General features: G+C 43.6%; 1 protein-coding gene and 1 pseudogene across 1 annotated transcript; one reads left to right on the top strand and one right to left on the bottom strand.

The window, feature by feature from the left end:
• Positions 1-32,710: 32,710 nt before the first annotated feature.
• On the bottom strand, positions 32,711-43,952 carry LOC120844556. The gene is made up of 4 exons (XM_040503117.2): positions 43,844-43,952; positions 41,591-41,808; positions 34,747-35,030; positions 32,711-33,188 (listed from the first exon to the last, which is right to left on the bottom strand). Exons 1-4 carry the CDS (start codon positions 43,950-43,952, stop codon positions 32,945-32,947), a joined length of 855 nt encoding a protein of 284 aa, XP_040359051.1. The 3' UTR covers positions 32,711-32,944.
• Positions 43,953-67,131: 23,179 nt separating this feature from the next.
• On the top strand, positions 67,132-67,840 carry LOC120844555 (annotated as a pseudogene).
• The last annotated feature ends 4,249 nt before the right edge of the window (positions 67,841-72,089 follow it).

Below are 72,089 nucleotides of genomic sequence, written 5' to 3'. Positions count from 1 at the left end.
GATTGCTGATAAAGTCGACGGGAAGCGGGAACTCGCTATTGACTTTTTAGTGGGCTTTGTTCCTTAGGTCGACGCGTCAGCTACACGACAAGGTCCGGGTCTGAAAACAAAAAAGGGAACAATAACCAAACAAAATTGTGTACGCAATATTTTACTGTGTATTTGTGTATTTCTGTCATCGCAATAAGAAGCAACGTGAAAGTAACTTGAAAAGTAATCAATTACTTTGCAGTAATTGTTCAATTACTTCTGGGAGGCAGTAATCAGTAACGGTAATCGGTTACTTTTTTGACTGTAGTAATTGTAATTGTAATCAGTTACTTTTTTTCAGTAACGTGTACAAGTCTGCACACGTTACGCGTATTAGAAGCATCAGGTGAACATACATTGAACACATATACGGCACACACAAATATCAATACAACGGAACACCACACTACCCCGAACGATACACCCGTGCTCTCAGTTTCCGTCTTTTATGCTGGTTTTGAACGGACGAATTGAAAGCCAATAAATCAAGCCGCTCCAATGCCATTCGAAGCCACGCGTTTGTTTCCCCGCACGGCACGTCGTAGCCTGTATTTTTATTGTAGTGTTTGTTTTTCTATTTGTGCTGTTCGCGCAAAGCTGCAATTGCCGTCTTGAATTAATCTCTGTAGAGCGGATATTCACTCAGCTGGAAGTGAGGCTTCACGGGCTGAGAAATCGCTTTTCGATCAACTTGAATGCAGTCAAATCCGCGACTTGCGGCAGGTGTTAAGTGTACGGAGCTACGCCGTGGCGAGCCCGAAAACTTCTAGCGCTCATCCCAGCGCACCACTTGGAGGGCAGTTTCTCCAGGAGCCGTAGTATATTTAAAGAGCAAAATAAAAGGTAGCTTTTTTTCGATTTTACCTTCTATTGTTTTTTGATGCTCAAACTTCACACTGTAAATATACGTACTTTCCGTCACGATTTCGTACTGTTGTCCTTGCCCCAGAGCGCAATCGCTCTCGGGGACGAGACAACCGACAGTCACATTGGCCCGATAGGAACTTATACTGTTCAGACCAGCGTTCCAACATGACTATCCGCACGTTGATCGATTGCACGTAATCCCTCAAGTGGTATTAAACTTTTAGAGCGCAGCTCTTAGGGGCCCGTTCCCGGCTTGAGCGGCGTCGGCGTCGGCGTCGGCGTCGGCGTCGGCGTCGGCGTCGGCGTCGGCGTAACCGCAACCCTTGTAACCCTCGTGAGGGTTACGAGGGTTAATTTTATGAGGGTTACCCTCACGAGGATCAGGAGGGCCACGAGGGTTACTTACCCTTGTAACCCTCACGAGGGTTACGAGGGTTAGTTACCCTCAATAGGGTTACGTTCACGAGGGTTACCCTCACGAGGGTTACTAACCCTCGTGAGGGTTACGAGGGTAAGTAACCCTCCTGAGGGTAACCCCCGTGAAGGTAACCCTTTTGAGGGTAACTAACCCTCGTAACCCTCGTGAGGGTTACGAGGGTAAGTAACCCTCAAAAGGGTTACCTTCACGAGGGTTACCCTCACGAGGGTTACTTACCCTCGTAACCCTCACGAGGGTTACGAGGGTTAGTAACCCTCAAAAGGGTAACCTTCACGAGGGTTACCCTCACGAGGGTCACGAGGGTTATGAGAGTTACCCTCACGAGGGTCACGAGAGTTACCCTCACGAGGGTTACTAGGGTTACCCTCACGAGGGTCACGATAGTTACCCAGGTCACGTGACCCCCCCCGGGGTCACGTGACCTGGGGATACCCCCGAGGTCACGTGACCCCCGCTGACGTCATAGCCACTGATGACGTCATCAGTGACGTCACTGATGACGTCACCGGCATCCGCATCGTCATCATCACTGATGACGTCATCGGCATCGTCACGTGGCCCCAGGTCACGTGACCCCCCCCCCCCTCCGACGTCACGTGACGCCCCAAGGTCCCGTGACTCCCACAAGGTCACGTGACCCCCCGCCCCCCGAGGTCACTTGACCCACCCCCCCAGTACCCTTCCCTCCTCCTCCTCAAGAGCTGCGCTCTAATTCGGCGTTACAGGGAGTTGTAAACGGCTTTCATTTTTTAATATCAAACGGAATGTCAACCTGCGACACCCCCCTGCGGACAAGGGTTTTGCCTAGTAGTAGCTTGAGAGATACAGGGACAGATGGAAAATTACGTTTGAGGAAGCCGAGCATACGGTTAGCATTGTTAGTTATGTAGCAAGTAGGAGGCTCCCAAGAGAAGTTCGATGAAATATGGATCCCCAAGTACTTATGCGATGGTACACCTTCCAACAAATTACTGTTCAGATAATAGAAAGAAGAGTGCGAGTTAAGTCGAGAAACAGTCATTACTTTACATTTGTTAGTGTTGAGCTGCATGTTTCATTTGTTACACCAATTAGAAACACAATCAAGGTTAGACTGAAGCATAGCAACATCGGAGGTGTTAGTTATTTCATGGTAAAGAACGCAATCATCTGCAAATAAGCTAATAGAGGACGAAACGCAGGAAGGTAAGTCGTTGATACAAATAAGAGCAGGCGACCTAACACTGAGCCTTGAGGGACGCCTAATGTCACGGGAGCTGGACTTGAAGAAGTCCAGCTCCTGTTACTTCTGAACAGGAGTATCAAAGGACTTCGAAGTACGTTATTGGTAGGCAGTCAGGTTGCTTTCCTGGCAGGAAAGCCGAGGAATTCCAAGGGGTTCAGTTGATAGCGCCCGCGACGCCATAGTCGCTGACATCATAAATAAGAAGCGCAGAGTGTGGCGAGTCCAAGAAAATCATTACTGCTCCTCAGCCACTATAGTGCGCGGCATTCGCCACTAGGAACACGGAAAAATCAATCACGAGGTACGGACTCCTTACCTCGTGGAAGCGTGAAACCGATAAGCCAAGCAGTTCTTAAGCCCTAAAAGACTATAGTTAACCTATCATTAATTAAGGTGCTAAGGTTACACTCCTAGTTGTTGTCCGCAAAATCCAGTCAAGCAAATTTAGAAAAAAAAAAAAAAAAAGTTAAATAGTTCGTCCTTCTCACGATTGATGCAATATCTGGCAGGAAAATGAGGACCGCTTTTCTTAGCACACGAATGCACGCTACACTCCCTTCTGTAACCAAGAACGGCGAGAAACATACTGTATGATACGTCCAACGTCAAATATGACCTGAAAGCCCCCAATCGCGTCGTCTCAGGTTGGTTGAGAGTTAGTCACCCTAAACGCGATCTATAGTTAGTCAACTATAGAACACGTCATTTACAATTGAAAACGAGCGTGTTGGTTAATAGATACAAAACTTGAAAGTATAAAACAGAGAGGACGAGGACGAGAACAGGACATCTTTCATTGAAAGATGTCCTGTTCTCGTCCTCGTCCTCTCTGTTTTATACTTTCAAGTTTTGTAACACGTCATGTTCTTGCGTACAAGCCATCACAGTTTTTGGTTTTGTTTTTGTGTTTTCATTGAAACATGACTTCCTCTCATCAAAACTTCCGATGTTACGTGTAGCAATAGATACGGATGGTGTGGCAAATTATCGCTCCGCAACCAATGAGGGTACTGGATGAGTCGATCATGGCATCCAAGAAACAATCAAATTAGAAAACAAAAAGCGTGAACATTACAAACCACGCCCTGCGTTTATATAACAGCGGATGACCCTAAGGGTGGTAAAAGAGCGCCGATGTAAGTAGCCAAATTCAGTTTGTTCCTTACCGTACAATGTTTCGTTCTAGGAGAGAAAGAGAAAGAGAGAGGGAGAGAAAATGGGAAAAGAGAACTTGGAACCGAGAAAGAAGCACTTAATAACTTGTGTTTTTAAAGGGGTTCGTTACGGCTCCTGCGCACAAGCACTGAAGTATAATTATATTTGCAATTTACTCATTCGGTCTCAAAATACAGAAACGCGGTTAAATGACTCTCCCTTTTGATACATTATTAGACGTTCAGTTTAGTCATAAAACACACAAACACGCGCGCACATAGACACACACCCCACACATACGTACACAGACACACACTCCGCGCTTAGATGTATTAGCACGCCCACGTCCGTTCACATCAGCCTGCTAGGGCAATTAATGTTTTCATGTTGGATAACTTTTTTCTGTAGATGGGCTTGTATTATCGCACTGCACCATCTGAGATATAGGAATGCGTACGCATAAGACTGACGGAAATTGCACTACTTTAAAAATATAATCCTTAAAAAAAAAAAAAGCGTAAGGAAGCGTGTAGGTAACCCACTTCCACACAAAAGTAATTGCGTTGAATGAATGCATGATAAGCACAATCTTCGTTTAAGCGCTGCCCCTCAAGCAGAAACGCTCCAAAGCGCTTGATAATAAGTGTGTCAAGCGCTTGAAGATCGCGATCTGTGTGGCGCCATCTGTTGTCGGCCGGTTGATACAAGCTGACTTTCGTAAGGCGCGAGTTTCAAAAAGAAGGATTTCGAGCGATACGGCATCCCTCACCACGTGGTAGATATTTTCACATCGCGGAAGGCAAATAATGTAATTTATATCTAAAGAATTGCCGCGTGGAATTTAAAGACCGAAATGATCACTGTCTTATGTATTATTATTATTATTACTAGTAGTAGTAGTATTTGTATTCCTGTCCAGAGTGTCGTGACATTATTGACGGCATTCCCGAGCCAGCTTAGTCGCGAGCAAGCGTTATCTGACGCCGCTGATGACGTCTACGTTTGCTAGTTATTTCTCTCCACTCTCGCACTTTCCAATCCTCGGTGCGCCGCAACGGGCGGGTTTACGTCGAAGTTTGTATTGGCTATTATGTCGTTCCTGCTAATAAGGTCGAAACAACAGTTAAGACCCATAATTTTTAACGTGGCTTTATTACAACGTTTACTGTTTGTCGGAATTCAAGGACCTCTTCAGCTTCCCTTGACCTATAGCAGTCGCTATCAAGTGCCAGGAAGGAATGTACTTTCAGGACCAGTACTTGATAAATTGTTATCACTGATTTCTCTATAAGGTTGTGTCGTAACTTAATTTCTAGGCATTTGAAAGGCTATGTATGCACGCGTTTGCGCTCCAAGCACAGTGGACAGCACGAGCTGAGACTAAACATATATACCAATGGTCAGCTCACCGTACTTCAAAAGGCTTTTCGTTCATTTATTTGCTGGCCTATGCTGACGTTTCTGCCTTTGAATACTGTCATCGACGTTACCTCAATCTTGTTCTAAAATAATTTTACATCGACAATTAAGATGATGTCTATTATGCACTACATAAATGGCAAAACAAACTTCTTTTTTTTTTTGTACGTGCCTTGTATTTGTTGCGCCGCTCTGAAAGCTCTAAGGGGCATGGGTGCTATTGATGTGTTAATGAGCACAATTTGTTCCTTGTATTCCACTTCGAAATGGCTAAAAAAATTGAATTAAATTAAATTTCGTCTAGGCCTCTCCGAGGGACATCAGCAGCAATCCTGTGACGAGCATTTCTTTCCAACTGAAAGAACCTGTCAGTCACCCGGCTGGCTGTGTCTCACTCCCATTCCCACGTATTCCCACACTCGCGCGCGCTTTAGTAGATTTATAGAGAGAAAAAAAAAACGAAAAAAAAGAAAACTCTCCGTTGCAAAAAGCAAAGACGACCGGGTCGTTCCGGCGAAAGCCGTAACTGTCCACGAAGTCACATTAAGCGCCCACAATGTACCGACTCCCCCAGTCCGAGATAAAAGAGAAGACGACTCTCCGCACCGTTCCTTTCCCACGACCACAAAACGGCAGCGTCGGCAGCGCCGGTGAGACCACCCCGACCAAAAAGACCCGAAAAGTGGTCCTATACTCTGCTTCACCTTACGATGGACCTCAGTGCACGCTACGAGCCGCATCAGCCAATCCAAACTACGCACCCCTCCCCGTTATAGCCAAGCACCTCTGTAGGTCGCGTGAGAATCCCACCGCGTCGAATTTGCTCGAATGGTTCCTAGCGTCCCCCGCAGTCTACCGCAGTGAGACGGGAGTCTAGTCCGACCGTCCTCCCGCGCCGGCGACCCGGGCCGGTCGCGCAAGCCTCCCGCAAAAGAAGAAGCGACCCCATCGTGTCCAGCGAGCTGGTTTGCCCCGTTGCGGCCGCGCGACTCCCACCTACCGCATCGGCTGCTCGTGTGTGGTCCTCGGGTGCCTACACCTCAGCGGGACACCCATTTGCCAAGAGCCGTCAAAAGCGCGGGGGATAAATATCGCCGACCAGAAGGGGACTCGCTTTGCTTTGGGGCCGCCCGATTGCGAGCGCGAGTGAGCATGCGTGTCTGTGTGCCTGTTCTTTGTTTTGTTTTCTCTTTTTTGCTGCTGCGCGCGTGCGTGTGTGAGTGTCTTTGTGCGTCTTTGTAGACACTCACAAAGCTGGTGCCCCTTCCTTCCACCGCAACCACCTCCCAGAGGCCGCCGGACTCCGGGAGGAGGCATTTTATTGTCCTTTTAAATGACGACGTGACAAGAATGGGCGATTGGAACCGCAGCGTCGGTAACAAGAGGATGCTAAATCGCAATCTTCGGTGGGTGGTGCTGGGAGCGGAGGACTTCGGAGCAGCGAGGGGGTCCTCGGTGTGTAGTTTGGGTTTCCTTTTTTATCCTGGGAGTCACGCCACGGTAAAGGGTTAAGATGGAGAGATGTGGCTGCTTGGACGCGCTTTGAAATGAATGCCGGGCTCTTGTTAGTTCGGTGGGTTTTAACGGGGGCTAAAAGGTTGACTCGTCCACTTTTGTGCGGTGCTAAAGAGAGGAATTTACCAATCGTCTCGGCAGGCCGTGGGAGATTTTTTCTTCTTCTCGTGGTCGTTCCGTGAAGGCTGTTTATACCCTTTCGGACAAGTTGTCAAGTTGGAATAGCTTCAGGTTGGTTCCGGAGTATAGTGTTTTAGACGCGTGACTTCGGGGCTGATTTGCAGATTCGATTAGCCCGGTTTCTGATATCATGCCGGTTTCGAAAGAAACTTGTTTTATTGAAAGTGTAGCAGGGTAAAGTGTGGAAACCTAATACGCAAACTAACATCAGTGACCAAGAAACAGGTTTGATTATTTCTGCCGCAATGTCAACGTTTTGTTTGTTTTCTTTTATGGTGGGCTAATGACTTCTATATCGACTCCTACACTCCCGGTCTGTCCTACATGCGTACTGACCCGCGGATATTAGGAGCACCAGTCATTGATCGTGCTTAATCAGTTTTAGCTTTAATGGTAATGCGGCTTCATGGCAAAAGAATGGCAGGATTTCTTTGCCGCGGAGACTGCATAACCACTGAATCATGATGCTAGTCGCCGTTCTTATTCACTAAACTGAGGGAAGAAAACTCCATGACTGGGGTTCCATGTGCAACACGGGCCGTGCTCGTGCCTTTGTGGTTTCACGGCGTAGCTTCCGCTAAGAGTTAAGCAGTTAAAGGGGCCATGAAACGAATTTTGGGTTGGGATGAATGATTTTGAATTGGGACTTTACTAATCGCATATCGTTTAGTTGGCCAAAAAGAAAGAGGCTAGAAAGTCAAAAGCCAGCTTTTCGGTACGAACATTTGAAAATATAGCGGACTATTTTGTACCTTCTTGCCTTTGAAAGCTCTCCGCCTTTTCACTATGATACATCCGCGGTTCCAAAAGCACGTCACCGGCGCCAAACTGACGTCAGCAGAGCCCAGCTCACGCATTGCACATGAGAACTGCGTCACTCGGACGTATGCGCTCGTCAACAATCAATCCGTCGATGAATATTTGGATTCGCGTTCGTGGCCAATGAGTGCCTTGACGGAACTTATCGTCACTGGGGAATGACAAGTTCTATGGTGTACATAAAATGTACAGTGGAAGCTAGGAGTCATCGCACCGGTGCCGAAGGAATGTCACGACCACGTGATTTCACAATTCGCATTTGAGTTGAGGATTAGAGCTAAGGAGGAAGAAGTAGGAAAATCGTTTCATGACCCTTTTAAGACTCGAACAAAAGCACGAACGTCCCCGCCCCCCTTTCTTAAATCGTAGAAAATTAATATGATAGCGAAATTTGTTCCGAGCTATTCCGATCGATTGATTAAATTAATTTTTTGGGGATCTTCTGCCCAAAAATAGGATTCCTTCCCATAAAAACAAGTTTTTTTTTTTTTTTTGCGAGAATGCAGGAAAAAAGACGAAGTGAAAGACGTTTAAAAATGTTCTGTAATGCCGAATTTGAGCGCGGCTCTTGAAGAGGAAGAGGGAAGGGTACGGAGGGGCATTCATTGTGGGACAATTTTCCGGTAACTTCCCCAGCTAAATTTGGCGGGGAAATTTCCGTGCTAAATTTGGCGGAAAGTTCCCCCCTACGTTAGCAAAAAAAAAACTTCCCCACTAAGTTTGGCGGGAAACTTTCGCCTCTAAATTCAGGGGAAAAAAAATGCCTGCTAAAATTGGCGGAAAATTTTCCCGCTAAATTTACGGAAAAACATTGGCCGGGAAATTTTCCCGGTAACTTTAGAGGAAAAATTGCCTGCTAATTCCAACCTAAACACAGCGAAAAAATTTGCCTGCTAAGTTTTGCGGGAAACTTTTCCGCTAAATTTAGCAGAGAAATTTCCCGCTAAACTTAGCGAAGAAATTTCCCCGCTAAATTTAGCGACAAAATTTTGCGCCAAATTTAGGCCCCGTGTGACGTCACTCGTGACCCTCGTGATGTAACAGTAGACGTTACGTGTGACGTCATTATTGAAAACGTCCCATAATGCAACGCGCGGTTACGCCGACGGTGACGCCGACTTCGACGCCGCTAAAGCCGGAAACGGGTGCCTCTGAGCTGCGTTCTAAAATTTGGCCTGTTAAAAATAACAGTTACTGTACCTGATATCCGCACGCGTAATTTGTCTACAAGAAAATAATTGCTGCTTCGTTGCCTTGCCTACTTTTCATGGCATGTGCACTGACATTCCAAACAGATTTCTCGAGATTGCATGCGCGTCAAATAGACGAGTCTATAGACCGTTCCATTAAGGTCATAGCAGAGAGGGTAAAAGAGAAAAAAAATGCACTCCCCCTCTCACCCTGCACGTCGTCCGCTCCGCCGAGTGGGTTGTAGCTAGTGTCCGGCTGGCGTGCAAACTCCGTTTAAAATCGCGTCATTTTGGAACTTTCGAGCGCAGCGGCGCAGATTTTAGTATGCCAGTTGTCGTGAAATACTATGCTAGATAAAAAGACTCATAGGGTCCAATTGCGCTGTTACCTGCGTGCAAATAAAAAAGAAAAAGAGAGAAAACTGTTTCAGATTGGTTGGTCTCTCCGGCGAAAAGTGAATCCGGTTGCTGTACCTTTTTTACTATACAAAGTTCGTACGGGTGTAGGCCTTTAGCGACCATGAGTGGAAGTCTGAAATAATAAATAAAACGTGCTCTCCTGCCGCAACACACGCAGTAGTTGAGGGTAGTACTGCCGGCTGACTGAATCGCTATTTAAGTAACGGAAAAAAGATATGCTAGTTGATCATTTAGCGAAATAGAACAGCAAAGAGCTATAGGCTGATTTTGGAGTAGCCACAACTATTCTAAGAACGCGAACCACTTCACAACGGCAGCCACAAGCGAGAGTTCGATGTTCCGTACAGCCCGCCGATACAGCCCAAAGATGGAGAACGGCAACCTCCCGGTTTGTCGCCTGCTAGCGAAGTCGTGCGCGTGCCCTCTCTCTCGTTTTACCCCGCCGAACCCGCTGAACTTCCCGGATGTGTGGAGAGGGCGCTGCGGTCGAACAAAATGGTGCCGCCCAGAGAGCGCTAAATGGAATGGTCTATAGCGCGATAAAGTGTCGTATACTGAACCTCCGTTATTTTTCATATGTATTAGTGACCTCCACGCCTAAGTTATATCATTTTTGCAGAGGACAGTGACATTTAGCGCGCAGAGCGGAGATACGTTTCAAGCCTAAGTGAATAGGTGAGATGAGATATAGCGCTCGAGGCAAGGGAACGGGAACTCGCAACCGGCTGCCTGCTGGCGGCATCCCAGCGAGTTGCGGCGGGCCATATGCGGCCCGCAGGCAGCGTGTTTCAGACTCCTGATCTGCACCGCCATATCGTCTTGTATAGCGACAAAGCCTGGCAGAGCGCGCACGAAAAGCGGCCGCCAAAATGAAAAAGGTGGAGGGGCAGACAACGGATGAGAGGAGAGCCACGTGACTGGCGCTCCGCTGCGGCGAGACGCCGACACACACTTCTCCCGAGCGAACAAGTGTGTTTCGGGTCCTCGCCGCTGCAATAGCTGTGCGCTGTGACGTCCAGGTTCCCTGACAAATGGCTCTTTGATGCTCTGCGCTACCAGATCCTCGCGCTCCAAATCTGCGACCGTGCATTCTATGGCTCCGTCATCGAACTCCCAGGATTGTGAGTATACAGAGAAAGCTATGGCACCACTAAATAAATTAACACTACCTTTAGAAAGAAAACAAAAAAAAGAAGTTTTTGGTGCGTTTTTGATTTCTGCAAGTAGAATAAAATCCCCTATGCGCGCGCAGCATCGCCTCTATAGTCAGTGACAGGTTAAGAAGTTCTGGGGAAACTGCTCCCACCCTTTTCTACTTTACGAGAGCTAACGCTAAAAACAAGTTTCGCCTCCTCTCAGCGCTCGCTCTGCTAAAGTGTAAACGGTGGGTGGAGTTTCTCCTGAACTCTAAACGTGTCACCAACTATAGATAAAACTTTCGGCGCGATCAATAGAAGATGACCTTTAGTTTAGATAAACGCAAAGTAATATCAAAATTCTGCCCGTTACTTCAATTTCAAATCAACAAGCCTTGAGAATGTAATGGATTACCGCTTCAAATTACTTTCCTTGAGAAGCAATGGACTACTTTACTCGTCACTTTGTAAATTACTTTCACGTTCCTCTTTCCGTACAGTTATCAAGAAAACAATAGAAACAATTTTGATAGTTTCAGAAAAAATGTTCTGCAACACTACTTTCCATTTCTCATACGCCCTCATAATGGTGGTCCTTGTAAATATAAAATATTCTATTTAAGAGAAAGAATGTAGGTTCACTCTGTTCACCTGTAAACTGGCATGCCCGCTTAGAGGCATGCCAGCTTACGGGCATGCCAGCTTACGGGCATGCCAGCTTTCAGGCATGCCAGTTTACAGGCATACAAACTTACAGGGATGCCAGCTTACAGCTTAACGGCGACCGCAAGTTACCCCTGCAACCCTGCACACAAGGCTACCGGTGCGCAGGCTCAGTAGCAGCGTCATCCTCCACTAAAATAATCGGAGGAAAATGACCAATCTACGGAAGTTCCCTTTTGAAATGAATCTTCAAAAGCGTGTGCATAACGTCTCAAAGCTGCGGTCTCGTGGCTCCAGCTTCGGCGCACTGTCAGCTTATGCAAGAACATGTAGTATACCTTAGGGAGCCTTCATGTGCGCTTCGCATAGGGTGATGCCAACTGCCTGTTTCCCTTTCCCACACCCTCGTCCACCGCCATTTTGTTCCTCTCATTGTTTCCCCGTGTGCCGGAAAGTGGCCTTTGTGTCCATCGGTAATCCCATCCGAGGGGGAAAATGCTAATCCTCCCTCCGTGGGTTCCACAACGCTGCTCCGAACTTCTGAGATAAGGTGCTTGTTTCCGGGAGGGTTATAATCCCCACGGATTATCGTCGAGGAACAAAATGGCTGCTGGTTTGTCGGCGAGTGGTATTACAAAGGATGGCATCACCCTAGCAAAGCGCGCATGAAGGCTCCCTAGTATACCTGCATGCAGTACTGCACAATGCACGGTCGCGAGTGCTCGTTTTTGTGCTTTGGTCGAGCGGGAGGTCGCACACTTATATTGCTTCAGTTTCTCTAGCATGTTTATATTTAAAAAAAACGTAAAGAGTAATTAAAGTAATCTTAACCAATATTTTGAAACGAAATCGCATTACAAATTGCGGCCGCAAATTACGTAACGGAAAGGAATCCGTTACTTGTAACGGATTACTTTCCAATTCCGAGGAATCATTGGCTCGACTTTCCCTCCATTCTACTTATTATTACACCATTAAAGGTGCGCGGAAACGAAATGTAAGCACTCATTTCTTTGTTTATATGTGGTTTATGTTGGGTCGGCAGCCCAGAAACACGAGCCTAGACCAGTGTTTCTGGGCTGCAGACAGAAAAGACAAAAAAACTAATTTTAAAAAGAATGAGAAAATTTCAAATTTGTGTCTGGTGGCGGTCTGTGAAGCTCCGTTGGAATACCACCACGTCATGAGTTCCTACGAAGCAGCGCGAGTTCGCTGCAGCATGACTGGCTCGTGGTTACTTAGTCCTGAGTGTGACTTGGCAGAGAACGCTAACTCGTTTACTACAGCGTATACACTCTAAGAAAGGAGGGGAGTTCGAGGGAGTTAGACGGCGTGACAACACCCACAGCGTGCGCTAGCACCCCTTCGGAAGGAATATCCTCTCTCAAATAGAAGGAGCGAGCAAGGGGAAAGAGAACGGGGTGCTACAAGAGTCCCCTGGGGATTCGAAAGGATTATGGGAAGGGGAAGCCTGCCCTCGGGCCAGGCTTCCTTTGCGAAGGGGAAAGCCTTGTGAAAGTTAAATCCGACCCTGGAGTTTATGCTTTTGCTTTACTTCTTTTTTTCTTTTTTGCTTCACAGATTCTTTGAAATTGCTGACGTTCCCTTTTTCTTCGTTTTTCTTTTTTACGTTTTCCTATTTACTTCCAAGTTCAAAAAGTTACCTGACTGTTTCATAGAGGGCGCTGGCGGGCAGGTAGACGTAGAGTTCCTGTATAGACTTCCTACGGGAGCCAGAGTTGCGCGTTCATGCATGGCATGTGGATACAGCTCCTCGCGTGACTGAACTCGGCGAATAGCAGCGCCGCGCGTTCGAGGCGCGCTCAAAAGCCAGGGAACGTACGCCGGGGCGCGTGCAACGTCTACTTTGCTGCACGACACTTGATACGGCTCCTCACGTGATCGGATCTCGGCGAATAGCGGCGAGGGCGGCACGCGGCACGTGGAATCAAACGCGCAACTCTGGCTCCTGTAGGGAGCCTATACAGGAACTCTAGATCGACAGACCGACACACCATGTCGTGGCTTACATTTTGCGAGATCGAGTTTTTACAAGCTTACGGTTGAGCATGTAACCTTCAAAGAAGGTTTAGATTGGTCTTGTTTACGCTTCTGATACAAATGTCTTTGTCGCTGGTCTCATCCGGTAAGATAGAGGACACAAACCAATGTGAGACAATCTGGGTAGCTAAAACGATAATAAAAATATCTCGCCATTAATTTGTTTAGCGGAGGGAGAATCTGAAAGGTGCATTCCGGTGACAACCAATTTAGTCAGCTGCAAGCGCTGGCGACCGAAAAACTTTTAACTTAGGAAATATATAGCAAAACCATAAAATCGTGGAGAAAGCGTGAAGACAGCATTTATTCTAGATTTAAAGTTCCGCGGGCACGACGTTTTTGCGAACTCTCCAAGCTTACCCAATATTAATTTATGCCGCGTTTTATATATCGTACAAATAAATTGTGAAATAAAAAGCCCGCGACCATACTCATTCAGGGCACAACTTTTCACAAAGTTTTTGTTACACAGCGCCCTACCTCGCCCAACCGAAGTTATTAGTGCTGAGGAGTCAGGACATCGTCGGAATTTTTCACTTGGTATGATGACCCTCTCTGTTCGCGTTAAGATATTTTAGGGGAAAAACTTCTGGGTGCCATCCTTTTTTTATTTTGTCAGTTTGAGAAGTTTCTTGACTGCTTCATGTACGGCGCTGGCGCACCGCCTGATCGGCCGAGACGCCATTCCGTAAATGACATTTTGTGTGTTCCAGTTTCGACAAGCTTACGGCCCTGGCGTAAACTGCGAGCGGAGTCTAGGTCGTTTTCGTTTATTACGTCCCTGTTATACGAGAGATTCGACCGAATAGAGGTAACAATACAACGTGAGACGGGCTGGGTGGTGGATCGAAAACAAGAATATTTAAAGGGGCGATGCAATGATTTTAATGCTAAAGGAATTTGCAGCTTGTAATTTTTGTATCGTTTATCTTAAAAAAAAAAGATAGAAATCACATTTATTTCTTCTTCTTTTTTTTTTCTTTTAATAAACCTCGCGATTCCGTTTCGTAAAATGCAAAGCAAAAAACGGTAATATCTCGGGTCTTTAAACCACGCGCGGCGGCTGGAGTGACGGATATTTGGGTACATCTGGGTGAGTTTTCGCGACGCCATCTGCATGAGGCGCACAAAACCATTCTCTATGATGGTGTGGTGAAAGAATGCGAACACACACACGTTCAGACACAAAAGGGACGATGAAAGGGGGCTCGACCTTAAAAAGACTATTGACAGAACCCAAACACACAGGTTAAATCTGTGCTCCTGCTTTTATGCGAATGACTTTGGTGTAGATAGGTGTGTCTATTTCCGCTTTCAAGTCCAACAGGATGGCGCCATTCCACGCGGGTACGAATGAGTGCAAAAGGCTCATCTTGAAAAATCAGTTTGCTGGAACAGTGTCGTGTATGAAATATCTCTAGCTTGCGGGTCTACGCATGTAGGTCAAACATAAAGACGCATTAACGACAAATTAAATGAGCATAAAACGAATGCCAAGACCAATACAACGACCTCTGAAATAGCTAAACGTGTTCGTGAGCAACTCTGAAGTTGTGGTTGGGGCCCTTTTTAGGGAATAAAATCTACAAAATGCAAAACATGGCCTTTTTTTTTTTTTGCAGGGTTGTGTTTTTTGTATTTTGCTTCACGATTCCGGGGTCTGTTAGGGATTGTCTCTCTAAGTTTTCGATGTGTCACGGTTAGAAAATTGGCTTACAACGTGTTGTACTAGGTTTAGGGTTTCATGACGCAAGTTATCGGGAAGGGGCGCGGCATGGGCAGCACAGGGAGGGCGCTCCTGAACGATAGAAGGTGGCCTGCAGGCGGACATTCCCCAAGAGAAACAAAGCTCCCGAGCCCCGCAAGTTCACTTTTCCCCTCTTCTCTGGCGTTCATGTCCGCCCATCGTCTTTTCTGCGTCCCGATCAATATTATAGCGTTAACAGAACGCCCTTCCACATTTCGCTTTAGTGCGATGACCGGCTATTCAGATACTTGTTTTACAGCAATCTAGGAATCCCACGCATTCATCGAAAGTTCGAAACACATGCTCCAAAAACAAAACAAAAACAGCACCGTGATTAAGTTTAACAAATTCAGTTTATGTTTTCGGGTGTTTGCTGCAATGCACTCTATTTGACATGTCACAAACTCAGGGTATGTACATATTTTCTGTGAGGAGGTCTAGGCAATCAAAAGTTGTTCTGGATTGAAACTGTTCCTACTGTAGACGGATAGTTTTGCCACCGCAGTGCGGAAGTTAACGTGGGATCTTAACGTTCATCATGCAATAATAATAAATTTTGCCATGAAACGATACTGAATTTAAAGATTAAGCACTTCAAAAAAGAATGCTGACAGAAGTATGTGAACTTCATGCTCTCATGCAATGCCTCTGAACTGTGCGTTTTTTTTTTTTTTGTATAGTTTTAAAAACACAAGCGAACTCCTCTTGCAGTCGCTCCTACTCAAAGCTTGCTGACGCAGTTTCGGGAAACCACGACGTTGATATACCACTGTCGTGACTGATATTTGAATGGGGTTCATGTGTTGGACTCGAGCACTGCTTTGGCACTGCACTTAGGCTTAGCCGCAATTGATGCCTTGCGGGACATTCAAATTTTGGCTCGAGCTCAATCACTGCAGTGACCGCCGGAACAGCCAAATGTACGAAGTGGGGAGTGCGTACGGAGTGCGGAGTGCGGCGCGTGCACCGTTTATTGACAACCGCTGCGCATTGCTGTAATGATCATTCGCGGCACATCATCTGCAAGAAATGCATAGGGCAGTAGAGCTGGTTGGAATAGAACATGCTGCATTTGTAAACCCTGGGACGGGGAGAATAGAAAAAAATAGACAACACAGCTCATAGTCTCAAACTTGTGGCCGCTTTTTCTGTTCAAAGTGCAAGAGCAAGTTGTTTTTATTAAATATTTTCTGCGACTACTCGTGCGCGGCCAGAAGTGCTAATAAGTGTTTGATAGGTCATAAACTGGAGGTATCTGACGATAGTAAGAGAACAGCTTTATTGTCCCTTTATCGCACTCCTGTACGACGATAATCCGAATCCAATGGGGCAGTGGCCGGGATCTAAATCAGTAATTCTACAAAAATTCACAACCTTTTTTCCCATTATATAAGCAATATTACGACTTAAAGTGAGAAGCTAAGAATAATTTTAAAAACTTCCATAAATATTCGTTTCTCTAAGCGGGAGTTGTTTTTTTTTTTTTTTTTTTTTTTTATACACAAGACGTGGATACAGGACGTCAGAACAAGTCTGGTCAATGTTTTATTAATTGCTCTGCTCTCCCATAAAATCACGATGGAGAATACAGAGCGCGGCCTAAAGAAGACGAAGTAATTATGAAAACTAACGTCAAGGTGATCTCTCCCGAGGCTCTAAAATGTTTTCGCTGAAGCTTTCCCAGCGTACGCTCACAATGGAGGCAGGTGCGCCAGCACCCGCCCGCTCCCTATAATTCCTTACGTCCTCCAACCCGATTTCGCTAAGCTAGGGGAAGGACGGACTCGACAGGTTTGTTGTTCCCTTCTGCCCTTGGATGAGCATTGACTTTCCTCTAAAGTCCGGTTCACAGCCGTGTCATCCCGTACCCTTATGGCGTCACCGGCGACGTGGTACGGCTACGGGTGTTGTGAAAAAAGAAAAAAAAAGTTATAAAAAATAAAAAAAAGCAACAACTAGAGGTTCAGGGCGAGGGAAAAGTACGCTGGGTAGGGGGAAGCAGGCGGAATGGTGGAGAGAACGGATGTTCCTTCCTCTCCGCTCCAGCAATCCGTCTGCTTCCTCCTCCCGTTCTACCTTCAACGGCGTGCACCAGTGTCACTTGTTCGTGACTTCCAAGACATCTACAAAAATTATCGTTGTTGGTGGCAGTCGAACGGAGAAAGGAGTGCGCCAAGCGTTTTTAGAATCGGCCCTCAAGGTGTTCGTCAACGAGACTGATGATTCAGGTAAGATGTGGCGCTTCATATTTCTCTTAGTGCAAATTGCTAAAAGCGTACTGTTTCCGTCAAATTATATTTAAGGCCATCGGAATAGTCTGCTGTCGACTGGTTTTATAGTCGAATAATTCGTGCTAGAAAACAAAAGTCGCATAGTCAATGGCTTGCCGAAATTGGCAAGCTCATGTTGTAAGCAGGAATATTCTCGGAATATTTATTTAAGTTCCAAAATGTTAAATACCGAAATATTGACATAGATATTGGCTTGTCTAGAAAATTCTTGCCTAAATAAAAATATTACAAAATGAAAGAGCTCTCAGGGGAAATTCAGTAAACCATTCATGTATTAGTCTTTCAAAGCATCTCAATCGCTTGGTTACTAATAGGGCTAAACGTCGGTAAAAAAAACATGTTAGCACGATTAAATATTTTCTCTTATACAATTAACTAATTGATTAATCGGTTTCGTTTATTACCATGAATAATAGACTAAAAAAGTCAAAATGGGATATTTTGCTTTCGCTGAATATTGTTATAAACGCCGCAATATACAATTCAGGACTTTAAATCAACCTTGATGTGTAGTTGAAATCAGCCAAAAGCATTCACACTCCCAATTTATTACTCCAGCCGCGGAGGCAAAGAGGTTCCTTCATATTCTCCGGCAATAGCGAACTGCTTTGATTATGCGCTAAACGGACTCTCGCCAGGCGTTGAACGTTACTGGGACACGTATAACTTCCACTTGCATTACGGCGAAGACATGTTTATCGTTGGTGATCTGTTCAGGACTTTGAGGGAATGCGAAGAGATTGTCGTTTTATTCACTAGGTAGTGGGGTCCTTGTTTTATCTATGCTTAACATCTACTATATTCAACCTTTTACGCTTCTTCAGATTTATACTAATTATTTCTAAAAACAATATTAATTTCAGACAATCATTTTTGTTTCCACAGATTCCCAACAAATTTGAGCAGCGCAGTGATAAGATGCCTTATGAAAGCCTCACTGTATTTTTTGAGCCAAAGTCCTAGCAGATCCTTGAACTGACATGGAGAAGGTGGGCTCACGAAGGACGCCTCGCTATTCCTCAGACATGCGCAGCTGGAGCAGAGCATAGCTAAAGCAACCGATCAAGAAAACCTACCCATCACAAAAATGCAGCGAAACTCGTGTCGATGTTCTCACAGAATACGCGGTGGGTTAATCACTTTGATCTACAGAGCTCTTCAAGCGAATGACGCAGCTCATAACACTGTTTAAATCGAAAACGCGATCTGCGCAGGACAATATTTTCCTTTTCCTGTGCGTGCCTGGCGGGGTTATTTACGAGTCCTGACAAATTACGAAGTTAAACTGGCCCAGTTTTCTAGCTTAGTACATGACCAAATCGTGTACGACGTTTCGAGAATTGGCGTTGCACTAATTGGGTCTAAATTGAGCTAAATTCATATTTGAATTATATGTATCCCCTAAACATGTGCCCGCATCGTATTAGGCACATGAAAGTCATATGTATGTTAAAATAATTTAAACACTACCTGTTCACTTCATCTTGTCATATATGAGCATTTGGTGAAAGCCCTCAACAGTCTATGCAAAGTTAATGGTTGCGAACATCGAAATCATTACGTGACATTAAAAGAAAAATTATGCACTCACACAGCATACGGAAGCAGGCAATCTTTGATTATTATATCTAAATATGAAAAATAATAGAACGTATAATCATATGACCCATGTTTGCATACTTTTTTTAAGTGTGGTACTTTATTATATTTTAGGTTCCAGGAGAAAGATAAACACATCTGACGGTCCTATTCTCTACAGAGGACGCCTTCTATTCTGCAGCTGTCCACGTTAAGGTGGAGGACCTGTCGGTAGATGTTGGCGACGTCATACATGGCTTCAGCCTCATAATCTATTGAACTTTGGATATTCAATATGCAACGGGGATCAAGTCCGCCTTGGCTCTCTTTGAACGTACGATCGGGCTGAAAGAAACACCACTGGAAAAGGTTGCCCTGAAGCTTCTTGGCAGGCTACAAGCTTTTACTAATTATTTTTTATGCTTTTGACCTGTATCAAGTTTTTGATTTTACAATAAAAATGTGTTTGACAATATTGTTGGCTGACATGACTGGCAGGACTTTTTTTCAAATCTCTGGATTGTGTGTTTCTAGAAGTTTTCAGTTAAATTTTGATGCCGGCACGTTGCCCGTGGGTATTATTCTCTTATCCCTGAAACCTCCTCGAAGTGCCACCTTAAGGAACTTGACACGCAAAGAATTCAGAACTCTCTCGTATGACAGCTGGCCTTAGGAATCATCGCCCCTCCAGCACACCTGAACAAGCCAGTTAGCTGAGTGTCGGGGTTTGAAAAAGTGCCTTCACTATTTGGAGCTCCGCGAGACCCATGGTGTACAAAAGCGACCCCAAAAGTGGGGAGTCGCGGAAAACCTCGAAGGTTGTGTACAGTGTCTGACAACACTCGCAATTAGGGGGATCACGCGAGTCTCTAGGTATAAAAACGGGCACCACAAAGCACCCAATTTAGGGGCGATCAAGTGATTCCCTGAAAGTTGTAAGCGGTACTAAATAATGCCTGAATTTAGGGGTGTCACATGAGTACCTGGGTGTCACAAAAGGCGCCAAAAAGCACCCTATTTAGAAGGGATTAGTTGACTCCCTGAGAGTTGAAAATGGTTTCATATAATTCCTCTAATTAGCAGTGTAATATAAGTACCCGAATGTAACAGAGGGCGCCAAACAGCACCCGAAGTAAGGGGTGTCGGTTGAGGCCCGTGGACTTTGAGGGGGGTGCTAAGTGATCCCGTATATCTGGGGGGTACTTGAATTCCCCAACTTGAGAGGATACCACAAACACCCCAGGGGAGTCACATATGGGACACGGTCAAACTCCCCTGAGGGGAGTACCCGTATACACCCTTTTTTCTTAGAGTGTATGTTAAAGCTTCTACAGTCCTCCCGTAACGTGCATTCAACACCATAAGATCGCCGTGCTTTGCAGGCGTTAGGTAGGAGCTTGACCTGAGGATGCGGGTACCCCCTTCCAGGCCAACCATACCACTCCCTCCCCTCGCCCCCGGATTCGCTGCGAATAACGCGCTCAAATATGGCACCGAATGAATACCTTAAATACATAGCTTGCAGGTTTCGCCATTGCTGTGTATTGTCGGTTGTTTCTACTTACTGCTTCCCTCGAGCTACTATACTGCTACAGTGTAAAGCTAACACTGTGAACCGAACGCTCGTGGCAGATAAAATACCGGCATGGCCGCGAATGACGTTACGGCCAAGCTACTTACAGGCCACAGGGCGTACAGTACTTGGGCATTAGTACTAGGCGACAATTTCATGCGCTGACGCCATCGAGCGGCAACGCTCCCAACTACAGTACCCTGGACCGCGCAGGGACTATCGACGTCGAGAGCGCGATAGGCTTTGCGTTTCTCGCTGGCCGACGTTGAAGCGAGGGGCAGAGAGCTCGCACTCACTTCATTTCGTTTCTGTACTCCTTTAACAACACTACCCTTGAGAGAATTAGATCCTATAAATACCTCGGCGTACAACCTACAGACGATATAATATGGGTAACCCACATCTATCACATCTGCAAAGTCAAATATTAAACAGGGATATCTCCTGCGAAACCTTAAACTAGACGCCTCGATAATGAAACAAAAAGCAAATGAATCATTAGTTCGGTCCAAACTTGAATACTCTTCATCTCTTGTTACCCGTGGCAAAATTGCATAAGATATGAATGGGAAAACGTTATAAACAGAGACGTACGACTGATTTTTTTCTGCCTATTCACCATACCACCATTACGAGGTTGCGGGGACGAGCAGATCTAAGGGAATTAACGGTTTGGAGTAAAATATCCTGGCTAACTTTATTATACAAAATTTATCGCCGTATCACAAAACTTAAAAATACATTGTCTCCCACCAGTGGCATTTTTTTTCAATGATTAGTTAGCTTCTGTAAAGTTGAGCCCGTCTCTGCATCGACCATTTCGTATGCCAACTCACCCATGCTTCTGATGATCTCGAAATGAGATGGCTTATCAAACTTTACGGTCACTGCTCTAAACATAGAGCATTTTAAAGGGCTTCTGTCTACTTGCCATCAAACTAACGCTTCTGATGTGGATATTTTCTTGTCTTCGAATATTTATATTGTACATTAATTGACATTTGTATTTGGTATTGAACAGTACTAAATATGGTGCTTTTTTGCTTATGCTTTACTGAATGTTTCCATTTGTATTTGTACTCGTATTGATATCTGTATTTTCTACTAAAATGTATTTGTTTTAGAGCGTAACTCTTAGGCGTCCGGCTCCTGATTTCGCGGCGTAGGCGTAACCGCGCTAAAGTAAGCTGGAAGATATATTTCACGTGATCTCAACGCCAATTCGATTCCCCGCTCAATTTAGCAGGGAAATTCAGTTTCTTTGCAAGATTTAGCTCCAAAATTGACGCCACGTGACCCCAACATCAGTTAAATTCCCTGCTACGTGACGTAAACGCCAATTCACCTCCCCCCCAAATGTAGCGGGGAAAAATATTTCCTCCACTAGATTTAGCAAACAAATTCAGTTTCTCCGCTAACTTTAGCTGAAAAAATTGACGTCACATAACCTCAACACCCATTCCATTCCCCGCCAAATTTAGCGGGGAATTGAATTGGAGTTGAGGTCACGTTTCCCACTCAATCAAGAGGAGAAACTGAATTTGTCCATGGGCGACGTGACACCAAGTCATGGGACGTCATTTCCCGTGCTAAATTTAGCGAGGAAAGTGAAATGGAGGAGCAGAGGAGAGGAAGAGATGGAAAAGGAGAAGGGGGTCCTATGGAGGAGGAGGCGGGTAAATCCTTTCCTCCGTACCCTACCCTCCTCCTCCTCAAGTGTTGCGCTCTAATTTTGCATTACAGAGATTTGTAAACGTCTTTCATTTTTCGTGAACATTCATTTTGTAGTTTGCCTCTAACTTTTTATTCTTTTCATATCTTGTGTCACCCGTCCCTTGTGTAATGACCTGTCAAAGGCCCTCAAGGTACAATAAATAAATAAATAAATAAATACGCTGCCGGATATCTATACCAAGCCACACCATGCTCAGCGATACCGGATGTGCCATTGTGAAGGGAGAGTTCGTTTTGGTGAGAGGCAGTAACTTGTTGCGTCAAAGGACGTCTTCTACCTTGTTGATGCACTCTGTGTCCGACTTGACCAGGTGGATTGCCTTCACCTCCTCGTGAGGCAGGCGACCAGCAATACGACCAGCAGGATGCTATTGGCCTGCGGCGCGAACTTGACCTTCGTGGCTGCGATTGAGTGAGGCAAGAGACCCTTTTATCAACGACATCAAAACAACATTGAAGGTCGTCCTTTCTCGGGTACGAAGCCTGTGATTTGGCCCGAACACTTGTTGAACGGTAACTTATCTTCAATTGACTGTTTTTGTTTTTTTGTTACAAGTTTACTATTGTCCACTACCAGCGGACCCTTGCGCACTTCCGTCATGTTTTTTTTCGCATTTTTGTTTTGTTTTCTGCTTTTATAAGCGTATTCAAAAATCGACTTCCTGAAAAAAAAATGTTTTGTCTCGAGAAGAACCAGTGAACGCAGTATCGGAAGTTCGAGATACGTCATGGATCAACTGGCCCATCTGTCACTGTTGGTTCAAGAAGGGAACGAAATATTGTGGCGCTGTCGTACAACCAAATCCCTCCGAACGTGATGGAGAGAGTCTCCTAGAGTAATAGTGGGTGCCTAAGCAGTGGTCGACTCTGATAACTGGCGCAGCGGGTACCAGATGGCACGCACTTTAGTACGCACCAACAAACATATCTGAAACAGTAACCCAAATTTTGCTTCAATTTAATATATTTTTTGCGAAGTTATTGAATTTACAATTTCGGCCTTCGCCGCGTCTTGAAAGTGAAATTCTCTACTGGCAACAATGAACAAGTGAGGTTAGCAAAGAACAGGGTTTTATTATTATTTTTTTACTGTAGTCTTTTTTCCTGACTACAAGCAGTTCCAGCGTGTCAAATCAGTGCTTAGGAAGCTCGCTCGAGCAGGACAGGAATGCTCAGAATAATCCAGTTTTATACTGTCCAATCGGCCTGCGAGCCTGCCTTCTACTGACGTCATGACACTGAAAATTTCGGTAATATTTGAATGTTAGTTTTGGAAGCATTTTCATTTGGTAATTTCACAATAACTATTTTTAATTTCGCTATACTAAATAGCACACATGGAAGGATAAATTCATGTGATTCCGAAAATATAATTACATGAAATAACTAGAAAAAAAGACAAAAAAAAAAAAAAACGCCGGAGCACATTTTTAAATAAATTTTGAATTAGCGGGTTTATCGCTGATGTCACTATGACGGTATTGACTCTATGTACAAGAAACAATACTAACCAATCTCAAACAGTTCTCAAAATGCATTACGCCCTAAATTTATGGGAAGATTCCTTAAACACACAGGCAAAAATATTGGTTAGTTCAGATTTTTTCTTTAATATTCGGGGCATTAAAGGGGCACTGACACATCAAAATCATATTTTTTTTTATTATCCGAAACGATCGAAAACGATCCCGGGACATTGCCCTCAAAATTTGAAATTTGGGAATTCAGTATTCGTGAAGTAAAAAAACAATTTCCAAATGCCGAATTCGAAGTTCCCGCGCGTTCGGCGCCGGTGCCTTGACGTCAAAAATTGGTGAGACCTGAGAGTCCACTTTTTTTTCTCCACTCCCTGCTGTTGCCATGGCGACCCAAAGCGAGGAGGAAAGGAGCGAGCGCCGGCTCGTTGCGGCGGACCGGTTTTGAGCGGTGTCGCCGGTTTTCCGTTGGAGGATACCAATCCAGGAGACGGCACCACAACGAACTCCCGAATTTTGGTATTTCAAAAAGAAGGGCCGTAGTGCGTTCGCAATTGCGTTAAAAAACATGTTTTAGGATTGCCGTAATTAAATGTTATAGAGATGTCGCCTACAAAGCTTCTAAATTTCCTGATTCTTGACGTCACCGATCAAAAGAAGCGAGGAGGCGAGAGGCGGGAAAATCAAACGCCAAAAATAAAAAGGCGCGCGCGGGCCCGGGAAAATTTTTTTTCGCGGTGCGGTTTTTTTTGCGTGTCTATGACTGCAACTTACATCGTTTTAGACAATAAAAATAAATACGACCTTTGGGGTGTCAGTGCCCCTTTAAACACTGTTAAAATGATTTCCTACATGTATTTATGTACACTGTCCAACACTGCTAACACGAACACGGTATCGGCGATTTTCTGCTCAAGGGTTTCCATACCGAAGCAGCGAAGGGCACCTTGGAAATTGAAAGAGCTGTCAAATCTACGCACCCGCACTTGATCAGCATGTCGGCGATAAAAATAAAGTGAAAGTAATTAGCGCGATTTGCAAGGAATAATGTGCGCTTATCGCGTTCTCAGTTTGAACGGTTGCAAAAACGTCCGACTGAACAATTTTCGATATAAATAGTGTGCCAAGATTCAAGTGTGTTGAACTGCTAGATCTCTGCCACGTTCCTTAAGAAGCCCTGAAAATTTTTTGACAGCCTGACTGGGACACGCGTATAAAAAAAGGTAATTAAAAAAGTTTTAGGGCAATATTGACGGTGAGAGAGATATTTGAATTTCTGTGCGCAAAGTACATGACGTCACGGAATGGTCATTCGCTCAACGAGGTGGTCATTCGCGCTTTCCGCATCAACGTGAAGGCGAACCCGATCCACCTGTCCTCCATGCACCCGAAATGCCGAGAGAGAAAACAAATGGAAAGGAGGTGACTACCGACTGAATCGCGTCTCGCGCCGTCAGTATTGCTCTGAACAATTTTTTGTTTCGCGTAGAATTATTTTTTTTTGTCCCTCGACAACGAATTGCACGCGCGCTTGCGACCAAACTACAGAGGACGCGTGCGCCATTATATTGCAAACGCTACCCATAGTTCCAGTTTGTCCCCCATTCGAATTTAGGCTCTAAAAATAACCGCCAAAACTCACCGCAATTTTTCTTTTATCAGCACGAAAACGTTGAGAAGTAATTGATCTACCTGTCACTAGATGGCGCCACCCACCCATCAAAGCGGGTTGAGCGTCACCTTGACTCGAAAAGCGGTTCTTTTAAATTGTTTATTGGTCATGTGGAACAGGGGCAGGAGGTGGCAGAGAGGTCTGGACGTCGGTGACATCGAGGTCTGGACGGGTTGCACGAAGACACTAAGGTTGGGTAGGATGAAGGTACAGGTGGTGCCAAAACGACCGGGGTATAAAACAAATAAAATGAAGGTAATTGTGAAGCGTCATTTTTCATCCATCATAAAATGCGATAATGCGATCACTGGAGCCTTCTTTTTGGATCAATCTCATGAGTTGAGCCAGTTGGTATAGAGACGGACATCATAAAAACATCGCACCAGAGACAGGTCGACAGGAGAGAGACACAGCGCTTGTGTGTTCTATGTGTCTCTCTCCTGTTATCCTTTCCCTTGCGCGCTGTTTTTCATTAAGCCTTCCTCTAACGTTTTTAAACATGCTTATGAGTTTAAAAAAGATATGACGACCGACTTACGCAGGCACATATGTGTTTGCGTGCTAAAGTCTTTCGATGAGTCAAGACATTACTTTAATTGTGAGTAGATTTTTTGGGGGGTTTCATTAAGACTTCGTATATGCGAATATGTTTAAACCAGTTATTCAGATTCGAGGGTGACGCAGAAATCAAGTATAGTTAATAGCGATAGAAAAGGGGGTGGAGGGTGCGTAGCGCCAATGGGCCGGTGGCTTTGCCCGATAAACACAATTAATATTTTGTGCCCCTGAATCGGCGTTCAGTGATACCTACGGAAGTTTGGAAACCAAATATAAGGAGTTAAAAACGGACCTGAAAAGGAAACATCCAGGAAGTCTGAAACTAGCTGCCGTGTTTTCGCAAGGATGTCAGATATCACTAGAAAACTTCTAGGAAGTTTTTTTTTTTTTTTTTTTTTTTTTTCAGGCTCTTTTTACGCTGTACGGAGTTCATAGAGGTACACTGCAGCCCGTAACAATCGGAACACCAATCATATATTTTGATTTAGTGAGTTTAGCGAGAGCAAGTGATGACCGATAACGTAGGCTCAAATGGTTGTGCAGTTTCATAAAAAAAAATGGCGCTTGCCTCATCGGCATCGCTATCATTCGTCCGTCGGCATCGCTGTCGTTCTGGCGAATGATAGCGATGCCGACGGACGTCTGCGGCACGTGCTCCGTTCGATTCTACAGCAAGCAGCAGCTTTTACGTTGCTCGGGTTCGTGCAATCGACGCTTCCATTGCAAATGCATCGGCGTGGGTTAGGATCAGGCACGTAGCCAGGATTTTGTTTGAAGGAGGGGGGGGGGGGGGGCGCCCATTACAAAATGCTGTATGAGGGGGAGGGGGAGAGGAGGCCCCAGCAAAATGGAAAGATATTGGGGGGGGAGGGGGGGGGCGCCGGGCCCCATGGGCCCCTCCCTGGCTACGCGCCTGGTTAGGATGAATATGACTTGCTTATGCAGAGTGGTAAATGCACCCACAAGTGCTCGGATGTGTCAGGCGCCGCCGGAATTCGTCGACGGTCCTGTTCAACCATGACGATGACGGGCGTGAAGAGGAATCTGCGTCGAAGACGGAGGATTCTCCACATGACGCTGCTGCCGGGTCTGAGGCGGTGACGGAGCGTGACTTCGTCCGTTTTGTGAGCACGATATATTCGAAACTGGAGGTCTTGACCGCCGAAATTAAGTGCCTCAAGGCCGAAAATGTTTTCTCGCGCTCCGAGATCGGCGTGCTGAACAAGAGGGTGCTAGAACGTCAGCCTCTTGCATTGAGACCTCACGAATTGTATTCAGCGGCAGCGGTAGCGTCTTCTGGCTCGTCCGGTGGCCACCTTTTGCCTCAAGAGGTCCTGAGGTCTTCCACGCTTGAGGCCACAAGCGCTGCCCCGACGTGGGCGGACTCCGAATTTCCAGCCATTCCTGCACAGGCTCCCGGTATCCGACTTGAGATTCGTTCTACTGCTCAGGCGACCGGACCTGATGGAGTCACGCTTGTGCAGCGAAAGCGACGTTCTCCGGCGTCAACTGGAACTGGGAGGCCTGAAAAGGTGCTTGCGGTACCCCACCGACCGTCGGCCAAGGCACTCTTTGTGTCTAGGTTGAGTCCGATGACTACCGTGTCTGACTTTGAGGATCTTGTTACCCCGTTTTTAAACAAACCTGTTACCATTACAAAGCTTCAGCCGAAAGTTAATTCTTACTCCTTGTTCCACCTTTCGGGGGACCATTCGGTGTTGGAAACTTTAAACCAGCCGGAACTCTGGCCTGAGGGCTCAATATCTGATCAGTTTTTCGGAAAGCTGTACAGCTGGTGAGTTTTTATGCCCGAATGTGTAACAAGTGAAAAAGTTTCGGACACTTGAGGTTTACTAACAAAAGAACCGGGCTTAAGTATTAAGTCAGAAGAGTTTATGTCAAATATACTGCTGAGTCCTCCTTATATAATCTGTTTGATCGCGGCTGGGCTTTGTGCTGGCATTTCCAGTCTCAACTACTTCCCGTCTAATTATGTTGGGTATTGACAAGACAGAGATTATGATACCACAAGAATGGAACTAGGGGTTGGGGCTCTTGTCGCGGTTAAATCCGTAGTTCAGTCTCACCGAAGGAAGGACTTAGAATCCTATTCAGTGTGCACCTGGTTTGAAATACCTACGAGAGATGGTTTTAACTACTTAATTGGAAATTATTATTTCCCTCCCTTCTTTGATGAGGCAAAGTTTGTAGCACATTTCGAAGCCCTCCAAACAACCATACACTCCTCTGAGTTTCGGGTTCAGGTTTATGGTGATTTTAATTTACCTGGAATTTACTGGGCAACTGGTATTGCTCCCTGTACATCAAGCGTGACTTCTAGGAAAGCGTCGTGGATAGTATCATTTGCAAACTTTGTAAATTTTTCCCAGTGTAATGAAATAGCGTATGCATATGGTAATATTCTTGACTTGTGCTTATCTAACTACCCGCTTGAGCGGACAATGCCAGCTGATAATTCACTTGTGCCAGTAACAGAATTTTCCTTTTCTGGCCCGCCATGTGCAAAAAAAAAAGTCCAGCCGCATTTTCTCATTCCCGGGGAGATTATCTTGTTTATACAGACTCCTTGAACAGTACAACTGGTTGGAAGTCTTAACTGATGAAATAGTCAACTCAGCTACTGAAGGATTAAGTTCCATTGTTAAAAGCCCACTTAATGTCTTTGTTCCGAAACGGCTCACGTGCCCCTCCCACTATTCTAGCTGGTTTTCTAGAGATTTAAAGATTTTCTCACGGAAAAAGCTGCACTATCATCGATTACATAAAAAGACAGGACTAGAGGTTTGGTATCAGAAATTCAGTATTTTTCGATGCCTGGTTAAACAACTGTATAAACAAGACAAGTGTATGCACCTTAATGGCCCTGAAAGTGGGTTGTCTAAAAACCCTCAAGAATTTTGGAGATAAAGCGGAACAACACTTTCTGGAAAAGAATTTGAACATATGCCTTAGTGGTGGTGCCGGGTACAAATCTTTAGCAGCTGAAGTAGGAAATCGTTTTGCTGACTTTTTTAGTTCTTGCTACTTGCCTCAGCAATTGAGTAATATTAATACCTTGGGTGTAGAACGTAATTACTTTTTGTGTTCTTTTCATTATCGACATTGAAGATATAATCGAAGCAATAGATCAAATGAAACCAAAAAGTTCTACGGGTATGGATGGCATACCCACTTTTGTTATCAAAGGTTGCTGTGCTACATTTGCCCTGTTCTGTGTCATATTTTCATCTTATCACTTAAAAACAAGGACTTTTCCCCGACCTCTGCAAGTTCACGTTGCTTTCTCTGTATTAAAACGAGGTGATTCTTGTTTAGCGCGTAATTATCATCCGATATCATTATTATGTGGATTTGCAAAAGTTTTTGAGAAAGTAGTTAATAAATGTGTTTATTTTTTGCCTGAACAAGGTGATATGTGATGAACAACATATTTTTTAAGAGGTAGCTCTGTAGAGTCCAATTATTGTTCGTTTTTTAAGTTACACAGCACCAATTGTTGCAGTAGAGGTCAAGTTGGCGCCATCTCCCTAGACATGTCTAAAGCATTTGTCTGCGTTAGGCACGATTTATTGTTGAGCAAGCTGGCCTTACAAGGTTTCAGCCCGCATTTGTGTAGATCAGGGGTCTCAAACACGCGGCCCGCGGGTCGCATGCGGCCCGCGACTCGCTGGGACGTGGCCCGCAAGTAACCGGCTGGGAGCGTTTGTTTCTATGTCTTGAGTGCCAGGAATTGCCTGTGCCATAATGATCTAATGTCACCGATTGAGTAATGGTACATACGTAGCTCTGCTTTTAAATTGTTATATTTTTTTGTTCTAACTTTTACTCCCCAGTTTTTTGTCAATTCAGCTGCAAGAACTCTCGCCCAGCAGCAGCGATTGCCGAAGATAAAGCTATGAGCTTAGAATTCTCGCCTTCAAACACACTACCATAAAAAAATACAAGAATTTTATCATACTGCTTCTATAAAAATCGCCAGAAAAGCAATACCTGTCGTATAATGAAATCTTGAGTTTTAATAATTCCCGATGAATTTAGCAACGGGAACTACAGTGTGCGCACTATTTTGTTCTCTAAAAAGTTGCAGCATGGTGGCGACGCAGAGTCCTTTTAATTCTTGTTATCACATCAGGTAAGAGCTTAAAGTAGCCCCTAAAACGAATCAAACCTACAGATGTGAACAGCAGGACCGTAAAATTCCCTCTCCATATTACCTGTCTGGCGTATTAGTTCCTCCAGTCGCCTCTAACAGGGACCCTGGAGTCCATATTGACAGCTCACTTTCTTTCAACCATGATGTCTTTCTATAGTAAATGCAGCGTTGAGGACGTTAGGAATGATTTCAAGAATTTGTTGTCGATTTTCAGCTCCCTGTTGCTTTCTACTCTTATTTAAGTCTCTTCTAGTTCGATTGCGACTGGAATTTGCCGCAGTCATTTGGAATTCATTGACTGTCGCAAGAGCTAGCTATTGCAAATGTGCAAAAACGAATGGAAAGATTTTATATGACGGCTATATTGGAAGGATATATTTTTATCACTACGAAACATTGCTTTGTAAATTTTCGCTACATAAATTGTCCGTGAGAAGGCAGTACAGAGATTTTCTGTTCTTTTACAATGTTGTTGATGGCAGGGTAAATTTAGCGGCTTCATTACAAACTATTGAGTTTCATGTTCCCTCTCGCCCAAGCCGAAACATTCCAACTTTTCATCCATCTCGCTTGTCCGCTGTGATCCCATTGTCAAGGACACAATTTGGTTATGATTTTCAAAAATTTAACCTCGACATGTTTTCATCCACTTATCAGTTCATGTTAAATTTACGTGTCTGGATGTCTGCGAAATAATCAATAATCAATTTCTGCAATATGATAACGTCGCATGACTTTTATTGATTTAACTTTGCTGTTTCCTGTATTTTTAGGTTTTACTTGATGTATGTTTAGGGCACCACACTGTAAACCAAGAGGTTGTTTGTGGGCACGAGAAAAATAAAGCAATTTATGATTATTATTTATTACTCATCATTGTTATCGTCTGAAACCAAAGCGGAAAGGCGATCTCGGCACATTCTTGAAAACAATAATGACTCTATCTAGATTATTTGTTTCTGAAACATAATGTAGATTTAGATACTACTACGGCGCGAGAGACAATTTTAGTATTTTACTACCATCATTCTACACGTAAATCATCTCTTTAACTAATGAGAGCGGTGCTTAGTCTTGTGAGCATCGGGCGGGGCCTAGAACAAGGCTACCCCCATAAGGTTATTATAATGTACGCCAGAGGTTCAACTGGCGCTAGTGTGCTGCTGCAAATTGAAGCAGACAACAATCAGTCGAAAATTGACTTCCGGTAATGCTTTTCTACGGGAAAAAGCGAGTGCGTTTGCTCTCTGCACTCGATTATAAGAGGCACATTGGAACATTTCTCACTCTACTAGGCACATTGAAACATTTCTCAGTCACGCAAACGAAATAATTGGTCACTTACGGCTTTTTTATTTGAAATTTGTGGCATGAAAAACGGTGCTAAAAACCGCTTCGTACATGTATTTATGTGCACTGTCGGACACTGTTGGCGCGAACACGACGTCGGCGCTTTCCAGCATGGGAGATATAAGTGCCAAACGAACGAAAGACATCTGGCACATGTGGAAAAACAAGAGAAACCGCAGGAACTACGCAGTAACACTGGATAAGTAACTCCTTGTGCATGCACACGATCAAAATAAATTGAAAGCCAATAACTATTTTTTTTCTTTCTGCTCATAAACATGTGCGAAAATGCTGGTTCTGGTGTCAAATCATCACCCGCACGCTCCAAATCTTTGCAAATAGGGAGAAGCCAGAGAACAGGTGCCCGACATATGAAATAATAAGAAGACACACCTTTCGCAACATACGTACTCTTTTTTTACGTTCGAATGTATTTTTAACAGATCGTAAAGATCCACGACGGAGTAATTTTCATATATATGACACGACGGGCATATTAGCAACATATAAACGCCACCGGAAGGCTAGTGAACCTTGAAAACGCTCTATATTCCTTTCGATCATTATTTTGGTTAGAATCGTGACTCGTTTTTACATACCTGCCTTATGGGACGGAGGTTTGGGCCTGAAATATAGCGAAGTTTAACATCGTTCCGTGGTAAATAAAAATGCTGCAACTAAAACAATTACACTTTCTCAATATTGATAAAGATCAATACTATCCGGTACAACTGAAATAACAAAAGTTATTCATGTTATTTTCCGGCGAAGAGACAAAATGCACGCGCGCTTTCCATTAAAAATGCACACGAACAACAGAAAAGTAGGCTGGTTGCTCTCTGCTTCAATTTGCCTCCCGGAAGTCGCATAGACACTAGCGCCAGTTGAACCTTCAGCGTACATTATAATAACTCTATGGCTACCCCCGCCGCCACCCTAAATTGCGCCTAACGGCAAAATTATTGCTAAAAATATTTTTTTTGGTGACGCGTGTGCAACAAAATATATTAGACCTATTAAAAATATTTTTTTATAACTTGAGTGTCCCTTTGAAGATTTTCGGCAATGAGAAGGGATAATGCCACGCTTTAATGGTAAAGCACATTCAGTGGCAAAAAAAAGGGATGCTTTCTTTGCCACTGATAGTGCACAACCGCTGCAGCATGAGTACAATAGACGTTCTCATTCACTAAACTGTGAGAACAAAGCCTAAAGTCTTCTGTTCCAGGTGTATTGCGGGCTGTGCTCGTGAATTAGTGGTTTGAAGGGGTAGCTTCTGCGAAGAGCGATGCACCTCAGACTAGTATACGGGTTCGAACCTTCTCCCCCCCCCCCCCCCCCCCCCCCTCCCCCTTCTAAAATCATAGAAGAATCGCGTAACATAACGAAATCTGTTCTGCACTGTTCTGATTGATTGATTGGATTTATTTTGTGGGCCAACTTCTTATAAATATGTGTTCTTGCAAACCAAAAGAAAAACCATGGTGGCTATTCCAAGAATATAATTAAAAATAAGATATGGTCTGATAAGTTCATAATTTCGACTACAGAAGGAGGTGTACGCACGCGTGATACGTTTTCAAAACACAAAGCTGGGAGATTTCCTTTCAATTTCGTGCTATATATTAGGCTGGCGTTTTGCAGATGTGTTCCAGCCTGCAGAAACGGCTTCCTCACGCGAGGCTGCCAGCGCAGTGTGACATCCCGTGAACGATGAGCTCAATGAGGAGAAAAACGCAGGCCATGGCGATCAAATAGCCACAGAGCACAAAGACAGCGCGCATGTCTTGCACGGTGAGTGGCTGGAAGGCGTCGCTCCGGTCTTGCTTGGACGTGTCAAGGAAGCAGGTGGATCCCTTAGGGTAGAGGTCTTGGTCTCGCATGAACGGCACGGCGGACTCGGAGAGCCACAAGATCCTCGAAAAAAAAAATACAGTCATGTGAGCAGAATCAATGATCGTGATTTCTTATGATCACTGACATCTCAAGAAACGCAGGGCGTCGCGAGTCTCGAGCACCTTATGATAACTCCACAGCCAATGATATTGTGGCAAGAAACGCGAACATAATAGCCAGTGCCCTGTGTTTCCAAAGCCCCAGTGACTACAGCAACCGAGAACACCCATCCAGCGAGTGGGCTTCGACGGTGATATTAAAAATATTCATGTGTCGAATGTCAACCTTGAAAACATCGCAATAATTGGTATCCTTCAGGGGTGTGCGAAAAAGGCTTCGAATCAAACAGCACAACGCCTCACAACGCCACAGAAAAAGTAGCTGGTACGCCGTGGGTCTTCCTACGCTGCGAAAGTTAGCAATGACGCGCCGCCACGATTCAAATCAGTGTTTGTATTCCCCTAAACTATGGTGCCGGGAGGGGCTTCTCCGACTGGTTTGCTTAGCGTCCTATCCCGCCCAGACACAAAAACATGCCGTCCCAAAGTGGCGAAAAACGACGCCACAAAAGCCGTGGCGTGACGCTATCGGATGTCGAGATCCTGGCGGTTGGTTGTAGAAATCCTGGTGCAAAGCGCGAGCGAACGCGAATGGCGCTGTCGTCCCACGGGGTCCGAACTCCTAGATGCCGAAACCTCCGTGGACTGTCAAAACTAGGAAACCACCTTCAGCAAAACAGGCGTCTACCACACGCACGCACCGTTTCGTAAGCTTTGATTGGCTATATTAATATTGTATTTTGTATAGCTGATGAAAACGGTGGACCACGTTGCGTCTCATTAGAGAACATCGACGGCAAAAGGGCGTCACGCCTTTTACTGTTCGAACTGCTTGACCAATCTTCTCCCTCTCGCTGGATGAAATACCTTAAGAATGTCTGATGTTCAGAGTACATCCTGGAACATCACCTTTCCCATTCTGTCGGTCACTGTAATCGTTTCTGCGCACAAAACATCCGTGAGCTGGGTGGACGTATTACTCATTTCAATTAAATCGATTCTTCCGGTGGGCAATGTTTTGCGACTATAATGACATAAATGTGGTGTTATTCTATGCACTTACGACCGTCTTTCCTTTACATGTTTTTTTTTTTAAGCAGTTGAAGAGAAGAGAAGAATCGTTCATTTACAAAGACGGAGATACACCTGCATTATCTAATTTCCTACTTCGTGAAAATATAATATAGGGGATTAAAGGAAACGAAACCCGAAGGAGAAGAGCAAGAGTCACACGGTTATTGCGTTAAGACCATTTTGAAGAAATTAGCATTATATAGCAACATAATTAATCGCCGCTTTTTGGCCTTATGTCCCTTCTCAAAAGTTGGCCAAGGCCCAAGAAGACTGTGCAGATGTATTTCTTAATATGTTCTGAGACCCCCTTTGCACCATTTTCCGCATTAGTATACTTAAGTGTTGGCGGTATTCAAAATCAATCAATGAATTACACTCCATATAGCAAAACGTGTACTCTAGCAAATACCTATCATGCACTGCTTCAAAGATCGTCAATTTCCAACCTTTTGTTTATCGCCTTCACGAGGTCGGGGTCTATCCGCTTCCGGTAGTACCAGACGGAGCGCAGGTTGGTGATGGATTGTGTCCCCACGTGGAAGAAGCCGTCCAGAACCGGGCAGAACAGGGACGACTGGACGCGTCCTGCTATCATGTCTGTGGCTATGACGGCTTTGCGCTGCTGCACCATCTGCAGCGACTTGGCGGTGAAGACCTCCCGGACCGGAATGGCGCCACCCATTGCATCCATACGTTCCCACAGCCTCCGCACGGACTCTGAGCTCGAAATCTGGAGACAACGGAAAGCGAGTCGTGTAGTTGAAGGATGTTGAAGACTACCCACGCGGTGGCCTTGGATTTGACCACGTTCCATGTTGCGCGTTGCTTGAAACCCGTTACTTTTTTGATAAAAAAAAAAAACAACACACACACACAGTGTCAAGAAAAAAAAAACCATGACGGAACGTAGTCGAAGCCGCCTTTCATTTAACGCAATTGGATACCAGCTGAAGCAGAATTGGAAATAATCTCTGCTTTTTTTATTAGGTTGCAATGGAAAGTTTAAGAACTCTGTTGGAACCAAAATCCACATTAAAAATATCGTTTTGCAATCCGCACGTATGTTCTTAAAAAAACTATATGCTGATTGAAAAACTTTTTTTAATGTGATTTTTGGTTTTAGGGTTTTTTGTTCCCTCTGAACCTTCATCTTTAATGGTTAAAAAAATAGGGTCCTAATATAAACTCGTGCTCGTTGCTGCTGAATCGCGTGCAGGCAGCGAGGTTCAGCAAACGTGCGACTTGCATTCCACATCGTCGAAATTGACCCCGTAAGTGATGGCGTCACCACACGGTGCTGTGCTCCAAACAAATCGTTGTTAGGGCCGCTGTCACGAACAAATGCACGGGGCGTCGACGTGAGGTTAAGGATTGTCTGATAAAAAATTGAATATTTTTTGTAAGCTATTTGTCAACTGAATATCTAATCACAATGAGTTTTTGTATCGTCTCAGTGCCATACAGCGATGATAAACGCCCTACTTAAGTTGAACAACCGGTTTTGTCTTGCTCCCATGACATGATAGCTTCGCGGGCTCAGTGTTTTCTTTTTTTTTCCTGAGAAAGTAGGCGATTGCGTTAAATGAAGCTGGTGACGAGCGAGGAAACTTCTATTCTCGGGGTCAACTCTATGTGGGATTTTAGAAGCGAAGAATGCCCGTGCACAGCTTTGATCGACGTTCGAGGTGCACGAGCGCGCGAACGCCAGCACGTGGAGGCGTCCGCAATATTTGAGAAAGGTGAAAGCACTGTGAAGCCGAATCACCCATGACTACGACGCGTAGGTACCAACTTCGAAGTGCAGGTCAGCATACGTTTTAAGGAGTTCTAACGGCACAACAGTTTCTTCAGTTCACATTTGTGTGATCAAACGAAATGTCCGCTGTTTTTATCTACCTCTGGCTATTTGGGGTGTTAACAAAAATAATAATAATAAAAGAGTTTCTTTTTTTTTTTTTTTAGTTTTATGGTCACAAGCAGGTATGAAACGCACACACCTGTATTGCGAGCCAGGAAAATAAGGTGTGGGGCCTTGAATCGATTGTGTTAGAGTCAAAATATTTGCCTCTTTATTTCGATCCACGTTAACTGTAAAATAAAAAGTCCTCACGCCGCTTTCATAACATGTTCTAAAATGCTTTTCCTGCTGCATTTTTAGAAGATGTATATACCTGTTATAATTTTCGACAGAGAGTATCGCGTATTGTACACAAATACATTCATTTTTATAATCCTGCTGAGCTTTCTTAGACCTGCCATGCTTCCAATAAATACAAGATCAACATACATATATACATATATATAATAGAATTATGCAAACAATTCAAGCTCTTGTAGACAGCATAGTTTTGTCGTTCCATATGCGTCCGCCGCATCCAGTAGGCATCTCGAAACGACTCGAGGACCGGAAGTTGCCGTCGTAAATATTACAGAAATAAGCGATTCTCTGAAAAGTTCTGAGGGGGTTAGTGCCGAATGTATAGGCTTCCTATATCTACTGGATTAAGATGTTAAAATTTCAAATACGAGTTTTGAACGATGCCTCCTTAGGAGTGAAATCGAGTCCCATGTATTCATGCGCAGCAACGCCACTACAAACACTCTAATGGCGCGTTCACACTGGAAGCAGATCCGCAAACGCGAAGCAGATCCGCGCGTTCTCAACCGCAAAGCGGCTAGGATCGAGCGGTTGGAGCGCGTTTTCGCCAACCGCTCCGGGACCGATTTCTCCCAACCGCTTTCACGAACCGCAAAGCGGCAACCAATCACAACGCGACGCTGACGTGACGTCAGTGACTTTCGAAACAAGATGGCACCTGTCGCTGGTGAGGCGTCCACGGCGCTGTAGTCCTAGCGTTACAGCAGACATATCAACAGAGAAACGTGATGCTCATGTCCGTCACTTGAATCCGCCCCGAAAAGAATTGACTCGTAATTTTAACGGACTTCGCACCGGTGATTTGATTCGGGAAGGAGTTTGTTTATTATTCCAGGTGCCACACCCCGAAGCTCGCCGCCTTGTTAGCCTCTGCCCGTAGAACGTCGGAACCGCCCCTGATCGACCGAAATGTCAGCTTCTCTACCCACCAAGATAGTCGCGTGAACTATTGAAAGCTTTCCACATCGTGCATGACCACAACGAAGGCCGATAGAGACGTTGTGAGAGTGATTGCGTAGCCAACGTACTACCGCGGAACGGACAGGGTACCTGCGCTAGCTCGACCCGTAACGTTTAGTACTAACAGCAGAAATAAAGGGAGCATACTCAAGAAATAAAGTGTGCGTACCAGACTATGCAGAGGTAATCCATACGGCGTTTATTTGAGCTGAATGCCAAACAAACAAACAGTAGACTCGATCGACGTGCGACTGACGAGAGGAGAGTCCGCCACCAACGAAGCCACGAGTCACGACCGGCTAGCTCCGAAGACATTCCCCCGCACCACGGTTCAACCCACCGCTCCCAACTTCGAAAATAATAAAAGCGAACGAGGGGGGGGGGGGGGGGGGGGGACTGGCCTTTTATCCGGAAAACGAGGTCAGCTATTCATTCGGAAAAAGTCCACTTCAAAAAAAAAAAAAAAGAAGAAAAAAAAAAAAAAAAGGTCGTGGGCATTCTGTTGTGAGTCAGAAGGCACGCCTAGCTGGGGCTTTGCTTGTGGGCGAAGTCGAGGGAATCACAGGCGAGTTTGGCGTGTCCATGCTTCTTTTTCGCTGCCTGAACTTGTGACGCGTGCGAACTGCGAACATCCAAAAGAAAAATCTTCACAGTGCCGAAATAGGAAAATTTTGGCTTTGGATCGCGCATTAAAGTGAATTTTGAATTTTGAAACAGGGTTGCTAAACGCAAGTCGAAAAAGATCATACGTGATCACCGAGAAACCGCCAACCGCCTCTCCCCAAACGCCAACCGCCTCTCGGTGTGTCTGAACGGCGTCGCTTGCGAACCGCATCCGCAACCGCTTCGCGGTTGGAGATGCGGTTCGCAAGCGTGTGAATGCGCCATAAGAAATGCTTGCGCGTCTCTTACCCCTAAGGCACTCGAAAAGCGAATCTCTGCGATCTACGAAATCAGCTCAGCGAATGACGAGGCGGAACATCTGCTTAGACCTCAAAATGATGTCCGCGCTGTGACAATACGCAATTCAAGATCGACGCTTTGCACTGCGCAACGCCAAATCACGGACTTCATTTTTAGGTATAAACGGACGTTGCACATCATTCTCTGGACTGATTTCGTAGATCGCAGAGATAGGCTCTTCGAGTGTTTTGCGGGTATGTGGACGCGCAGGTATTTCTTCGAGTGAACGGTGTGGTTGTAGCAGTGACGTCACACTTACGTTGTCAATTGCCACTAAAGACAGACGCAAACAAAAACTTGTTCTGGACACGTGCTGTGAGAAACCGGCTCGAATTCAGCGAAAATGATTATCACCTAGGGCAGTACTGAGGACGTCATCCGCGTTTTAAAAACTGATTGAAAAATTGATTGGTCAATTTAATGTAAAGAAGTGAATTTATTACTGCTGTAATTAAACTTAATTATATGCAGACCGTGGTATCTCGCACGGCTACACTCTGAATCTGTTTCATCTTATGTAACTCACACGCGTATTTCTATAATCAACGAAAGCAGCAATTTAAATTTATCATACTTATTGTAAGCGCTGCCAATGATAAGAGGTTTCATGGGCAACTAATTCTTGACTTATACATTCTTACTCGTGTTTTCGGGCGTTTACCTCAGCCGGCAGCAGAAAAGAGTGAGAGACTACAATAGGGCGCCCTAATGTTTGAAGACCAGTGACTTCACTGCGTTTCCATAGGAGTTAAGCCTTTTTCTTTTTTTAGGTACGAAGCTCCTTAGGGTCTAGCCTTGTCCGTCCGTCCGTCCGTCCGTCCGTCCGTCCGTCCGTCCGCCCGTCCGTCCGTCCATCCGTCCGGCCGCGCGTCCGTGCTCTCATAAAAAGAAAAAGAAAATGTTTGCGCAGTCGACAGGATTCGAACCTGTGCAGAGAGACCCCAATGGATTTCTAGTCCATCGCCTTAACCACTCGGCCACGACTGCGGGACGAGTAGGGGGCTCTGAGATGTGGTAGTAACTCAAGAGCTGGGGTTTCTGTCATGGATGGAACGTTGCATGTAGCCGCGCAATGTCTATAGACCAACACGCTGTTTACAAACAAGTCCGCATTTGCCCACACCAGGTGTGGGCACTGCGTGTGCGCAGAAACCGAATTCGCGTAAAGTGAAGCGTCTACGCATGCGCAGTGTCGTTGACAGCACCACCGCAGCTGAGTGACGTCAGGGCCGCGTGTTGGCCTATACAGGAGAGGGCGCTGCGGTCAAATGCGTATAAATCGCGTTAAACTTTGCATGCATTGGCTCCACGTTTATATACGAGAGGGCGCTGCGGTCAAAGGCTCGAATGCGTTATGTTTCCACCACCATGCCTTGGCCCTCAAAAGTTAACTGGCAGGATTCTCAAATAAAAAAATTAAAAAATACCCACGTTCCATACCACACATTCACTTTCTGACATGGACCGTTGACTTAAGCGTGGAGATGCGTTCCCACGGCTTCTAGCGGATCTAAGCTGATCCGCTAGAACCACTGGCTCTGCATTTCACCGACCATAAAGCAGTAATAATGAAGTCGAAACGCAACCCGGAACTCAGCACTAACTATGAGCAATAAAAAAAATCAGCACCATCAGTATCATCAGCACCACCAGAGCTTCGCCCCAATCAACATCATTCACCACGTGGAGGTGCGGTCATTTTTTTTTACCTTTTCCTCACGTAAGTTCGCTCTTGGCAAATTTTATAGAAAAAATGCACCACCTCTGGGCAACGCTGCAGAAAATCGTAGCACGACAGGTTAAGGAATCTAGTTTTGCGGTTGACTTAAAGAGTATGGCCACTACCTGAGACACCAAGTACCATGTACAACGCGCTTAAAAAGAGCAATAATAATGCCGTTCAGAATCTTTTTGCAATTCACTATTTTCATTGGCCAAAGTTTATGGAGGCGGTGGTAACCGGGGATGCTCGCAATCCCAAGAGAAAATGGCGCTCGTCTATTTCTTTTGCTACGAGTTCACTATGGGTCGTCTTGTCATCTAGAACTGGTCATTTTTATTCATTAAAACCTAACAAACATTATATCATAAAAAACAAGCCTCTACAAAAAGTACTTGAGTACCCCTTCAGGTTTGCCACCCCATAAGACCCAATGTATTAGAATTCATAGTGCTGTCCAAAGTTGAATACGGTTCATTCACTTTGTCCCCGTGTCAAATGTACATAAGATGTGATTTGAAAAAAAAGGTCAGAACAGAGGACTTAGACTAATTTCTTTCGGAGTATTTCCTTCGTACCAGCATCACGAGGTGGCGGGAGCATGGAAATACCGTGGAATTAACAGTTGGGCGTAGATATCCCGGCCAACTTAGATATCTAAAATTTACCACCGAAACCCGGCACTTAAAAAACATTTTCCTCCTACCGGTTGCATTCATTTTCAAGATTAGACAACCCATGTAAAGTTGAACCTCTCTATGAATTGACCATTTCACGTGCCGACTCATCGATATTTCTGATGACATCGGCGTGAAATGGCTTACTAGACTCCATGGTCACTTCCCTAAACGCCGAACATTTCAAAGAGAATCTTTTCCCATTCTTTTAAAGAGGTCCTGTCCCCATTCTTTCCGTCGTCTCCGGTCTTAACGATGTGCAAGATTCTAACTGCCTACTTAACATCGGTCTCACTCTTCTGATATTTATACTATCCTATTTTTCGAGCAGTTGTTTGGTACATGAATTGACACCTGTATTTGTTATGGAAGAGCATTAAATATAGTACTTGTTAACTTGTGTTTTACTGAATATTTGAATTTGTATTTGTACTTTTATTGACGTGTGGATTTTTCTAATAAACTGACTTTGTATATTTTTGTGAATATTTGTATTGTATTTTTCATTGTACTAAAATACTTATACCCTGTGTCGCCCATCCCTTGTGTAATCCCCTTTCGAGGGCGCTGAACATAGAATAAAATATATATATATATATATATATATATATATATATATATATATATATATATATATATATATATATATATATATATATATATATATATATATATATATATATATATATATATATATATATATATATATATATATATATATATATATATATATATACACAGACGAATGAATAATTAAATAAATAAATAAGCTGCCAAAAACGTGGCCCCTGCCGCACGATACTCAGCGGTACCTGAAGCGCCGTGGTGAGCGGCGAGTTCTTCATGATGAGAGGCAGTAACTTGGGGTTTCGGAGGACGTCTTCGACCGTGTTGATGCGCTCTGTGTCCGACTTGACCAGGAGGTTGGCCTTCACCTCCCCGTTAAACAGGTTAATGAGTATGAGGCAGGCGATCAGCCACACGGCCAGCAGGATGCGATTGGCCTGTGGCACGAACTGGACCTTCGTGGCTGCAATTGAGGGAGGAAAGAGACCCTTTTCAAAACGACATCAAAACAACATTGAATGTCGCCGTTACTTGGGCACGAAGCCTGTGCTTGAACCCGAACTTTCGCCGAAAGCTGACGCGACACTCGTGTTCAATTCACTGGTGTTTGCTTACCACTATTCATTGAAGCGGAACAAAGGGCGTTTGCAGTGAACTATGCTTTCGACTGCGGAGAGATTTGAAACGGGTGCATCACGCTTGTGGGAGGAGTTTCTCCTACCTTCTTGGACTTGTAACCAAGTACAGAGTTGCGGCGACGACCCCAGCGACCGTTCTGTACAGGTAATGCTCTCCACGGTTTGAGTTGGTTCCTCTCAAATCTAGGCTACAAAAATATCCACCAACCGCCCCCCCCCCCCTTCTTAAAACGTTTTCTTTTCTTCTTTTTGAGGAGCGCGTAAAATGATAATTTTAATTGAACAATCTGTCTCTAGATGGCTTTACTCACCCATCAGGGAAGTTCAAGTGTTACCTTAATTTGAAAGGCATTTTTATTGGCCATGTCAAACAAACAGAGACAGGGAGCAGGCGGGTCCGTCAGTGACAGCGAGGTCTTCACGGATTGCACGAAAAGACTCAGGTGGAGTGGCGTGAAGGTACCGGAGTTGCCGACACAATGGGGAAAAAAAATAAGATGCGATTGTGGAGCGTCATCTCAAGTCCAGCATGATACATGCGATCGTTTGAGCCTTCCACTTACCATTTGACACATGCTTATCAATTTACAGAGGATATGACAACTGCCTTACGCAAACGCATACGTGTTTGCGTGCTCAATCCTTTCGATGAGTCAGTGCATTACTTTAAATGCAAATATATTGATTTTTATTTTGATAACGTCGTCGTATCTGCGTACACATTTGAACAGCTTAGCCAGCTTCGAGGGTGACGGAGAAATTATGCCATTTATGTAGTTGATAACGATAGGAGAAAAGGGGGTCGTGGCACATGGGATCGGCGGCATTGAACAACAAACGTAATACATTTTTTTTGTTCGTCTAGAGTGTCATTCAGCGGCACCTACCGAGACCTTAGAAACCAAACACAAAAACGTATCTGAAAATGAAACTTCCAGAAAGCCTCAAACTAAGTGCTGCCCTGTTTTCGCGGGGAAGTCGGGTATCACTCAAAAATTTCTAGGATTTTTTTTTCTTTTTTTTTTCAAGCTTGTTTACGTTGTACGAAGCTTATAGGGGTAAACTGCCACCCGTAGCGCTCGGAATACCAAATATCTATTTTGCTTTAGTGAGTTTAGCCAAAGCAAGTGATGAACGATAACGTTGGCCTCTATCGTCGTGCAGTTTCATCGACAAAACTGGCGCACGCTCTTTTATCAAGCTATTATTACGTGGTCATATTACCACTCTCCATTTTTATCGGCTAGAGCCTCTTAACTTCAAGCAATTATTAGATGTTTGAAGTAAATCGCCAGGACGCTGAATGATCTGTGTGAGCGTAGCTGCTCTGAAGGCCATTGCAATTGTTTTGTTAAGTACCTGGTGTTACTTTCGAAACATACATATCTAAATTGCATAGCCAGTATTAACGAGCCTTGCCCTCTGACAGTGCATAATTTCGGTTATATGTTTTTGATACTTGAATGAATTGGGATTTCCGTTACTCCATTTGTTATCTGCTTATGTGTTGTTTTTCTTTTTAAACTTGTCTGTGTTCGATGTTGCTTTGGCGCGCACAGCAGCGTACGCTCTTGTCAATTTTAGCAGTGCGAAGATATTATACTTCACAATGTTGGTTTTGTTGTGTATTCAGCGTGATTTACCAAAATAGTGTGCTCTTCTCTTTCGTGAAGTGTAGTCTTCAAAATGTGCCTTCATATGTATTACCTAGTGTTCTATTTTGTGCACTGTTGCACTCCTGCAACAGCCCCAACGGGCTAACAGTATGTATAAATAAATAAATAAAAAAATATATATAAACAGAACCAACCACGAAAACAAGGATGAGAAATTCACGTATGTCGTTTGCCGATGGCTTACCTTCAAAGAAAAGTACTTCAATGTATGCGTACAAGTACTTGGACGTGTCGTAAAAAAGACTCGTTTTTCTCTGCCTCCCAGCAATCCGGTAAAAAGCCGTAGAGAGCATGATGAGTACCGTCAGGGAGATCAGGAACAGGATCCAGGACTGTCGTCCCAGTGGTCGTTTGGACGCGGCACCCCGAAAAGCGTGAGACATCAGTGAGGCAAAGCTGTTCCGCACTCTTAAAGAGCTATTAACGGTGATGCATCAAAGTGGATCTTGAGTTTGTCTTTTTACGGCATAAACTCAATCAACATGCCTAAGGCATAACAGAAAACCAAGATATAGAACCATGCGAGGCTTTCGTTTTTTTTTTAAAAACACGACCAACCATCACGGCAAGCCCCCCTTTTTTGAAATAGATGATATATTTCAGAAAAAGGAAGTGTCGGGTTGATTGGCTGTGCTTTAGAAGGAAAGAAAGTCAAACATGATTGTAATGTTAGGAGTTTGAAGACGCTTGGATACAGCTTGAGTAGGAGTCTTAAGAAGACGACCTCAAAATGCACTTTAGTGCCCATAAAGGTCCATTCACACAAGAGCGTATGCTTACGCTTCTGACGACGGGGGATCAAACTGGCACACGCGTGCCATCTGTCAGGGAGCCGTAGAACGTTCCGGATCTCTATATAGCTTATATGAAAAGTTTTTCAGCATTTGTGAGATGAAATTTAAGCAATATCTACGAAGAATTTTCCTTTGTAACGTTGTCAGAATTATTTAGAGCACACGGTGAAATAATAACCCGGAAACCATTAGGAAACATACGCATATCAAAAGTATTCCTGGTATGCAAAATGGATAGCGCCAGCATTTGTCCTCTCATCGTAAGCGGTGAAAGGCGGTGCAAAGCTCTTGGTCACAGTCAAACGCAAGTCCGTGGAGCAGCCTCTGCAAGCTCTTGCAAGTATATAGTTCTGCGATGCTCTCCAGGCAACCACTACTCGGTTTTACATAATCGGCTCAACCCAAAAGAGAAGGGGTCGGTATTAGGTTCCAATGATAAATGAGCTCTGTAGGCAAACGTAAGTTCACCCGTCCTTGCGGTAATACTAAATTACCACTGCAGAATAGAACGGGTTAATTTTTTATTGTTTGAACTGATTAAAGAAAGAAATTATTAGGGTACTGAATGCATCGCGGGCTGTATGCACAAGGGGGATGTTGAAAATGTATGAAACGTTTTCTTATAGAAGCTTTGCGAACGTCATTAAAGGGGCCTGAAACGAATTTTGGCTGGGATAAATGAATTTAAATTGGGATTTTACTAATAGCATACCGTTTAGTGGGTTAAAAAAAAACAAGGTAGAAAGACAAAAAAAAAAAATTCGGTACGAAAATTTGAAAACACAGCGGACTATTTCGTACCTCCTTCCCTTCGAAAGGTCTCTGCCTTTTCACTGTGATAGATCCGCAGTACCCAAGCCTGTCACCCGGCGCAAACGCACGTCACACGGCACCGTAGATCACTTATTCCCCTCACCCCAGTGCTTACAGTGTGGTGGAAGCTATGCGCTTGTGCTGGACCAATCAGCAGCCTCCCTTTCATCGCCGGACCTCGGCCTCTCCGCGTGGGTATGGGCGAGGGTGCCTAATTACGTGGAAAAAGCGTTGCTGGCCCAACGAGCACGTAGCTTCCACAGCATTGGCTACGTTTACATGGATGCGACTGCAGCGCATCGGATCCAGTTAACGAATCGAATCGGTCCATGTAAACAACTCGGATCGGATCGGATCGGATCGAAGTTCGATCCGATCCGCCGGGAAGGGGTGGTTTGAGATGGTCAATCCGAATCGAGACTCTCCATGTATACGCTGGCGGATCCAATCGAGTGCTCGAGCGAGGGATCACGGGAGCTTTGCTTCGCCTGCCGCTAGGCAAACCGGACACCTCGGAAACAATCCGAAGGTCGCGAGGTTTGCGTTGTGATCCTTCGACACGAGGTGCCGCTGCTGGTCGATCCGAATCCATGTAAACTTAGTGGTTAAAGTGGATCCGATTCGCTAACTGGATCCGATGCGCTGCTGTCGCATCCATGTAAAAGTAGCCACTGTCAACTTCGGGGTGAACGCGGTGGGGGAAGCAACTTTTGTCCGAGTTTTGAGCGACGGGCTAATCTGTTGGGAGGAGAGTTGCGGTGGGGTCTGGGTACACAAACGAGGGTCCGAGCAAGAGGGGAGTCCCTCCTTCTCGTATTCTGCAACTGTTTGGTACAATGCGCGATATCTGAGTTGAGAAGGAAAGCTAAGAAGGGAAAAGTTAAAAAAAAAATCATTTCATGGCCCCTTTAAGGACCTCCTTAATTATGGCAATTGATGTGATAATAATTACCTGTGAACAGCAGATTAATTCTAAACATCATGCTTATAGTTGTGAACATATTATTTTACCCGCTTTTGGTCATACACATAGTCGGCATATACTCAATTTACGGGAACCGGCACATCAGCTAGCGATCCAAACTGTTCGCGTGTCTGACGGCGTGCGCTGTTTCGCCGATACTTCAAGGAGTTTGCTCTAAAGGCCCTTTAAGTGCACTTGAAACTAGAGTATTTAAATTCCCTTACCCGAAACCTGCCCGACAAGCTTTCTGCCGACCACGTTTCTTCATAATAGATACCATCTAAAACTTGACAGCGCTTGATCGAGGTCAGCGCACTCAACAGGGGAGAAAGATGTGGTTTATTCAATGCCACCGGAGAATCCCAAAGTATCTTTGTGTTCCAAGTAAACTGCAACAAGGAGGTACGGCTGCCTAAAAACTGAACATATATTCTGCAGGCTCAAATATACACGCACAAAATCGTTTTCACGGATTTGTCGTTGGAAACGTCTACTTCTCTCGCAGGTTGTTTCATTATACAACATGGTGAACATACATTACCACAGTATATGGCTCTCCAATCTTATTGGATAAGAGGACTAAAGGACAACTTACTGGCGTCCAGAGTCTACCATGAATTAGCATAAATGCAGAAACGTCTGCAAAGACTGGTCGCACGAACACGTTTTTCTCTAGAACTACTGAAATCGTTAATTTTGGTGATAACATTGTGGAATTACATTAAATGTAAAACATAGTAAATACATTTCGTTTTATCGACGCGGAGACTATGAATAAACAAAAATATTATATACTTGAACGTTTAGAAAATTCTAAATATCTAACAGTTAACTTTTTTATTTGTTTTGTTCCGTCATTACCAACGCGCTCACTAACAAGCACATTTTTTATCAAATTTGAAATGGAACGATGAAGTAGATGTAGCGAAGCGGTGTAGCGAAGGCGAGTAAAATGTTGCATTTTATACGGAGGAGTTTTAAAACTACATCCCGCAGTGTGAAAAAAAAAAAGAAGCATTGTATTTTGTTTTTTAATCGGATCAATTTTAGAGTTCCATTATGCGATTTGTGACCTAAGTTAGAGTGAATTCAAAATATAGCGCTAAGATTTGTAATAAGTGATTGTAGCCCCTCGTGACACATCGTGTGACTTCGAAAATGGACCATTCTATGGACCTTTGCAGAAAGAGCTCTCTGGCCGACGCCATTCTGCGATTCGAGCGACCCCTATAAGCCAGAAATTTCTGTCACCCGGCTGAGCTGTGGAAACCCGGTCAGCGCGTCTCCCCCCTGCATTGTGGATTGGAGTTCGCTGGCTTTTCTTGAATGTTTTTACTTTATTTCCCTATTCAGGATGCTTACTCTTTGTGTGTATCTCACACTATGAGAACCAGGGAATACCAGGCCTCGTAACCTGCTCGGCCTTCGCAGGAAACGAACGAAGAAAGCGAGCGTCAATTAGCCAGCGACGGGGGCCGTTCGACATTCTTCGAAGATTATTTACGTTGAGATAATCTCTGAAAAGCCTTCCCGTCTGTGTTCCGAGTTTTCGCGATCCGAGTTTTCGCGAAAAATAGCTGATAGGGTCGGGTCTGGGGTGTGGGGACGGAATACACACGTTCGTTCATTTGCTTTGGTGCTGTGCAAACGAAGCAGCATTCTTGAAAACGTCCCCTATTACAAGCCGGACTCCGTCCGTTCGTCCTGAAGTGACTGTCATGGACACTCTATATTGGATATGCTGTGTTATTTGAGACCTTCCTCAAATCCTGTGCTTCGGATAACGCGGTGCCGTGGGGTACGTACAATATATGTTGTTCGGTTGATGAGACTCGTTGAATTTTATCTTGTGTGCGTGGAATGCCCATACTATTAGGCTATTATTTGTGGTCAAATATTTTCGATAGTTAAGACCTTTGTAGGTTGACACGGTTGAGTGTATGGTGCCTTAAAAGATCAACATAAAAGAAAAACAACAAAAAAAAAAACAGATTCCTGTTGCATTTGTTTTGTCACGGGCGGACTCACCAAAACAGCTTTCATTTCTTTGTTTTTGTTTCCAAAAATTGTACAATGCGTTCTTAAAACCCTCGAGAAATTCTATTCGCCATGGAACACGAAAGAAAAGATAAAACGCGGCGATTTAGCCGCCACCAGCGTCTGGGAGTGCGCCTAAACAGGCTGCCACTGCAAACTGACGAGAAAACCCACAGCCTAGCGCAGTCGGGCAACACTGACGTGCACTCCCAAAACCAGGGAAGCGCGCTGTAAATCGCTTCGTTCGAGACTGCCGCTGGATAGGTCTATAAAAAAATAGAAGGATAGTTTTATAATTTTGTTTTTCTTTCTCGTGTTTTGTTCAAACTACGCGAGATTGGAATGTATACCAAAGGAAGAAGTTATTACTGTTGCCGATGATGCTTGTTTAGGGTATATGTAAAAAAAACATATTCAAGTAAAACATGTTTTTTTTTCGCTTGTTATATGCGTGTATTCTTTGTTTCAAAGTATGCATCCCCTGCCAAATGGCGCTACAGGTATGGATGAATAAACATATAGTCACCTGTCTGTCAAAGATATTAATGAAAGCACCCGCGTCGGACACAAAGGGATCCTTCATGCCACTTATTAGTAGGAAGTTGTCGTTGATAATGTGAGTTGCAGTAGGAAAAACCTTCCACTGAACATATTCCAGGTTGAAGGGTCCAATTGCTACATCCGCCAGCTGAAAAAAGAATAAGGATAATAAGTAAGCTGAATAGAAAATGCTGAGCTACTTATAAAAACAAATAGGAAGAAATCGCTTGAAAACGCTAAAAGATATTTCCTATTACCTCGTTGAGTATTTGTCGCTTTTATAAAAGTGAAATAACAATCGCTGAATCAAATATAACGAACAACTAATAAAAGGCAATAAAAGGTTCTACAGGTGGTATTATTTTAAAATTAGAACTAAACATAGTCGACTAACAAAAAACAAAACAAAAAACCCGCAGTGTAGGGCACAGTTTTTTCGCGGAGGCATGTTTGGGGATTTTTAAAATGATTGGATCGACGAATAATACATAGTGGTTGGAATGTCGTTTTACCGACTGCATATATATGACAGCAAAAAATATAGAAGCTCTCTTTTAAATACTTTGAGACTGAGAGTGGTTCAATAACGCCACTCACGAAAATCGTCAAAGCCCACAATCGGCATTTGCTCTTTTTTAGCATATTTAGAGGCTTAAAACTCAAAACAGAGGCAAATACCTCTAACGTAACGTATCTGGTTAAAAAAGGGCTGTGAAGAGAACGTGACGTGAGAAAAAAAAAGAAAAATGTTTTTTTTTATACAGCGTGCTGAAATTGAACAAAAAGTGAAAACCTTGTCTGTTTCATAATTTATTTCTCAGTACTCGTACATAATAAAAACACAAACTTTACTTAATTTGGAAGTCAATGAAAGTGTCTATATATGACATTATTTTAAAAGCGATACTAAACATGGTTGACTCAAAACAAAATCCGCAATTTAGGTCACAGTTGTTCGTGGAGGCATGTTTGGGGATTTTTACAAAGATTGGAACGACAAATGACAAACAGTAGTTATAATGTCGTGTAACCTACTTGCATATATATCACACTAAAAATATAGACGCTCTCTTTTGAATACTTTGAGATTGAGAGTAATTCCAATACGCCACACACGACAATCGTCAAAACCTCCTCGTTTTTTTTTTCGCTTCTTTGAGATTTTGTTTTCTCAGAAACTGAACATGTCAGGACATTAAAATAAGAAGGATTGTTATTCTTGGAACATGCGCCACGAAATATGAAAATTTGAAGCAAAATAAAAAATGCCGCTGTCACTCGTTGCCTGAATCCAAATGAAACCGCCCATATATATATATATATATATAACGGGCATGGTGGCGGGAGGCCGAAGGCGTGGGTATATAACTGAGAAGAAAAAAAACCCTTAGTGATAACAGCAACAGCGGACGATTTATTCTTTGACGTTTCGGCCGGAGTCCGGCCTTCGTCAGGACTCCGGCCGAAACGTCGAAGAATAAATTGTGCTTTGTTGCTGTTTTCACTAAGGGTTTTGTTCTTCTCAGTTATATATATATATATATATATATATATATATATATATATATATATTTAATTTCATTTATTTACCTTGAGGACCCGTGTCCGGGTATTACACAAGGAAGGGTACGTTAAAAGTCACTTGTATAAACACAGAAGTAAAAATCACAAAAAAATAAAATAAAACGTGGTACAAATGTTAAATGACAAATCAAATCAAACAAATCACTATACAAATTTATAACTCGTTCATTTCATCCAAAAAAACATTGACAAGTTCACAAAACTTAGATGTGCTAATTTCTAGTACAATGTCGTTGGGTAAAGAATTCCAATCATGAATAGCAAAAGGTAGCATGGAATGTGCGAAAAACAAGGATGAAGTGCGGATGAATTTGATTTTACACACATTGTCAACCCTAGCGGAAATTCGATTTGGGACGCTGAGGAGGGTCATTTTCATCTGCGGATTGTGAGAATATATTTTATGAAGAAGGGCAAGTCGGGAGTGCCTTCGACGAAAAGAAAGTGTTTGGAGACCAGACCGATTACGAAGTGAAGTGATACTAGTGCAGGAGGAGTAGTCGGAGTGAATGTACCTTAGTGCTCTGTTTTGAATTTTTCCTACTTCGTTAGAGAGATAATTTTGAAATGCTGACCAAATCGATGATGCGTATTCCATTTGGGAACGAACCAGGGTTGTGTAGGCCATCCCTTTTGATTTCGGGCGAACAGAGTCTGAGGTTACGTTTTAAGTATCCAACTGTGCGGTTAGCTTTTAGGACAACTTCGTTAACGTGGTTGTTTCATGCGAGATGGCTGTTGAGGTGAAGTCCTAGGTACTTATATGATGTGGAGTGGCCAATGTTATTGATACCTAGTTGGTAAGCAAAATTAGACGAGGTGGTTCGACGAGTGAATGTTAGTAACTTGCACTTTTCCATGTTTAGGCTCATCTGCCAATCGTTACACCACTGTTCAATTAAGTTGAGGTCATTTTGAAGTATTCTATGGTCATCTGGTGCTTTGATGGCTCTGTAAATGACGCAGCCGTCTGCGAAGAGACGCACGGGGCATGATAGAAACTTTGTTAAGTCATTGATGCATGCTAAAAATAATAATGGGCCTAGTACGGTTCCCTGTGGAATGCCTGAGGGGACACAGGACCTGCATGACATTTTGTTATTGATGACTGTATAATCCTTGTGATTTGTGAGGAACTCTCTGATCCAGTCTATCATGTTTGGAGAAAGTTTAAGGTAAGATAGATTTTCATGAGGCGTTGATGAGGTACTCTATCAAATGCTTTTGAGAAATCGATGAATATGGCGTCAGTTTGGAGTTTGCTATCTAGGTTATAAAATAGGTCATGTGTAAAGTGTAACTGCTGGGTTTCACAGGAAAACGTTTTGCGGAACCCATGCTGGTTCGAACATAGCAAGTTATTAGATTCCAAGTAGTTAATTACGTTTGAATATATGATGTCCTCAAGCAGCTTGCAAGGTACACTGGGGATTGATATAGGGCGATAATTGGCTATTTGGTTTCGGTCCCCCGTTTTGTGAATCGGCAGTATTTTTCCTACTTTCCAGTCATCTGGTAGCTTCCCCGAACTTAATGATTGGCTAAATATTTTGCACAAGTAATGAGCCACTGTTTTCTTTGTATTTTTCAAAATCTTTGAGTTTATCATGTCATTGCCAGCGCTAGAAGAAATTTTTAGATTTTCAATTGCTTTCACAATGCCGGGATATGAAATATCGATCGGGTTCATTGGCGCATGGTCCGACGTGTTCAGGTTATGTATGGTGTCAAGATCCTCTTGTGTGAATACTGAATTAAAAAAATGTGTTAAGCTTTTGTGCGCTCTCTTCATCCTCAAATTTCACACCGTCGTCATCAACGAACGCCAATGCGTTCGCACGTGTCGGGTTTATAATTTTCCAAAAAATTTTTTAAGTTGTTTGTAAGAATATTTTTCAAATCATGTTCGAAAAACTTTAATTTTGCTTGCGCGACGGCATTTTTATATACCTTTGCATGACTTTCATATTTATCCCAAAGGCTGTTATTTGAAGGCGATGATATTGCTTTCTTAAATTGTCGTTTTTTCTTGTTCATACGACTAATTGCCTTAGCGAACCATGGATTGACATTATCTGATCGAATTCTCACTCGTGGTACCTATGAATTGCAGAGGGAAGACATCATAGTTTTAAAGCGTTCGCAGTTCTCATTAATTTTATTCTGGTCAAAGGTGGACATAAACGAACAGTAAAACGATTCTAAGCCCTCGTTTTTGCCTGATAGTTTGCTTTGTTATAAACCATGATATATGTATGGTATGCAGATTTTCGGGATCTAGGAAGTTCCAGCGAAAAATGCATTACTAAGTGATCACTCAGCCCCGGAAGGTAGGAGATGCTGTTGATGTTGCTGGGATGAGGCGATAGGCATAGATCAAGGGTGCTGCAAGGAGAACCTAGAATCCTGGTTGGTTGATTTATCATTTGAACAAAGTTGAAGGTTAAACATATGTCAATGAATGCACGTGAGGTAGCACATCGTGACGACAAAGAAGGCCAGTCAATATGCGGATAATTGAAATCACCAAGAAGTGTCATCCTAGCTCTCGGAAACTTTTTGGAAAGAAAAAAAAGTGCGACAGGAAGTTCAGTAACAAAATCATGCGAATAATCTGGCGGTCTATAGCAAACTCCTAGTAAGGCCTGATGAGATCGTCATGATGCAATCACCCAAACCATTTCCAACGATGACGCTACTGCTACCCGATTACAAGATACTGTTTTTGGTGGCGATAAGAACGCCACCTAGTGCGAAATTAATGTTCTTTGGGAACACTTCTATACCTTTTATTTCTGGACGTAACCAAGTCTCCGTTAGAAACACTATGTCAGCATTTGCCGATTCAATCAATGAATGCAATTCTCGTTTGGAAAGTATACACTTCTAATATTAGTAAAAATAACCGAGTGCGAAGTGTTTGGGAAGAGCGGGGCAGTAGAGGAATTTAAGCTTGGGAGAAGAGCGTGTTGGTTTTTATTCTTTCTTCATCCATGAGGAATTTAAATGGGAGCCCGCATTGATATCCACCTGTTGTACATGTCGTGGCCGGGAAATAAGGTTTCTTGGCTGCTATCTTTCAATTTCAATCACTCTGTCTAAATTTTCGTTAAACAAAAAGCACTTTTCGCTAATGTACAACTTGTCTACGCGAAACAAGTAGTTTCGCGTAGACAAGTAGACAAGTATTAAAAATAGCAAAACAATATTACATTAGCTTCCTAACACCGAATCTAATGCTGAGGAAGTCGCACTTTTGAATCATGACGATCGGCCGTTGCGTCTGCTCTGCACAAGCACCGAAATGGTGGCGCCCACGACAATGTCGGGGAACGGAGTCTGTGTCAAAGACTCCGACGAAGCGAGATAAGCCTTAGATGTCATCGTCTCGAATCGCGTGCTCGAGAGACGGAAGGAAAACGTCGAAGCTGAAGCTCAACACGCCGAGAGAGCCAATTCTGCCAGTGCGTGCGAAGGGACGCCCAGCGTTGACGGAAGGACGTCACCGACCCACAAAGTATGGCGGCCTTCCCGAATAGGGTGGAACCGAGAGTCCTGCGAATAAACGACATATCCCCCCGAAACTATCGCGCCATTTACAAAACAAATTCGCCAAAAAATATAGGGGCATCTAATGGGTCCTATCTGTTTGGTTATCTCCTGATTTATATTTGGCATGCCTTAAACCATTAAATGTGCTGTTTAAAAAAAAAAATGAAAGTACGTACAAAAAATTCAATATTCAAACCCGGCCCCTCCATTTCTTGTTTTTGATTTCCGTATTTTTCTTCCATGTTTATTGGCGCGCAACAAAGAGCGAGAAAATCGTATTTGATGGCGAAGAACACTGGCTAAAATTGTATTTTGGCAGCATTCGAAATAGTTACATATGTATTCGAAACACCGGACTTGTTGTCTTTAAACACAATCGACACATACAATCTCTAACGCGTAATAAAATACGAAATACCAAATAATTAGGTAATTTTGAATACGGATTTGAAATACTGCCATCACTGCAACGTGTAACCCGCTTATTCTTAACCCGCACAGGAAGTAATAAATAACAACTAAAATACGTGTATATTCTTTACTTTATTCTTATGCGGTAAATATTTAGAGAAATATCTAAAATGCAAAGCTTGTCAACTTGCCTCTTTGTCGATCATCATGAGTGACCCATGTATGGACCCGTCTGGAGCGATATCTCCATATTCACCGTCTATAGGAAACACCACCTCGTGCCTGGAGAAGTAAAAGAACATAGGCACATGTGACTAGAACTAGAACACCAAAGATGGGGCTGCACTTTTCAGAGTTGGGCCCGCAATCACAACGATCACAGTGGACCGCTAACTGGCCAGACGGGGACTGCCTGATCGCCAACGCATGCTCTCTGACCCTATCATTAATGCACCTCCCCGTCTGGCCAACGTTCACCTTACCACATGACAAGGGGATTTTGTACGTGACACTGGTGGCGCACTCGCGGAACTCAGTGACATGTCGTTTTTTGCACGACTCTTGTGGCACATCCGATTCCTCTCCTAATCTCCTTGTCATGTGGTAAGGTGTACGTTGGCCAGACGGGGAGATGCATTAATGATAGGGTCAGAGAGCATGCGTTGGCGATCAGGCAGTCCCCGCCTGGCCACTTAGCGGTCCACTGTGACCGTTGTGATTGCGGGCCCAACTCTGAAAAGTGCAGCCCCATCTTTGGTGACACCTGTGTCATGGGCCATTACAAAACAAAAAACGGCAAGAGAAATTCACGAAGCCTTCCTGATCAAGTCCCATCACGACAATACTTGTATAAGCGCTCCCACTTTGTCCTTGACTGATAAAGAATTTTACTATTTGAAGACCAATGACGCTGGCAATTGAGGGGGGTGTGTTTTTAGACCATATCTTTGGTGTTCTGCCAAGTGTGCCTGCTTTTATATTTTATATATTTTTAAATTCTGTCATCCAAATAAACAATTCAGTTGAAAGTTACGACCACGTCCTGTCTAGTTCTCCCTTCGGTTTTCGTCCCTGTTGTTTTGGCGTATTACACCATGATCTGTGAAAGCAAGTGATGGGTGGCTTATGCAACCATCACCAAAAATATCCGAGATCTTCCGCGCTCTCTAATTTTTAAATCGTCCTAAGATACTTGTATTTTTAAACACGGGAGCGCTCCCACACCTGCTGCAGTATACTGCTAAATGGCCGGCTAAATAGCCGTACGAAGAAGCTGCAGTGTTTCCTCAGTCCGTCATTAATGCAGCGTCCCGTCTGGCCCACATATGCTTTGCCGCGACAGCGGAATGCAGTGGAATGCAGCGGAATGCAGTACACCCAAGCGGCAGTGGGCAAAAATATTTACATGTTTCTTCCCGCATGAAAAAAACGTCTTTTCCTTTCTTGATTAGCGGAGCTTCTTGCACAACTGTAGCAGTTTACCAGGAGCGCTGAAAACAACTGGCACATCATACTGCAAAGCGACGCTTTTAGCATTATGGGACAGATTGTGAAGGTACGGAGCACTACCGGCCTTACAAATTTATTTTATGACACCTGACTGCCTTACCCCTTCAGACTTTTTAGTAAAACCCTCGACACCCCCTCCAGCAACCGTGAAGGAAAACTTACCTTTTTTAATCTTTTCCCGTGGTCATGAAAACATTCTTTTACGCGTGATGGCATAACTTGTTCAACGCAGGTCCAAGGTAAGACACCACGATGCCTTTTTTAACGAGTTTTTAGTGTGCAGACTTAAAGCGATGCTGAACCGAAATCTGGGTTCCCCAAAACACGCGGCAAAAGTATGCAACGGGATGCTACAAACACCAAAACATCACTCATACAGCGATATCTCGAACGGATGACCGTATTTTTTAAAAAAAAGAGGCGCATTTGGCAGGAATGTTGACGTCATGTTTCTCCGAGAAGGAGATGGAACGGCCTCGCGTCTTCTCCGCCTCACGGCTTTGAGAGAGCGAAGCGAAGTGATGAGGAAACTAGATATCTTGACGGTCACGCGCCTCGTCGGCCTGGTTCAATCTCGACTTCTTTTTCCAAAAATACGGCCGTCCATTTGAGATATCGCTTTACTAGTAGTGTTGTGGGGTTTGTAGCGTCGCTCCTACATCTCCAGCCTTGTTTTTTTTTAAATCCAAATTTTGGTTCACCATTCCTTTAAAGGGGTAGGGAAACGAAATTCCAGCGCTCATTTTCTAGCTTGAATGTATTGCATGTTGCACCCTAACCTCAAAAAACACCAGTCTTCCGTTTTAAGGCACAAGAAAACTAATTTTAAATATAAATAAACAATCTTTCAATGTGCACCTGGTTGATGCATGCTGAGCCTATTTGGGAGCTAATCTAGCAACATTGGGGAACTTGCTACGTAGTCGTGATGTAGCAGATTCCTTCTGAGTAGCGCCGCTCTTTGGAATTTTAAAATTTTCTTTAGGTTTCCTCCTAGCAAATCGCGCATTGTACCAAACCGTTCAAGAAGACGGAAAGGAAGGACTCCCCTCTTTCTATTCTCCCCCTAGAAGATTAGCCCGCCGCTCAAAACTCGAACAAAAGGTGCTTTCCCCACCCCGTTCAGCCCAAAGCTGATAGTGTTGTGGAAGCTACGTGCTCCTTGGGTCAGCCACACGCTCGTCACCCTACGGGTACTTCAAACGGCTCGGTTGTAACGCGCTGACGCTATTAGGGAGTTTTCGTAGACCGCGCTGCCCCCTCCGCTAAGCGTTCCGCAACGAAGAAATTGCTACTGCGCCTGCGCGCCGATAGCCTTGACTGTGGAGTTCCCGCTATCGTAGCGGGTTGCGGAGGGCCTTGCGGGACGGCGAAAACGATCTACGAAAACCCCCTAATGACACCACCACAACGCTGACAACGCCACCAAGGGCAAAGCTCATAACCATGCCAGCCTTGCTACGTCACGAATGCGGCGAATCTTTTCTTTATGTTTTTTTTTTTTTTGCGCCGGTGCGCAAAACGGTGCACTCGAGCAAGCGCTCGAAGAGAAGCGAACGGAGAGCGCGATGCAAACATGGGATATGTTTGCATCGCGCTCTCCGTTCGCTTCTCTTCGAGCGCTTGCTCGAGTGTACCGTTTGGAACGAAAAATATAGTCAGTCGTTCAAAATACAAACGTGCGATTATCATCTACGGTTATTATCTGTCATGCTTTACTCATTTCCGAACGAAATTTGAATATTTCAATTTTTGTTTCCGTACCCCTTTAACGTGCAGTAGGCACGTTAAAGGGGTACGGGGACTGTATGACCAAAACATAGGGTTTTGCATCAAAGTGACAGACCTTCGCCTTAATTTCATTTTCATCATAAAATTAAATGCAGGAAGTTCATCCTTGTTGGTGTTAGTCTGGTGGCAGCTGACAAAGCCCGTTTGCTCTACTGACGTCTAACATTTGGTTAGCTCAGTTGGTAGCGCGCTCCACTGGAAACGGAGAGGTCCCTGCTTCGATACCAGGACCAGGCGGATTTTTTCGGTCACGCACCAGTCACCTAGCTGTGTTTGGAGGTTCGTGTTTGTCCTTCGTCCCCCTTGTTCTCCTTCTCCAGGAATTATTTTCGCTAACCGTCGGAGGAAAACTCGAAAGTAAATGTTTTTTTTTTTTGTTTTTTATCTTGGGTTTTTTTTCATTTTCTGAGCCAAAAATCTCGAATAGACAGAAGGCGGACATGTAAGACGAACAGACGATACAGGCTTTTCAAAGCCTGTGTCGTCTGTTTGGTTTCCATAGCCTTCTTTCGTTATTGTAAATAACACACCAACGCGCTCTAGCATCAACGGGTAGAAGATGATGATGCACCGAAGCTACAAAGAATCACAATAAATAAAGAGCGACAAGAGAGCGACAGCAACGCTCAGCGTTCCCCTTGCCACCTTACGTTTGGCTAAGATTTTTTTTTTTCTGCGGGTGGTTATTGCTATTTCTGAATAACCCTATTAACCATTGATCTATGTGTACGGAAATTAGCCTTTTTGTTACACATATTATGCATGACAAGTCTATCGATAACAACCGTTATTCATAAAGTGATGTGCAAGAAAACGAATCATATTGTTAAGCTTAGTTGTGTTAACATATTTTAGAGTGTAGGATCGATTGGTGACTCACTTTGGCAGCCCATCGAGCTTCAAGCATGGGGCTTACAAGGCGCACGCAAGGCCAGCTCATCCGAGTTTATTTAGGCCAGGGATATGCAAAATCCGTGCACAAATGTATCGAAATAAAAATACGAAACCTTTTGACAAAGGTGTTTCTTTAAAGTGCACTTACAATTATTAGAAAAAATTGTATTCAAATACAAAAGACAAATAACACTCGAGGTATTGGATCCCCTTAAAATACCTTTCTAAGTACATTTGGTTCCATACATAATCTCTATGTTCTAATTAACTACTATTAGAACAATGCGAGAAAAATAATAAAGCCTATATGCTAGCATAAACAAGTGCATAAAACAGGTCGGAACAATTACAACGAATATTTTTGGCGTAGAGTAAAAGGTTGGGACATTATTCTCGTGGATGAGCAGGCAATCTATGTAAATCCAGAAATCGTGCTCGTAATGAACTCAAGTGTAAAAAAAAAATTTCAGAAAATGTGGATTTGTTGACTGTTCATTACTTGTAACTGTGTTTGTCAGCGCAGAAACTACAGGAAAGAGCAAAAGTGGTGAATCACCCACTTCAACCAGGCACGAAGTCTGCCAGTCTCACTCTGGATGACCATTGGACGAGAGTGCTGTCTGCGTGCGTGCGTTAAGAAACCCAGTTTATCAATCATTTACTGTCAAATTACTCGTCTGAAAACCAGTGTAGCCAGGGGAGAGAATAGCGGCCTTCCGCGGTCTAAAGATTCCGACATAGTATTTAATTTCAGAGGGCGATTGTATTAGCAATTATATTTAATTGCAATTCAATATGAAATACTGATTTTAAGTCTTGAAATACCATCGACAAATGTATTCCGCACTCTGTAGTTAAATACAAGACAAGACACTGAAAGTGTTTTAAGCACCAATTCATAATATTTTTATTCGAATGCTGCCCATCCCTGATTTAGACTTTATCATCGACTTATTGCAAAGCAGTTCAAATTGGACGTTCCCGCGCTCACCTATGCGCCCGCAAAAAAAAAAAAATGGCTGCCAGATTGATAAATAAGTTAAAGCGCATTTATAAACTACTCTATGAAACGACAGTGATCAATTTCACCACAAATATGCAATTCAAGCGTAAAAACTATGAAAGTGAACCTTTTTGTGTTTGCAAAAATGTTCCAAAAGCCGGGTGAATTCATGATTGAAAAGGTTTACTCCGACTTAACATAACAAATTAATAACAAAAGGTACAGACGTGTTTGTTTTGGTGGCTATTTATACTTGGGATATCGAATCAGCAAAACGCCGTCAGAAACTCCGAGCTTTTGAGCAGATATGCCGAGAGGCTTCTCCGGAGCCTAGCTTTAAGTGATTCCCGGGTATCGTTTTAATTCGTTCTCGCAGGAAGCCCCACATAAAGGATAACTTACGCTTAAATGTAGCATAACTTACGTAATATTCATCGATGTCGTGATGTTCGAGAACACCGATCCGACAATTCCGTGAAGTTTCTTGATTCCATTATCTTCGTAAATAATTATAATAGGAGGGTACTGAAAAATCAACAGAACAAAAATAAAGATAGGAACACACCCGCGCACACATACCCACATATATAAATATTTATATATAAGACGAATACTGGCTCGCCCAATTCAACGAGTTACTTGTGGCAAAGCTAATTTGCATTTAAAAAAATACATAATCTGATTTTTTTCTCAGGATCATAAATTGTTTTTAAATGCGTGTAAGGCGGGTGAAGAGGCTGTATGTGCCATGCCATTTCTAGAATTTATATCCTTCTAGAAAGATCAAACCAGATATCCCATCTGAACGTTTCTCACGTGTAGATAGTTACAATGGTTCAAATAAAAAAAAAATAATAGGCATAAACTTTTGATTGCCGTCTGCTTTCCTTTTTCGCATAGCCTACGTCACAATAGTGTTTCTGTTATGGTAGCTTACTATAGTCACTGGGGAGTTAATAAACACGGGGCGCGGTTCCCAAAAATCTAATTTTTGGTTTCGCAGCCATTACGATTGCGGCATTCGCCGATAACAGCGCTAAAGAACCAATCGGATATTTTAGACTAAACGGATATTTTAGGAACTTGACATGGAGAGACGCATTGCCTGACCGTCCTTTTATGTAATGCTCCTGTAATATCAGAATCGTTTAACCAATCCGCTTACCATGAACATAATAACAAACAAATTCCTGCGTTTCTGAAGCAGTAGTTTGTTGGATGTAGGCTGTATACTTTCCGGTTTTAACCGAAAAAACCACCGATAAACATCCGCCGGTGTCAAAAATACAAAATCGGTTAAGACCGAAAAACACCGTTTCTTTTATATTTTCAAGCAAGCCCTAACTTTTTCCACCGGAAAAGTCCTGTTTACTTTCCAATTTTAACCGAAAAAACATCAATAAACATTCGAAAGTGACGGAAATAAAAATTGTTCAGAACGAAAAAAAACCACCTGTTTTAAACACGTTTTTTCTAAGAATATTGTGTTTGTTTTTTTTTCACTGAAAAAGTCATACGCCTTATTTTACGTCAAACACATTATTTTACTCGGAATCATGCACTTTGCCTGTCTTTGTTTTGTGACCTACATGGTCTTGGACTCTTGGAGGACAGTAGCCTTGTTCCACTGTTCTCCAAGGTCAGCGGTCCTCCTGGGCCGCTGACCTTGGAGATCACTATCAACGGCCCAAGAGGCCAGTCACAGCTGGCCAGTACTGTCCCAAGCATTGTTGGACGTTTTGGGGCTTCCCGTGTCTAGCGCAAATCTTGAGCGGGCATTCTCCAAATGAGACGTCATCAACAGGAAGGAGCGAGCGTCATGGGCAGATACGAGCCTGGGATTGTGTGCTTGCATATACTACAATAATCGAGTGTGAAAGAGGTTGTGTAAAATATGTAAATAAAATTTGGTCTGTTTTTCGTCTCCAGTGGTAGTTTACATTTGCAATTTTCCCCCCGATAGTAACCGTTTTTAGCGTCTGGACAAGAGAATTCACCGAAAAGCACCGGTGCTGGTGAAATAAATAAACTCCAATAAACATCCGCCGATTTTTGTCATAAATAAACACCGGAAAGTTTTCACCCTAGTTGTATGTGACGAATTCTACACCCCGAGAAGTTTCTGCCTGTGTTATGTCCCGCGATCCACTCTAAGTCAGTCAATAGAAGTTCTTCGTGGTTCTCAATAAATGAGAAGGGCGGGCGGTGGAACCCTCGGATGATTAAGCCGTCTCAAGGGTAAAGGGAGGCGTCCTTTTAGCCCTTAGACGGCATGCCTAATTGAGCGTAGCTACCGCTCCTCTCAGTGGCTTACTTCATTAGAAAATGGCCAGACGTTCATTTTCTCAGCCAATTGCGATGTAGGCGGAGGGGGCAGCTTTAAAATATTATTGTTTGGTACTTCTGCTAAAATTGTTGGCAACTATGCTTTTGACCATGGTCGCAGCTCTGTGTTATATTTATTTTTGCCCAGACAATTTAATATAAATAGCCTAATTCACTGCAAAACGAAAAATACATACCAATACTTGTGCCCTGTATTAAACAAAATAATCTTACCGGAACCCCCGCGACCTTAAGATGCATATTCACAACGACCGAAAGTCAGTGGACCTTGGCAGGAACGTGAACGGCTTCAAGTTCAACCTGGCGGAAGTAGGCCGCTTTTAAGTAAGATTACCAACCGAAATCAATCTCGTTCGGAATTTTCTAACACGGACTGCTTATTTATTTGAGATGCTAGCAAAAAGTTACGGTAGTTAATTGTTCTGAAAACATGTCCTATTCACCGCATCAGATCAACGAGTTAAAGGAAATCACATGCGTTCCATCTGAGTCGGGGATAAATAGTTTCCGGTAAAATGTCCAACGCAGACGTGCATTAGATTAATGTTGTTGATTTCGCTCGAAAACCGGAAGCATATCTCTCTTATTGCAAGTGACCTTGTAAAAAACTTTCTAAGAGATAGGTGACCTAGAGCAATTCAGTCCTCACAACTCTATAAGTGGTTACAGAGAGTCGTTTTCAGCCAGAAACCATTAGTTAGGTTTCTTAAAAAAAAACAAGAAAACTTATGAACTTCCTTCGACTTGAATGCTTCACTGGACATCTAGATAACCGCCAGGATTTATAGATGCAGCACGGCAGAGGGTAAAACGCTAAGATACAATTTTCGCAACCCATTTATACGAGTTAAATAGATAAGACATTGTCACAAATTCATGCTGCATTGTACCTTTTCGCGCGAGAGTAAATATAGAGCATATATAGTTTTAATGGCACCATAGTTCAGACACAGATGGCCTAAGAATCACAAGGCCTGGCCAGTTTTGAACATATTATTAGTGTTCTCCAGCTAATGCGAATGGGGAATTAGGTAATGAAAACGGCAAAGAAGGAATCGCGAAGCAGGAAGGTAGCAAGTCCCATCCCGCGCTCCTTAAACCTGTGACTGCTTCAATCTACAAACTTGCATAGTGTGCGGTACCTGAAGAAACACCGGACGTGGCTCTTTATGCTCTCGTCTTACTTAATCCTTGTTTGATATTGTTTATCGCCTAATGCCGCAATATGTTTGACACGGGAGGGAGCTTAAGATACTCGGGGCACACCCTCCATTTCTTAAACTGTCATCTACTGAGACGTTCCTTCGTGTATAAAGCTCTGCGATACCCGAAAAGAAACAAGTAGCATTACTTGATGCAGCTCAAGCGAGGAAAAGGACGGGTGGTGGGGGGAAGGGGGGGGGGGGGGGGGGTCACGCCGGAATCATGAAGCACTCTAGATGGCAAAAAATGCGAGCGTCATTTTACCCCTTAGACTGCGTGGTTACTGCAGAGCGGCATCGACTGATCTTCTCATTGGTTTACTCGGTTAAATAATTAACAGACATTGATTTTCTCGCTGTATTGCGATGTAGCATAGAGCTAGACACAGATAATTGATGTTAATGTGCGCTACCCCCGCTAATAAATTCGGGCACTACGCTCATAGTCAGAAGGGTGTGTTCAGATAAGATCATGCACGCGTGTCCGGTTGAAATTTCGTTTTCCTTCGCATTTTTATATGTTACTCCCCAATGTGTGGAGGGAATCTCCAAAGGTGTTTCGAGAAAAAAAAAATTATTTCTCGAGAAAAAAAAAAAGAAAAAGGCGACATGAAGGCGGTATGGTATATTCGTTTTGGCATTTTGTCATTTCTGCCAAGTTTGAAAGCTCATAATGGACAAAAAAATATACAAACTACAACTCAAATATTTTGCAAAAATAGTGGTCTATAATGGTAATACATAAAACAATTTATAAAATTCTGGAAACATTTTATTGTGCGTAAAAATGCACAAGCATGGCTACTTTGACGTTTTTATTTTATGTTCGTGATTTGTTATCTTGTAAAGGTTTTAATTTTTCACAGGGTCTTCACATAAGGCTCTGTCGTGTATATATAATGTATCGCTCTGACTTATAAAAACAATATTTACAATGCCCTAAGCATGGCTGAAAATGAGAAGTCTTGCAAATTCAACGTGCAACTAAAAAAAAAAAAGAGATCATCGTTTTTTGTTTTTAAATTTCGGTGAAGCATTCTAGATTATATCGCCCTGTTTTCCATTAAAAACATGTTGCATTATTGTGTCTATGTCAGAGATCACTTCGAAGTGCAGGAATTTGGCTGGCTTAACATCTTTATCTGGTATTGGTTCGCTGTTATCTCGTAAGGTTCTTAAGATTGACTCTTTATTTTTTACTCATATATTCTTCTCGAAAATCTATCATAGATGTATATTTTGTTGTCCTAGTTTATAATTGAAAATATTTGCAACGCTTCAAACATGCTTCAATGTAAAATGCTCTGCTAAATTCAACCTGCAACTAAAAAAGAAAAAAAAAAACAAAAAAAAGAAACAAGCTGATTGTTTAGGTAAAGCATACTGCACCACATTGCCATGCTCTTCGTTAAAATGTCTGTTGCTTTATTTTGTCCCGGTCAAAAACACAGCCGTTCGAATTGTACTATATACACACTCCAGCTCAACATTTTTGTCTCTAGCTGCCGCAGCCTCAATTACTCCTACATTTTATAAAAGGAACTTACCATAATTTTATACTTTGTTTAATTTGTGGCCAAGTTCAAGTTTGAGATATATTACTCTATAAACACATGTATTAATCAGTAGTTCAGAGCTTCGACTGCATGCCTCCTGTGACGAGCCCGCGCCATGTGGTTATTTCAAATGTCGCTGCTCGGTATATGCGTGAACTGAAACAGAACTCCCCGAGAAGAAACGAACAAAACTCCTCGGTTTGCGCCCTCGGGTATAGGTTACCGAACGCAACACCTCAGCGCATCGAGCATGTAGCAGCACGTAAACAATTTCCTAGACCTCGCTCGAGTCAGCTTTCGTCACTCGTTACAAGACAACGCGCGTTTAGAGCTAAGCAAAGTGCGTGAACTATCGTTGAACTTTCGCCAGGTTGAAAGAGCGAGTCCCGCGTGACTGAACGACTGGAGTAACATATCATAAAGTCACGATGTCTTATATGCGTGCACGCGTAACCCGAAGTGCAAACGAGCGTGACGAGCGCACTTCACAGTAACGTATAGCTTTTACTCGCTGTTGACGCTGGTAATAGAGGATGATTTTGGCGGCAAGACTAAAGCCGTAGATCCTAAAAGTGTCGTGGCTGGCGTAATGGAGCCTAATTGAATGCAAACACGGGAGACAGAGGCTCCAATATCTAAGCGAAATCTTAAGCCCCTAAAGGGCGTATTGTGCGGCGCAGGTCACCGGATGACGCTGTCGGCAGCGACGCCCGTCTGAAGAGCGCCGATATAACTTTATCTGGCGGCGGCTAAGGGCGCCCTGTTTCTGAATAAATAAATATTATTCTCTTAGCGCGTGTGTGTGGTGTAGTGTACCGACCTTACACCCTGGCCAAAGTAAAAATAAAAACAAAGCGTGTAGCGTTGTGTGCAACGTGACTCTTTGTTGTGTTTGAAGTCCCGACTTGCTTCGGCTTATTGAAAGAGAGAGAGAAAGAGGGTTGATTGAGGTAAGCTGTTCAGCGTTCAGTGCGGACCTAACTTTAGCCTCTGCGTAAAGAAAGACACGGTGTGAGTTCTTTAATTTAGAACTGCACCATTCACAGGCCCCGTTTAGTTGCATCATCGGACAACGCTCATCAGCTATGGGAGCGACTTTTAGTGTCGACAAAGTTTTTTGTCCTGACTACCTCAGAATACACAAGAAAAAAAAAAAGACAAAGCAGAGGAATTTCCGCAGCGTGCAAGATCTTGGCGTCAACCCCCTGATGAAGATTTTGCTCCAGGAGACATCCACAATAGTAAAGGAAACAGACTACCACTACCGGACTTGTTTCCAGCACTTCAGCCGTAAAACACAGCGTGTACAAGAAACCTCTAACAGCCTGGAGGACGCGTTTATCCCAGATATTGAGACCGTGGAGAAGCTGAATCGTTATCTATATCCCACACAAGTGTCACCACTGAAGCCACCAAGTCAAGTGAAAAGCCGTTGCAGAGGATCCCGCGGAAGAAAACAAGCTAGAAGATGCCACAATCACCGATGGTCGTACGGGGATTCGAAGGTCATAGGGCACATCCGACGTCTCAGGACCATCGCGAGGGGACTGCAACAGGTGCGGAGATTGGACGCAGCACTTTCGACTCGCACACGCTGCACGTGCTTCCCACCAAGAACACTGCCGGCTACTGACGCTCTTTCTCCCGTCTCTGACGAGGACAGAGATTGACAGTATTGTACCGGAGGCAACTAGGTACATCATCGACAAATCTCGGAAATTGAGAGATTACCATGGTCGATACCGGATACTCACTCAAGAAGCAAGGCGAGCCAAGAAGAGATGCCCCTAGCTCTTGGGTTTTATACTAAGGATGAACTGGGCTGCTCTACACGAAGCACCAACCAGAAAGACATCGCTTCTGTGTTGATCAGTGGCAAAAAACAGTACATGCCCAAGCGCTTCATGACAAGGTCATTTCGCGAGGCGTTTCATCTGTTTAAAAGTGCACACCCAGAAGCTACGATTGGTCTCACTAAGTTTCACTCCTTGCGACCGCGGGGGTCAAGTGGAACTCTAGAAAGCGTTACCAGCAAAAACGTGAACATATCTGCCCTGGAATCCATGCAGATTTGTACTCTGCGAACACATGAATGCCGATTGGGCAGCTGCGTGAGGTGCCCTAGGGATCGACATTTTACACTTGAACGACTTTGCATCCCAGAAGAAGCAGAGGTTCTGGTAGTGGCGTGGGAATCTGGCAATGTGATTGAGAAAACGTTGGATTCAGTGGCATTTATAGAATAACTTCAGTCACTCGTAATTAGGTTGAACCCTCATAATCAAACCAGGCAAGTTCAAGGAAAAGCCATATACACAGAAAAGCGGTGCAAAAAAAAAAAAAAAAAGGGAGACTTGTGCTATATTTTGATTTCGCGGGGAATCGGTCCGTTGTGCTGCCGGATGAAGTCCGGGACTACCAGTGGCACAAAAAGCACGTTTCAGTGTTTGCATCCGTTGCTACCACTCGAAAATCGACACGTAGCTTCTCTGTCATCAGCGACGATGTCTGTCACGACGCTACCCACGTCTGCTTTGCACTTAGGAAAGTCACAAATTTGCTCGATGACAACGCTCCTGTTCACTCGCAAGTCACTTGTATCAGCGATGGAGCAGCGAGCCATTTTAAAAACAAATAACAAATATCAACTGAGCGATTTCAGGAAATTGAAATATTATCTAGCCAGATGGCTGCTTTTCTGCTATCGAACATGGCAAAAACGCGTGTGATGGTGTTGGAGGACTTGTAAAACACCAGGCCAGTCTACACAACCTGCGACAGCCAGTAAGCATGGCGGTACAAAACGCCCAAGACATGTCAAGTGTATTGTCTCAGCAGCTCCAAGGAGTCAAGCTGATTTACTTAGAAGCAGGCGAACTAATGGAGTTTTGAAATCGGAAAAAGGAAGAGTGGAGGAACGTGCGCCCCGTCGCTGGAATGCAAAAGTGGCATGTATGGCAAAGTCGCACAGTGGGGCTGAACTTGGAACTGACTGTCTCTCGCACTGCAGAGACTGCAATGACGACCATCTTTTTGTGGTGCCCATCACACAGTGTAGACGTAAATTCCGTTTTTTTTTGTTTTTTTTTTTTAAAACGGAAGTGAAGTGTTATTTGCATGACCGAACTGAAGTGTTATGTCAGGTTCCTACCCCGTCGGTGCCAACCCGGGTTTTGTTCTGGTAATCTGTTTTAGGGGCGAAGCTCCTTGGTGCTAGCCATCTCCGTATGTCCGTCTGATGTTTGACGTCGGGTGCTCGTGCTCACGAGCACGTGAGCAGGTGCTCCCGTGCTTGTGTAGAGCAAAAAAAAAAAACAAAAAAAAAAACAACAACCGCATCTCCACGTGGTGAATGATGTTGATTGGGGCGAAGCTCTGGTGGTGCTTGTCTGCGTAGACGGTGAGCCGCAGCATGCCGAGCTTTTCTTTTGTTTTCACCCATTTCAGAAAGAGAATGTGTGGTATGCAACGTGGTTATATATGCATTTCATCATTTGACCGCAGCGTGACATGGATGGAAACGAACGAAAAGCTAGGCATGCTGCGGCTCAGCGTCTACGCAGTATCGCGCTTCGCGATACTGCGTAGCTTCGCCCCAATCAACATCATTCACCACGTGGAGATGCGGTTTTTTTTTTCAATTAAAATTGACATGCACTGCAAAATTGCACAACAGTACTGAACCTGAAACTGACTTTGCCTCGGATCGTACAGCACGCAGTACAACGACAATTTCTTTATAACTACTCCTTGAACATGCTGCGAGCCGACCGCGTTTAGTATTGTGCGTTTGTTAGATAGTGAAATATTATCTTTGGTTCCAATAGGGTCTGTTCGGTTCTTACCTTGAGAGTGGAAGCCTGGCTGTTGTGTTTCTTTGTTTCTGGGAAGTTGTGTTTGAGGTCACGCGTATACCGAGCAGTGGCATTTGAAATAAGCACGAGGGGCGGGCTTGTCACAGGACGGATGCAGTTTAAGCTTTGAACTACTGATTAATAGATGCGTTTATAGAGTTATACATTTCAAATTTGAACTTGGCCACAATTTAAACAAAATAAACACTTACGATAGTTTCTTTTATAGAACGTAGGAGTGATTGAGGCCGCGGCAGCTAGAAACAAAGATGTTGATATGAATGGTATACATAGTACAATTGGAAGCTATGTTTTTTTGACCGGGACAAAATAAAGCAACACACATTTTAATTAAAAGCACGGCAATATTGTGCAGTATACTTTACTTATAAACTTTAAAAAAATCAGCTTGTTTTTTGTTTTTTAAGCTGCACGTTGTGTCTGCAGGGCATTTTATATTGAGACATGTTTGAAGCGCTTTAAGTATTTTCAATTAAAAACGAGAACAACACAATATACATCTAGGGCAGATCTTTTTGAGAAGAATATGTCAGTAAAAAAAATAGAAAAGTTTAAAAATCCTACGAGATAACAGCGAACCAATCTTAGTTAAAAACGTCAAAGCAGCCGAATTCTTGCACTTCGAAGTGCTGTATTTTTGACAGAGACAAAATAATGCAACATGTTTTTTATGATAAAACAGGAGATATGGACAGAATGCTTCACCAAAATTTAAAAAAAAGTTCGTTGTTTTTCTTTAATTGCACTTGAATTTGCGGGACTTTAATTTTCAGCTAGGTTTAGTGAACTGTAAAAAATGTTATTTATAAGTAAGAGTGACACATTATGTATAGACAATAGATCTTTATGTGAAGAACCTGCGAAAAAAAAATTAAACGATTTATCTTGAACCTTTACGAGATAACAAATCACAAACGTAAGGAATCAACGTCAAAGTAGCCATGTTTGTGCATTTTTTACGCACGATACATATTCTTCAAAATTGTATAAATTGTTTCATGTTTCACCATTATAGACTAGCATTTTTGCAAAATCTTTGAGTTATTTTTTTTTGTCTATTACGGGCCGCCAAACTTGGCAGAAAAGACAAAACGCCAAAACGGCTTTGACGCCTTGATGTAGCCTTTTTTAAATTCTCGAGAAATAATTTTTTCTAGCAAACCCTTTGGTTTGCGAGAAAGACACCCCCCACACATTAAAGAGTAACATATGAAAATACGATGAAAAAAAAAAAAAAAAATGTCTACTGAACACGCGTGCATGAAGCCCAACTCTGTTATTGTTGCTTGCACCCGATATTCCAGTTACTCTAATAATCCGCTACAAAACAATATATACCTATATAATTCCGCCGCCGAATACATTTATTAAGCTTACCGGGACCCCTGCAACCTTCAGATACATGTTCGCAATGACCGCAAGTCAGTGGACCTTTGCGTCAACGTGAACGACTCGTCCAACCTGACGGAAGTACGCTGCTTTTAAGCAAGATTGCCTACAAACATTAACCTCGTTCTAGATTATCTGACACAAAACGCTTTTTTTTCTTTTCAACGCTGGCTTGGAGTGTATCTTGGAGTGTATAGGTACTGATTGTTCTGAAAACATTTCTTATTTTCCTAATCAGGTCAGCGAGTTCAAGGAAATGCCAAGCTTTCCATCTGAATCATGATTCAATCGTTTCCAGAATAGAGCGCGAACACAGACGTGCATTAGATTACTTGTTGCTGTCTTCGTTTGAAAATTGGAAGTCTCTCTCTTTGTAAGTGACCTTCAGAAAACCTTTAAGAGGTAGATGGCCTACAGCAATTCGGTCGTCGCAACTCCCTAAAGGGAAAGAAAGTCGTTTTCGACCCAGAGCCATTAATTCCGCCGTCTTAAAACTAAGGAGAAAATAGATTTCTTTTTACTTGCATACTGCAGTGGACCTCTTGATAACAGAGAAGAGTTTAGATTTAAAACGCGAAAGATTGTAGAAACGCTAAGAATTAATCATTCGCGACTCATTTTATTATTTACATTTGGACGAGGTAAGTTCTGGGGCATTATCACCAATTCAAGCCGTATTTTTGCGCGATGAAGTAATTATATGGCAGCGACAATTTCAACGTACAATGTAAAAAAAAATCTTTGAAATTATTTTGATTTTTGTGATGTCGGATTCGTCAAACGTGGAAACAGTTACAGTGATGTGATGAGCGTGTTGGTACAGTTCGAAAGAAACAGCCTGAACTTAGGGAAGAAGTTTCATTAAAAATTCTTTGTAGTCAGCCGTCTCGTTTCGTCTCTCCTACTTTCTATCTACGTTTCTTCCCTTAATTCAGGCTGTTTTTTTTTTTTTCAAATAAAAACAGTTGTGATTAAATAAATTGACGACCCCGTCGAATGAGGAATTTGTTAATAGTACATCTTTCGTCAAAATAATATCGGAATTATTTTTACGTCCCATGTGAATGTAACCGTCATTGATAGCAGTTTATTCTATTTGGTGGTGGACGGAATTCTGGGTGTTATTTTGTTGACGCAGTCACGTGTTGCTGTGTCTTATGACTAAGAAGCTTCGGTCCCACCTGACGCTGGATTTGTCTCATGCAGCTAGCGTATTCCAGTGTGTTCGACTGACTCACAATTCTTTTCGGACGTGGAAGTTACATCGCACGACGGCGATGCTGCGCTCTAGCAAGTCATTTCATCAGGCACGCTTATGTAAAACTTCAAACCCACAACAAGGGCATGCGGACATCCGTTAATATTTTGTCTGCACGTAGAAAATGTCAGTACACTACGTACTGACATTTCTGTTGGAGTATGGCGAGTCTGGAGCGGCTTGTAAATGATGGGATCCTTTAACAGAGTGGGACTTTAGAGAGAGTTTTATACAACACATCTTTCTTACTTTAAACACACAAATGATTGATTGCCGGCACGCATCGCCTTGGGAACTGCACTATAGGAGAGGGAAACGTTAAAAGGAGGGGAAGGGGAAGGAATGGGGCAAGACAAGGCCCCGTGGAGCTCCCAAGGCGATGCATGCCGGCAATAAATCATTTGTCTGATGAAAGTTGAAATATGTGTTGCCCCATCCCTTGTCTTTATGCATAAAACCCTAAAGTTACGTCCTTACCAACGCTCACTAAAACGTATATTCAAGGGAGTGTTGGAAATGCGAACGTTGCTTCATTGGTATTTCTTCACCGGCGTAAAGGAACTGCAAAGTTTTCAACGAACCGAGTAAAAGTCTCCGTCACGATTCAACACGCATTTTCCGACACCAAACGTCGTGCAATCGACTGCAATTTTAAGACCCGATTTTTGACGCGATTCAGCCACTCCTTTTTGTCTGTTATAAATAGTGTGTGTATTTTCCGGTTTTAACCGAAAAACACCGATAAACATCCGTCGGTGATGAAAATACAAAATCGGTTCAAACCGAAAAACACCGGTGGTTGGATATTTTCGTCCTGGTTAAAACCCAAAAACACCGGTCGAAAAACACCGACCTAGCGAAACCCTTTCTTCGTAGAGATTCGTCAAACGTGTTATCTCGTGGATCCTGCAT

This window comes from Ixodes scapularis, unplaced genomic scaffold (assembly GCF_016920785.2).
Source record: "Ixodes scapularis isolate PalLabHiFi unplaced genomic scaffold, ASM1692078v2 PGA_scaffold0__279_contigs__length_252992795, whole genome shotgun sequence".
In the NCBI taxonomy this organism is placed as follows: Eukaryota; Metazoa; Arthropoda; class Arachnida; order Ixodida; family Ixodidae; genus Ixodes; species Ixodes scapularis.
This window is presented reverse-complemented; position numbering and strand designations above follow the sequence as displayed.

Bases quoted from the DNA above. Each gene is read 5' to 3' on its own strand.
- LOC120844556 (XM_040503117.2), bottom strand. From the start codon at position 43,952: ATGCTCTCTACGGCTTTTTACCGGATTGCTGGGAGGCAGAGAAAAACG. The intron at 41,809-43,843 runs GTAAGCCATCGG...CCTCAATTGCAG, and splicing joins TGAAGTACTTTTCTTTGAAG to CCACGAAGGTCCAGTTCGTG. The intron at 35,031-41,590 runs GTACCGCTGAGT...CGTTGTCTCCAG, and splicing joins CGCTCACCACGGCGCTTCAG to ATTTCGAGCTCAGAGTCCGT.